The sequence below is a fragment of the Schistocerca gregaria genome, chromosome 2 (assembly GCF_023897955.1).
Source record: "Schistocerca gregaria isolate iqSchGreg1 chromosome 2, iqSchGreg1.2, whole genome shotgun sequence".
Taxonomy (NCBI): domain Eukaryota; kingdom Metazoa; phylum Arthropoda; class Insecta; order Orthoptera; family Acrididae; genus Schistocerca; species Schistocerca gregaria.
This window is the reverse complement of record NC_064921.1, coordinates 611,687,008-611,759,096: the sequence shown is the minus strand read 5'-3', so window position 1 is coordinate 611,759,096 and position 72,089 is coordinate 611,687,008. Positions and strand designations below refer to the sequence as shown.

Below are 72,089 nucleotides of genomic sequence, written 5' to 3'. Positions count from 1 at the left end.
AGTCTCCTTTGACTTTGAATTGTGGGTGACTTTTCCATAACCATCCTCATTTCCTATACCTTGCTGTTCCTTTTCCTTCAACTCTCTTCCTTCCCCTTCAACTCTTCTGCCACAAGAAAGAGCCACTGCCTCCAAAAGCTTGCACATCTCCTTAATTTGCTTTCTCCTCCTACCACTTGGTGAGTAGATTTGTTTATCTATTCAGCTATGTTATATTATGAAAAATTGATTATTTTTGTTGATGTGATAGGTTACAGCATCATAAAGATGCTGTACTTGAAGTGGGAAACTAAAATCTCTGCATTTTTCAGTTGGCATTATCATTTATTATAATAATTGAATCACAATAAAAATATATGTGATTGTAGTTGCCATTATGGTGGTAATAATTTTTGCATCAATTACAAAAAGTCCACATGCACTGAATGCAGGAACACTTAGGTTAACATAATAAGAGGCAGCAGTAAGCCATAACATATCATATGAGCTTATTACACGTTTGCCCCTTGCAAGAGACATTTGCATTCTAGCAAGGAGAACATTTGTTCTGGATGCTACAGAAACCACCTTTTGACAAAAAATACAGAGGATCATTACAGATGCAAGAACTAGCATTGCACGGCTGCAGTACACACCTGCCTTTCCAAATTGTGCTGTGTTGCTTTCTCCATGTGGCTGCATCCACATGTCTCTCATAATAGTGCCAACTCCTCTCACACCAATTGTAATTGATTTTAGCACTATCAATACAAACCACAATCCATAGATTTTACTCAAATAGTTGCAGATATCAGTAGTAGAAAAATGTTGCCTCAGCAACTTCTCAAGTCCTCTAAAATATCTTGTTTCATATTCATAAAATCTCACTGTACTTTCCAACGGTAGTATCTGAAACTGTGCCTGCTCTATTTGCAGCTCCTCTTCACCTAAAGTGTCCAAGGAAGAGCTAATTGCTTTATTTATTGTGCAAAATTTTGTCTTGCAAATTTCCATCCAGAAACACACATGTGACAGTGTGAAAACATCTGTCATGTCAGTGAAGAACCACATACTAATTCTTGTGTCACCATTCACATAGATGTCAACTAGCTCATCAGAAAGCCTCCAACAGAAGAAGAACAATGATACAACAGAGAAAAATACCTTTTTCTTCTTGTGTATCATGGCCCAGTGATTCGCATTTGCATTATGTATTTCAGTGATTTTGTCAACAGAAGTTGTATAATTTTCATAGTGGAATGTTGCATTTCCTACTAATGCACTTACTGCACAACACAACCGGAGTATACGTGAAATGACAGCAGGAAGACCTGAAAATGTTTCTTCTTTTTTAAGTTGGGATATAATGACTATTACTGATACAGAAATGTATGTAAGTCCAAGTAGAAAAAAATATATCAGAGAGAACAGTGTCTTCTTGCACAATGGTGTAACTCCAGTCAGTACTGAGATGGCATGTGTAAACTGCACAAGTCTGTTCAGGATGATAATCTGCAACACAGATTGAATTTAATTGGCATGGCAAGAGTAAAATCCCAGACATTGCAATGGCAAGTGTCAGTGAGCATTACTGAATTTAGGATAAACTTTGAGATAAGGGATTTACTTTCATGTTTGCTGAAGCTGCATTACAAAGAAGTAAATAAAAGAAATGCATGGAATTTAAACTATTTTTAAATAATACAATTAATAGTAGCACAAATGAAGAATTCAAAATCTGCAACAATAATAAAAATTCCATTATTGTTATACATTGCCATTCTACATTTCTTAATTTGTGTATACTTTCTTCTCATCTACCGTACTTTCCTTCAAAACACACACGAACCAACCTCTGTTGCACAGTCTGAGTGTCCATTGTTGTAGCAGCTCTTCACAGTAATAAATACTGCTTTGTAGTGATGGTCCCTTTTTGAACATTTAATTGTTTTTTAATATATTCTCTACTACCAACTTGGGCTGCCCAACTTGACTGTTACTCTCTTATTTTACACATGAAACCAAAATTCAGTTTCACATGACCCTCTTAGTGGAACAAAATTAGTACTGTCTTTATGTTTAATCTATTTATGCTGGTCATGGAGACTGGCTAAAAAGAACGCAGAACATGCATGTAAAAATATTGTAATGGGACACACACACACACACATACACACAAACACACATTTCATCTCACTAGAACTCCATAATCTGCAATTCCTACCAGTCCAGTTCAAAAGTGACAGTTAAGCATCATTAATATATTGAGAAGAAATAATTTGTGGATGTATTACAAGAGATGACTATCACTGTGTGAAAGAACATGGCTGTAAAGAGGTACTGAAAAAGTTTCCATCTGGGGTTCCTAATGATTTTCACAGTCCAAACAACAGTACATGATCATTGATTGTTGTGATTACAGATGATTCTAGATTTCAGATTTTCATGTTGTCTTGTTTTTTCTGAATTTCTTTCAGTTTTAAAATTGTTTAACATTATACATCAGATGCTACTGATGATTCTACTGTGAATTCAGGCCAATCACTGTCATCTTCATTACATGCACTCATGCGGACTTCGCTAAATACGAGGGCCTCATTGCTAAAAGTGCATTAATGTTGCATATTTTGTGGCAGAAATATTATCCTGTTTTCTGATTAAGATAAAATATTAAATCACTGAATGCAGTTCTAAATCACTGCTCCAGTTGAGTAGGCTTAATATCACATGACAAATGAATTCAGATAAATATTACTATGTTAATGTAAAGTTCTTAATCTTATGCAGAAGTAAAATAGAGGCTCTGGGTAGCTTAATGGAAACAACTGAAAGACAGTTGATGTCCTTGGAAATAATCTTGTGGAAATTATGAGAATCAATAGGTAATGTGATAACCCATTGGACTGTCACCTAGGCCGACATCTCTGACAGTGGCCACTAGGAGAAGAGACGGTGGCCAAGGGACAACACACGACAAATCCACAGGTGCATTTAGGCCTACTTGTCACACATGTCTACGTAGGCAATTACCCTCAGTGCTTCCTCTCATTCAGTTCTGGCTCCATGTGCAGTTCCCTTTGTTACTGAGCTGTTTGTAACCTCCTTATCATGTGGCATGCTGAGCATTGTGCTTGTCGCTATCCCTTGCACTTGTGGCCAAAAAAACATACTTGTTTTTCTTTTCATTTTGAGCATTACAACATTATTGACAATTATTGTGGGAATTTTTATGTGTTAAATTCACAACCATGGACACTCTGCCCCAGGCTACTTTACTGGGTGTGTCACTGAAAGTCACATTCCAGCAATTTCTGAAACAGTAGTTAGAGGGACAGAAATGTCGGGAATCTTGTTCTCCGTGTTACTTGCCTCATGATCAGCTGTATTTTCACCACCGTTTCCACCTTATGATGAGAAGGCAGAGGTGTGGGAAGCATATGAGAAGTGCCTCCAACAGCAGTTCCCCGCATTCCAGATAATGGACCTTGCCATGGTCAAATTACTTTTTCTGTCATTGTGTCCCTCAGAATGTACCAGCTGTTGTGTGAACTGTCATCATGGAACCGGTGTACCTGACCTTCAATTAAATGTGTGCTCTACTATCTGCCTACTTTCACCATCACTGCCATATCATTGCCTCCTGTGTGAGGTTTTATCAGCGACATTAACTCCCTAACCAGTCACACCATGCCTGGGCAGCTGAACTGCAGGACTTCAGTAGGAAATGCCATTTCGTGACTCCTGTGCATAAGGCATAGTATGTCAAAGTGATGGTGTAGCACACAATTATTTGGGACTCAGATATGGAACTGCATCATAAAGCTATACAATATTAAAAATAGCCCAATCCTTAGAAGTTTCCTGAGCTGTGGTGCATCACTTACATTTTGGGGGAGTGGTGGTGCCTATCACATCAGATCCAGAAGAAGAATCTGATGTATCTGAAATAGCAAATGTGACAACCAAAGGGCACCAACACCACCATTCTCTGGCTCAATCTTGTAAACAAGGAAAGCACTCTTGCCCCCCTCCACTTCCCCAACTGACCAATGCTCACATCCATCACGCCCGTAATGTTTTTGAAAATATGGCGGATGTCACTGCCTCAAAAGAGTTAGCAGAGTTTCTTAATGCCTTTATGAGTGGTGGGGATTACCAGACCAACTTGATAGAGAGTTTTTGTTCATAGACATTTTTGTGGCAACTTACCTTTGTATATTCATTCTGCAATTAATTGCGCCTGTTAACATTCTGATATAAAGGAAATGTTTAATTACATTGTTCCCATGCTTTAGTATCTGTTTTATCCTCCCCACCTAGCAAACTCATGATATCTCCTGTCATATTCAATGAGGAGCCCAATTATTCCCGCAGATTTATACAGGTTGTCCCACTCAAACCTCCCTGATTTCGAAGACACAGGGGAAAAAACCACAGTAGATACAACAATGAAAAATGAATTTACTTATTTATCATCAATACAACTCTACATGTGAACCATTTGTAGGATGAAGAATATCGAGTCTGTATTCAGTTTCTTGCCAAGTTCTTTCTAACATTTCTGCTATTATTGTTGCAATCGCATTAGTGATACGATGTCACAACATAGGAATATCGTCCACTTTGGTTGCATACATGCAGTCCTTCACAAATCCCCGCATGAAGAGATCAAGTGGTGTAATGTCAGGTGAATGTGGTGGCCAGATAATAGGTCCTCTGCATCCGATTCAATGGCTGGGAAATTTCCTATAGAGGTACTTGCGAACAGCCATTGACTAATGTGGCGGAGCTCCATCTTGTTGAAAAATAATATTGGATTGCAAGTCTTGTATCTGAGGGTACACAATGTACTCCAAAATCTCCAGATGTACTGACCCATTCACTGTTTGTTCCGCAAAGAATAACGGTCCAACAGTCCTGTTGTGCATTAGCCCACAACAGACATTTAGTTTAGGGTTATGACAATCATGTTCAATGACAATATGCTGATTTTGCGAACCCCAAATGTGAACATTATGCCTATTAACCCTATCTGGTAGATGAAAGGTTGCCTCCTCTAAGAATAAAAATCTTTCCAGGAAGTTGGCATCCATATCAATACGCTGCAGCGTATCCACAGCAAATTGTTGGCGTGGTTTGTCTTTCGGCATCAGATGTTGCAGAATTTGCATTTATTAAGCACACATACGAAGATGCTGGTGAACTACACAATGCAATGTTGATCAAGGTACATCAAGTTGCCTAGATGCTTGACAAATTGACTTACGTGGGCTTCCAAGAAACGTTTGTCTGATGTCCTCCACTGTTTCTTCTGAAATTCCATAACATGCACTGTCAGAATGTTTCAGAATACTTCCTGTTGGCAGAAACTTCCTATACCATTCCTTATTTCTTTTCACGTCAGGTGGATCACATTCATACACCAAAGATAATATATTTGCACAGTAATTGGCGATTTTGTTTCTGCAAACCACACCACTGTCTGTGCGCACTGCTGTGGAGTCATTATTTTCATTTCATGCAACCCTGCTGCGCTCTGGTGACGATACTTGGCACTTCTGAAGTGGGAATATAAATTCTTTGAGATGCTCTGCAATGTGGTGCATTTTTCATTGTTGTATCTACTGTGGTTTTTCTCTCTTGGGTCCTTGAAATCAAGGAGGTTTGACTGGGACACTCTATATATCATCCTCTGTAGTAAACTCCTGTTTTAGTTACTGTTCATGAGTTGGTCATTATGCATGCTTTTTCACCAATGCATTGGATCTGCTCTTCAAAATAAAGAATTATTAATTTTTCTGTGTTGTTTAAAAATGCAATTTTCATCATTATAAATTCCTGTAAAAGACTGCGTGCATTTGTAGAGAGTATAAAAATGAGTCACCCATATTTTTCTACATTTGTGGCTGTTTTAAAAAGGGCAATTATGTTTAAGCTAGTATTCAAAGTTTATAATGCATATTTTGGAAATAGACTGACAGATAGTGAGCACCAAATTCAATTCATTAATTGTGTGTTGAATATTTCAGACAGTGAACTAAGGGATAGAGGAAACTCACAGTTTCAGAGACTGAATTATATAATAGAAATGGCAAAGTCATGCTAGAAACTATTACTCTTGTTTGGTTGATGTGACCAGTTTGGCAGAAAGTCATAACATTTCACTCGACATCCACATTTTTCAAACATTTGTTACATGCAATTCCAGTTCTAATGATATATCTTGTATCCCAACAAAACTGCATAGTCACAACTATGACTGTGATGAACATGTTCTGTGTAAGTCATTCATTCAAGGAAGTGACTTTGCATGTGATCTTGATCTGTCTATAACATCATTAGAATCACTGAACTTCACTCTTAAGGAGAGGAATATGTTGTCCCCGATAGCAGACATCTTATTCTGATGAAGAGAAGAACCTGGTAAAATATTCTCACATAGATCAACAACTCATGAACCACATCAGTGTCAAAGGATTCATGAAGCATTATGGTGTAAGTACTTAGCAGATCAGTGGAAACTGTTGATTGATATCTAAAAGAAAAGTTTAAGGTCTGTGCTATTAAATTATGATGACATATCCTCTATTCATACTGACCATTCAGTGCAAATAAATGAACTCTTTGAAACAATAAGACAATTTGTCTGTAAGATAAAATACACTTATCACTGTTGGACTGTTTGTCAAGACTTAATAGTAACATCAATGAAGGACGTGTGACAATGATATTGCCGCAGTGATAACAGTGGTTCTCATCAGGTCACATCAGTTAAGTGCTCTCAGACTTGGCTACGACTTGGATGGGTGACCATCTGAATTTTCCGAACACTGCTGGCAGGCAGGGTGCACTCACCCCTTGTGAGGCCAAATGAGTGGCTACTTGCCTGAGAAGTGACAGCTCTGGTGACAAAAACTGACAATGGCTGAAAGAGCTATGTGCTGACCATACACCCCTCCAATCTGCATCCAGTGATACCTATCAGCTGAGGATGACATGGTGGTTGGTTGGTACTATTAGGCCTTCCAAGGCTTGTTTGGATGGAGGAGAACTAAAGGGTATGTAAAGGAAAGTAGCTCATGCTCTGAAAGGAAAGCCAGAAAAAGTCTAAACTGGAAAAATGTCCTGTAAACAAGAATATTTAAAAAATTCCTATTTAGGTATGGGTCATTCCGTCCTATAATGACAATGATACATATGAAGAAAGAAGGAGTTGTCAGATATGTCAAAAATAACATCAAATTTATATCTGTTGAAATCAATCATTTACATTTATTGTTAGACCAAGAAAGGGAAGTATCTGCTTGTGAACTGCTGTTTCCAGAAAAGTCTTTTGTAATTCCATCCTTACATTCCAGTGTCTTGTATCCAGCCATTGCTGGGTCAGTGTACAGGAAGGTAGCTAGTTTATGTCAACAATCACCAATATTTTGGCTGGTGCACCCACTGTCATTTTCAAGGGACTTTAGAACATCAGTTTACAGAACGATTGTGGAAAGATAAAACACACACACACACACACACACACACACACACACACACACACACACACACTAACACACACTGTAAAAACTGGTAGAATACAGAAACAAAACTACATCTGTACTCTACAAACCACTGTGAGATGGATGGCAGAGGGTACATCCCACTGTACCAGTTATTAGGGTTTTTTACTGTTCCATTCGTATATGGGGCACAGAAAGACTAATTGTTTGAATACTTCTATGCAAGCAATAATTATTCTAATCTTATCTACATGACTCCTATGGGAGTTATATGTAGTGAATTATGATAAATCCCTAGAGTAATCATTTAAAGCCAGTTCTTGAAACTTTTTTAGCAGACTTTCTCAGGATAATTTACAATTGTCTTCAAGAGTCTGTGAGTTCAGGTTGATATAAGAAGTTATCAATAGTGAAACTTAATAACAAATGTGAGGTAGCAATAACTTTTTAATATCAGCTGCTTACTGTAAGTTAACTAAACATTGTATAGGCTGGGAGAAACTCAGCTCTCACATTTTTCCAAGTGTTTGTGCACTGTGTTACTGAGATAGAATCTGGGAACAGTGGGAACCATTTACCTACATGGATATGGGAAACCACCTAAAACCCACATACAGGCTGACTGAAATACCAACCCGCATTGTTAACCCATGAGATAGATTCAGTCTGGAACCAGCACATCTGATCTTGCTCCAGTAGCAGGTGCTTTGAGTTACGTTTGCTACTTTCAAGCACTGAATTTTTATGCCATATTGTGGTGGAACTCATCACTGAGGAAAAGAAAGAATTTGTTGGGTAGAGGTGTGTAACGATAATATGCGACCTCCACTCTAGAGCCTCTAGTAGTTCTTTAAACAGTTGGGCATACTGTCAACAGTCTCATAGTACATTTACTACATTATGAAGTTTCTTGTAGACAAACAATCACACTTTTGAAATAACAATAACAGTCATAAATATAGTCAGCCTACTAGAAGGAGGAATGACTTATATTACACAACACTCAGCCTTGGTGTGTGTGACAGAAAGCACTAGGATATTATATTTGGCCCATGAAATAAACAGCTTAATAGAAAATTAAATTAAATTCAAACACAAACTACTTGACAACTCTAGTTTCTTGTATAAGGGCTTTTTTTAGTGTTTCTAAATTTATAATGAGCAATTCTCTTCCTTTCACTTTGTTATACACATTCATATCCATACACTGTGGAGTTTGAGCATGAAAGGGGAAGCACAAAATTATTTTGGTTTGTAGTACTGCAATCATGAAACCAAAATAATTTTATGCTGCCATCCATCATTTAAAACTTTACAATATACAGGCATGAAAATTTATAGGAAAGTGAAAGGAAGAGAATTGCTCTGCATAAATTTAGAAACACTGAAAAAGTTTTACATGAGAAACTAGTGCACAAATGTTACTATTCATTGGAAGAATTCATGAAGGACAACCAGAAAATTTCAGCAGGAGAGAGCAAGTACTTACGACAATTAATTTTTAAAATTCTGTTACTTTTTAATAAAGATTTTTATGTGCATATTAATTACGTAGCCAGTATGAGTACATTACATTAAACATATTATAAGACAAATTGTAAACCAAATTTTGTACTTTGATGAGTCTCCTGCACATTAAGTCAATGACTTGAAATTGTATGTTATGAGACAATAAACTTTGTGTATAGAAAAGCGGCTTAAGACAATCATGTGAATGATCAAAATGTTTTCATAATATTTGCTAATAAATATGTATTATAACTAAGAACAAAGTGACTTATTCTTCGTCTCAGGGAGAGGCCACAACTGTGGTGCATGGAACATGTAAATAGCTAAACTAAACAAAACAACACTTGATTTTCCTTGGATTTATGATGTGCTTGGGACACACCAGCCTGTAGTGTTACACATCGAGACAACAATCCTTCATATACTGCATGCAAACTGTATGGGGGCTACCATAACTTTTTGTCCATCTTGCAAATGATCCCATGTCTGCAAGTCACTGATACAACCTGCTGAACATTTTTGCAGATGGAATATATCACTGAGAATGTTGTTTGGCATACATGGCATGTGTCTCTCATTCAATGCTCTGAATTAAAACATAACAGAATACCTGCTTTCCCTGGTGCAGTACAACACAGTGTCTACTGGGAGGTTGTCCAAGACTAAGGTCATGGATGTAAGTGACGTCCATTACCCAAAGTACGAGGGTTGTTTGAAAACTCCATGCAAAAATAAAAACCTTTTTTATTTTTCGACACAGACTCCTTTTAGACTTATATACTTCGTCCAACACTGTTCCGATTTGTTGATCCCTTCCGAATAGTAGGAATTGTCCAAGTCTGCAAAATAGCTTAGTTGTTGCAATCACCTCCCTGTTTGAAAAAATCTTTGTCTCACCAGCCATGTCTTCAAATTGGGGAACAAATAGTAGTCCAAGGGAGCCAAGTCTGCAGAATAGGGGGATGTAAAACGAGCTGGAATCCTATTTCCATTAATTTTGTGACCACAACTGCTGAGGTGTCTCCTGGTGCATTGTTGTGGTAGAAAAGGACATTTTGGCAGTCCAATCACTGGCATTTTTCTTGCAGCTCGCCTTCCAAATGGTCCAATAACGCTGAATAATATGCACCTGTAATAGTTTTATCCTTTTCCAGATAATCAATGAGGGCTATCCCTTACGAATCCCAAAAGACAGTCGCCATAATCTTTCCAGCCGGAGGAATGGTCTTTGCCTTTTTTGGTGTAGATTCTCCCTTGTAACCCATTGTTTTGATTGTTGTTTGGTCTCAAGAGTATAGTAATGTATTCATGTTTAATCTACAGTGACGAAACGATGCTTAAAGTCCTGCAGATTCTTCTTGAACAGCTGCAAACCATCCTTGCAAAACTTCTCACAATTCCGCAATCGCGGACCCCATCAGGTGGGTAGCTTTCTCATGTCCAAATGTTTATGCTAAATATTGTGTACCTATTCATTTGAGATGCCCACAGCACTAGTAATCTGATGCACCTTATCTCTTTTGCCATCCATTAACGTATCATTGATTTCATCAACGTTTCTAGAGTCGTAACATCCACCGGGCATCCAGAACGTTCAGCAACACAAATGCCCATATGGCCTCTCCGAAAACTTCTAAACTGTTATAATCGAAGGTGCAGAGTCACCATAATGTTTATCAAGCTTATCTTTAGTCTCCTGAGGCGTTTTTCCTTTCATAAAGCAATGTTTAATCACCACACAAAATTCTTTTTCGTCCATTTTTTGACAATCACTCGACTTCCTTGATTCACACGAATGCCAAACACAAGGAATAGACCAACATGGCTGAAACTTGGTGTGCGTTCTTTACAGAGATGCTACTAACTAAACATAACCTTGATACACACCAGTGGTGCCATCTCTCGGACTTTGCACTGACTTTTCAAACGCCCCAGTCCCACCAACGTCTTCAGGACAACAACCCCTGCCAAGAATATACTACCTTCTTGTGCACATGTGTCTTTTGAAGTCAACTCATTGTCCTGGATAAACCAGGCTTGCGTACAGGATAAGGTAATTTTACCAACATATAATGTGTGCATGATGAGATATTAAGACTAATGCATTGCAGATGGTTTGGTGTGTACATTGATTTGGTGAGGCCTCCTTAAATGTCTGCAAGACTGCAGTCTGTGTTTACAAGTTGAAGATTAAAGTCAGTTGTCCCCAGTGAAATGATGTTGCACATGGTTAAGCAATGATTTTTTGTACATAAACAAGCAAATGAGGTCTACAGGATATCTGACTGGTCATATTGTGTTATCTTTTGATGTAAGAGATATTCAACATAGAAGGTGCTTCCAAAAGCACACTAGTTTTGGTATGTAAATCAAATTAGAAACTTCATTTCTTCAAAATACATTACCAAAATGCCTAAAGATGCTCATCACACCTTCCCTTTTCCAATACAGAAAATGATCTCCAGCACATAATCTTCTCTACTGCACTAGCATATAAGAACTCTATCTTAAAATTTACTATTACTGCCTGACAAGACTAGAATTGCATTTCACCAACTACATGTCTTTACTCCTTTAATTTGTGGATCTGTCATGGTTCACTGACATACATCAATGATTTAAGATAGTACAGGCATAGTACTTTCCAATCTCCTACCTTCCCTGACCACCCCTCGTTTCGTCTCCATCTGCCCTCATCCTTGCAACAGGAGGGCCACTCTCATCTTAGGGAGTGACCTGCCCTTCCTTCTTTAACCTTCCTTAACCTACCCCTCTCTCCTTCCTGAGGAAGAAAAAATATACTGAATGCATGAACTCAGATCTATGTAAAACATAATATTCTTTAAGATTCCTCAAGGAAAGTGCAACTGAAAAAAGTGCTCACTGTATGAACACAATTTCTAACAAAATTCTTCAGTAGCAGTAAGTACTTTCAGAATTTAATGAGAGCTGTTAGAACAGCTGCCAAAATGTAGGGAATTTTGTAACCCGTAGATTAAAAAAAAAAAATTGAAATAATTTTATTGTGTCTCCTACACTGCTGAAATTTCTAAAAAGTAGTATTTATGTCACACGGTGATGTAAGCCTGCAAAAAGTAGTAGTATCCATAATCAGAACACAAGAATGTAAAATAACCTGGATTTACTAAACGCAAACTGAAGTTCATGCCGGAAAGGAAATTTCCAAGTGGCTATTAAGCTAACTAAATTAACGGGACATATTAAGAACAGTGCTCATAATACAAAATTATTTCAAAAGTCAGTATTGGCATACTTCCTGCACCAGTCTTTCTATCCCGTTTCTATTATATGAGTTGTGTCCAACAGCTTCTCTATTAAGGGTTAGACTATCTCTCCATTATACTGTTGTACTAGACACCAAATTTCAGTCCAAATTATATTTCATTGATAACTATTCACGTATTCAGAATGAGATATTCTTTCATTGTATTGTGGTTCTGACAAGAAGTCTCAAATCCAGATGTATACTTTTTAGTACTTAAAAGTATTTTTAATCTTCTGTTATAGTGTACTGTTTTGTTCAATATCATGTAGTACATCCGAAGTGTTGTGTGGTCAAATAGTTGAAATAAACAACCAAACAATAGTTCCAAAAGCTAGGGTAGAGTTGTGCATTTTTTATGTTGTTTTTGGCACCTCCTGAAGATAAGTGCATACTGGTCCATAATTCTGTCTGCCAGGAGAAACCACTTGTGGGAAACATGGATTGTTTTATCCATACACAACATCTTGCAAACAACAGATGCAGGTAAATAGTGAGATTCTGTTTCCCTAGATTTTCAAAATACTTTTGGTGCTGTGCCATTTTGTCAACTACTAACTGAGATCATGCTAGATATTTTTGCAAATTAGCAAACATTTTGAGGAGCAGAACCCAGTATGCTATGCTGAACAGCAAATACTGTACAGAAAGGAAAGTAACATTAGCAACAGACAGAATCAGGAAATTATTATTGTTATATGATTATAAAGTATTGCAGAAAGACTTGTAACAAATTTCCAATTGGTGTAATGAATAGTAATCTCTCTTTAAAAGTCAATAAATGCAAGATAATGTTTATAACAAAGAGAAGAAAATGAGAACAAATGAATACAAGATTAGTGGTGAACATCTTGAGCATGTCACATTGTATAAGTATTTAGAGGTTTCACCAAGAAGTGTTTAGTATCCACCCAGATAGCCACCTACATTAACATGCTGCTTCCAGGATTTCAGGACGCATGCCAACCTTCGATTGAATTGTCCCAGTGGATTAACAACGAATGCCGAAGTCAGCTAGCCCGAATGAGGTTTCTAGGTGGCTTCCCATATTCATTAAGGCTAGTACCCACATCCTACCAGAATTCTAAAATGTTTTCATTCTTTTACATAGATAACACTAGACATAGGCAGATGGGGTAAACAGATTCTGTTCGGGAGAGAGAAGGACTGTTGTTGTTGTGGTCTTCAGTCCTGAGACTGGTTTGATGCAGCTCTCCATGCTACTCTATCCTGTGCAAGCTTCTTCATCTCCCAGTACCTACTGCAACCTACACCCTTCTGAATCTGCTTAGTGTATTCATCTCTTGGTCTCCCTCTACGATTTTTACCCTACACACTGCCCTCCAATACTAGATTGGTGATCCCTTGATGCCTCAGAACATGTCCTACCAACCAATCCCTTCTTCTGGGCAAGTTGTGCCACAAACTTCTCTTCTCCCCAATCCTACTCAATACTTCCTCATTAGTTATATGATCTACCCAACTAATCTTCAGCATTCTTCTTAACACCACATTCCGAAAGCTTCTATTCTCTTCTTGTCCAAACTATTTATCATCCATGTTTCACTTCCATACATGGCTACACTCCATGCAAATACACTCCTGGAAATGGAAAAAAGAACACATTGACACCAGTGTGTCAGACCCACCATACTTGCTCCGGACACATTTGTGCACCGCCGCCGTCAGTGTCAGCGAGTTTGCCATGGCATACGGAGCTCCATCGCAGTCTTTAACACTGGTAGCATGCCGCGACAGCGTGGACGTGAACCGTATGTGCAGTTGACGGACTTTGAGCGAGGGCGTATAGTGGGCATGCGGGAGGCCGGGTGGACGTACCGCCGAATTGCTCAACACGTGGGGCGTGAGGTCTCCACAGTACATCGATGTTGTCGCCAGTGGTCGGCGGAAGGTGCACGTGCCCGTCGACCTGGGACCGGACCGCAGCGATGCACGGATGCACGCCAAGACCGGAGGATCATACGCAGTGCCGTAGGGGACCGCACCGCCACTTCCCAGCAAATTAGGGACACTGTTGCTCCTGGGGTATCGGCGAGGACCATTCGCAACCATCTCCATGAAGCTGGGCTACGGTCCCGCACACTGTTAGGCCGTCTTCCGCTCACGCCCCAACATCGTGCAGCCTGCCTCCAGTGGTGTCGCGACAGGCATGCATGGAGGGACGAATGGAGATGTGTCGTCTTCAGCGATGAGAGTCGCTTCTGCCTTGGTGCCAATGATGGTCGTATGCATGTTTGGAGCCGTGCAGGTGAGCGCCACAGTCAGGACTGCATACGACTGAGGCACACAGGGCCAACACCCGGCATCTTGGTGTGGGGAGCGATCTCCTACACTGGCCGTACACCTCTGGTCATCGTCAAGGGGCCACTGAATAGTGCACGGTACATCCAAACCGTCATCGAACCCATCGTTCTACCATTTCTAGACCGGCAAGGGAACTTGCTGTCCCAACAGGACAATGCACGTCCGCATGTATCCCATGCCACCCAACGTGCTCTAGAAGGTGTAAGTCAACTACCCTGGCCAGCAAGATCTCCGGATCTGTCCCCCATTGAGCATGTTTGGGACTGGATGAAGCATCGTCTCACGCGGTCTGCACATCCAGCACGAACGCTGGTCCAACTGAGGCGCCAGGTGGAAATGGCATGGCAAGCCGTTCCACAGGACTACATCCAGCATCTCTACGATCGTCTCCATGGGAGAATAGCAGCCTGCATTGCTGCGAAAGGTGGATATACACTGTACTAGTGCCGACATTGTGCATGCTCTGTTGCCTGTGTCTATGTGCCTGTGGTTCTGTCAGTGTGATCATGTGATGTATCTGACCCCAGGAATGTGTCAATGAAGTTTCCCCTTCCTGGGACAATGAATTCACGGTGTTCTTATTTCAATTTCCAGGAGTGTATTTTCAGAAATGACTTCCTGACACTTAAATCTATACTCGATGTTAACAAATTTCTCTTCTTCAGAAACACTTTCCTTGCCATTGCCAGTCTACATTTTATATCATCTCAGTTATTTTGCTCCCCAAATAGCAAAACTCCTTTACTACTTTAAGTGTCTCATTTCCTAATCTAATTCCCTCACCATCACCTGACTTAATTCGACTACATTCCATTATCCTCATTTGCTTTTGTTGATGTTCATCTTATATCCTCCTTTCAAGACACTGTCCATTCCATTCAACTGCTCTTCAGACTCCTTTGCTGTCTCTGACAGAATTACAATGTCATCGGCGAACCTCAAAGTTTTTATTTCTTCTCCATGGATTTTAATACCTACTCCGAATTTTTCTTTTGTTTCCTTTACTGCTTGCTCAATATACAGATTGAATAACATCGGGGAGAGGCTACAACCCTGACTTACTCCCTTCCCAACCACTGCTTCCCTTTCATGTCCCTCGACTCTTATAACTGCCATATGGTTTCTGTACAAATTGTAAATAGCCTTTCGCTCCCTGTATTTTACTCCTGCCACCTTTAGAATTTGAAAGAGAGTATTCCAGTCAACATTGTCAAAAGCTTTCTCTAAGTCTACAAATGCCAGAAACGTAGGTTTGCCTCTCCTTAATCTGTCTTCTAAGATAAGTCGTAAGGTCAGTATTGCCTCACGTGTTCCAGTATTTCTACGGAGTCCAAACTGATCTTCCCCAAGGTCGGCTTCTACTAGTTTTTCCATTCGTCTGTAAAGAATTCATTTTAGTGGCTTATTAAACTGATAGTTCGGTAATCTGTCAACACCTGCTTTCTTTGGGATTGGAATTATTATATTCTTCTTGAAGTCTGAGGGTATTTCACCTGTTTCATACACCTTGCTCTCCAGACGGTAGAGTTGTCAGGACGGGCTCTCCCAAGGCCGTCAGTAGTTCTAATGGAATGTTGTCTACTCCCGGGGCCTTGTTTCGACTCAGGTCATTCGTGCTCTGTCAAACTCTTTACGCAGTATTGTATCTCCCATTTCATCTTCATCTACATCCTCTTCCATTTCCATAATATTGTCCTCAAGTACATCATCCTTGTATAGACCCTCTATATACTCCTTCCACCTTTCTGCTTTCCCTTCTTTGCTTAGAACTGGGTTTCCATCTGAGCTCTTGATATTCATACAAGTGGTTCTCTCTCCAAAGGTCTCTTTAATTTTCCTGTAGGCAGTATCTATCTTACTCCTAGCGAGATAAGTCTCTACATCCTTACATTTGTCCTCTAGCCATCCCTGCTTAGCCATTTTGCACTTCCTGTCGATCTCATTTTTGAGACGTTTGTATTCCTTTTTGCCTGCTTCATTCACTGCATTTTTATATTTTCTCCTTTCATCAATTAAATTCAATATTTCTTCTGTTACCCAAGGATTTCTACTAACACTTGTCTTTTTACCTACTTGATTCTCTGTTGCCTTCACTACTTCATCCCTCAAAGCTACCCCTTCTTCTTCTACTGTATTTCTTTCCCCCACTCTGGTCAATGGTTCCCTGAAGCTCTGTACAACCTCTGGTTCTTTCAGTTTATCCAGGTCCCATATCCTTAAATTCCCACCTTTTTGCAGTTTCTTTAGTTTTAATCTACAGGTCATAACCAATAGATTGTGGTCAGAGTCCACATCTGCCCCTGGAAATGTCTTACAATTTAAAACCTGGTTCCTAAATCTCTGTCCTACCATTACATAATCTATCTGATACCTTTTAGTATCTCCAGGGTTCTTCCATGTATACAACCTTCTTTCATGATTCTTAAACCAAGTGTTAGCTATGATTAAGTTGTGCTCTGTGCAAAATTCTACCAGGCGGCTTGATCTTTCATTTCTTAACCCCAATCCATATTCACCTACTATGATTCCTTCTCTCCCTTTTCCTACACTCGAATTCCAGTCACCCATGACTATTAAATTTTCGTCTCCCTTCACTATTTCAATAATTTCTTTTATTTCATCATACATTTCTTCAATTTCTTCTTCATCTGCAGAGCTAGTTGGCATATAAACTTGTACTACTGTAGTAGGTGTGGGCTATGTATCTACCTTGGCCACATTAATGCATTCACTATGCTGTTTGTAGTAGCTTACCTGCATTCCTATTTTCCTATTTATTATTAAACCTACTCCTGCTTTACCCTATTTGATTTTGTGTTTATAACCCTGTATTCACCTGACCAGAAGTCTTGTTCCTCCTGCCACCGAACTTCACTAATTCCCACTATACCTAACTTAAACTTATCCATTTCCCTTTTTAAATTTTCTAACCTACCTGCCCGATTAAGGGATCTGGCATTCCACGTTCTGGTCCGTAGAACGGCAGTTTTCTTCCTCCTGATAATGACATCCTCTTGAGTAATCCCCGCCCGGAGATCCGAATGGGGGACTATTTTACCTCCGGAATATTTTACCCAAGAGGATGCCATCATCATTTAATCATACAGTAAAGTTGCACGTCCTTGGGAAAAATTACGGCCGTAGTTTCTCTAGCTTTCAGCCGTTTGCAGTACCAGCACAGCAAGGCCGTTTTGGTTATTGTTACAAGGCTAGATCAGTCAATCACCCAGATTGTTGCCCTTGCAACTACTGAAAATGCTGCTGCCCCTCTTCAGGAACCACATGTTTGTTTGGCCTCTCAACAGATACCCCTCCATTGTGGTTGTACCTATGGTACCGCTATCTGTATCGCTGAGGCACGCAAGTCTCCCCACCAACGGCAAGGTCCACGGTTCATGGGGGGGGGGGGGGGGGGGGGGGGAAGAAGGACTAAGAAGCAATAATTTCATCTGCTATGGAACCCCATAATGTTATCACACACTTCAGTGGGCATCAGACCACCAATACATCCACCACTGGCCATTCACAGTTATGACACGTCTGCTTTCCTGCCTCTCCTGTCAAGGGGCTTGCTGCAAGTCTGGCTGCACAGCATGCCCATGAAGGCGTCACTCTAGCACCACCTGCACCAAGCTTCACTACAGCCACCTATTTATGTAGCTGCACAAGCCACTCAATGTTATTCATCCTCACTTGCAGTATTATCTGCTTACTGTTCCCTGCATGTGAGACTGTTTGCTGTTGTACTATATTATTTTGTACCTTGTTCTTTTGGACTGTGTACTAGATTTGAGATCCTTGTATCAAACTTCAACATTTGATAACTGACTTGCCACATTATTATTTATGTTTTGAATTATGATATCTGCCATAGCTGATTGCAAGCCCAGTTGAGGAAGGAGGAGAAGGAGGCGTAAAATAAATTAGTCTACCTGATAGCACCTCGTAAGTGCCCCTTTCTATTGTTAGGTTGAAGATTACAGTGGTTGGCAAGGTGCAATGGGTCCAAGAAACACCCACCATCCCTCAACAAATGGAAGTGAAGGGGTGATGAACAGAGAAGCTGCCTCCTTTCAGTGCAGTGTAGGATCAGAAAACCATCTGAGTAGGAAAAAAACCCTCATTACTCTGCACTTCAATTTACATGCAAATGAAATCTCACAGAAGACGCTAGTGCAACAAATCCTAGGGTATTTTTCCAATATTTGGAGGCCATATCAAGTTGGTATGATAGCAGATAGCACAGGTATTCACAGACGGGCTGTTAGAATCAAAACAGGTCAGTATAGTTCATATGAAAGTGTGACAGAAATGTTCGGGCCACTTAAATGGGAGTCTATGGAAGGAGATGATGAGCTTCTCACAAAACCCTATTAGGTAAATTTAAAAAACCTGGATTCAAAGATGATTGTGTGAGCATCATTTTATATCTCATGCAGAGATCATGAGAATAAGGTAATGAGATTAGGATGTGCACAGAGTCATATACACAGTCATTTTCCAGTCACTCAGTACACAAATGAAATGTTGTTATTGTTGTGGTCTTCAGTCCAAAGACAGGTTTGATGCAACTCTCCATGCTACTATATCCTGTGCAAGCCTCTTCATCCCTGGGTAACTACTGCAACCTACATACCTCTCAATCTTCTTACTGTATTCATCTCTTGGTCTTTCTCTACATTTTTTACCCCACACACTACCATCCAGCACTAAATTGGTGATCCCTTGATGTCTCAGAATGTGTCCCAGCAACTGATCCCTTCTTTTGGTTAGGTTGTAGCACAAACTTCTACAGTATTTACCCCAATTCTGTTCAGTACCTCTTCAGTAGTTAAATGATCTACAAATCTAATCTTCAGTATTCTTATGTAGCACCACATTTCAAAACCTTCTATTCTCTTCTTGTCTAAACTATTTATCGTCCATGTTTCACTTCCATACAAGGATACACCCCATACAAATACTTTCAGAAAACACTTACCGACACCTAAATCTATACTTGTCTACAACAAATTTCTCTTCTTCAGAAACACTTTTCTTTCCATTGCCAGTCTGCATTCTATATCTTCCCTACTTTGACCATCATCAGTTATTTTGCTTTCCAAATAACAAAACTCATGTACTACTTTAAGTGTCTCATTTCCTAATCTATTCCCTCAGCATGACCTGATTTAATTCAACCACATTCCATTACCATCATTTTGCTTTTGTTGGTGTTTATCGAATGTCTGCCTTTCCTGTCCATTCCATTCACGTGCTCTTCTAAGTCCTCTGCTGTCTCTACCAAAATTGCAGTGTCATCGGCAAACTTCAAAGGTTTTATTTCTTTTTCCTGGACTGTAATTCATACTCCAAATTTTCTTTAGTTTCCTTTACTGCTTGCTCAAATACAGATTGAATAACATTGGAGATAGGCTACAACCCTGTCTCACTCCCTTCTCATCCACTGCTTCCTTTTTGTGCCCCTTGACTTTATAACTGCCCTCTGGTTTCTGTAAAAATTGTAAATAGGTTTTTGCTCCTGGTCTTTTACTCCTGACACCTTTAGAATTAGAAAGACAGTATTCCAGTCAACATTGTCAAAAGCTTTCTCTAAGTCTACATATGCTATAAGCATATGTTTGCCTTTCCTTAACCTACCTTCTATGAGAAGTCGTTGGGTCAGTATTATCTTATGTGCTCCTACATTTCTCCAGAATCCAACCTAATCTTCCCAAAGGTCAGCTTCTACCAGTTTTTCCATTCTTCTGTAAATGATTTGTGTCAGTATTTTGCAGCTGCAACTTACGAAACTGATAGTTTGGTGATTTTCACACCTGTCAGTGCCTACTTTCTTTGGAACTGGTATTATTACATTCTTCTTGAAGTCTGAGGGTATTTTGCCTGTCTCATACACCTTGCTCACTAGATGGAAGAATTTTGTCATGGTTAGCTCTCCCAAGGCTATCAGAAGCTCTAACGGAATGTTGTCTACTCCTGGGGCTTTGTTTCGACTTAGGTCTTTCAGTGCTTTATCAAATTCTTTACACACTATCGTACCTCCCTTCTCATCCTCCTCTATGTCCTCTTACTTTCCCATAATATTGCCCTCAAGTGCATCTCCCTTGTATAGACCCTTTGTATACTCCTTCCACCTTTCTGCTTTCCCTTCTTTGCTTAGGAATGATTTTCCATCTGAGCTCTTGATATTCATACAGATGGTTCTCTTTTATTCAAAGGTCTCTTTAATTTTCCTGTAGGAAGTACCTCTCTAGCCCCTACTGATATATGCTTCTACATCCTTAAATCTGTCCTCTAACCATTCCTGCCTAGCCATTTTGCACTTCTTGTCAATCTCATTTTTAGGCATTTGTATTCCCTTTCGCCTGCTTCAGTTATTGCATTTCATTGACTAAATTTAATATCTCTAGTGTTACCTAAGAATTTGTAATAGCCCTCGTCTTTTTACCTACCTGATCATCTGCTGTCTTTACTATTTCATATCTCAAAGCTACCCAATCTTCTTCTATATTCCTTTCCCCTGGTTTTCTCAGTGCTCCCCTGAAACCCTCTACAACGTTTGGTTCTTTCAGTTTATCCAGGTTCAATTTCCTTAAGTACCTGCCTTTATGTAGTTTCTTCAGTTTTAATCTGCAGTTCATAAACAATAAATTGTGGTCAGAGTTCGTATTTGCCCCTGGAAATTTCTTACATTTTAAAATTTGGTTCCTAAACCGTCAACGGGGACAGGTGAAAATGTGTGCTCCGACCGAGACTCGAACCTCGGATCGCCTACTTACATGGAACACGCTCCATCCATCTGAGCCACCGAGTGCACAGATAATACCGCGACTGCAGGGACTATCTCGGCACGCCTCCCACGAGACCCACATTCTCACCTTGTATGTCCACACACTACATTCGCAGTGTTCCACCCAAACACACTCATTACTCGGGGAAGACATTCTTACTAAGTCCCGTAAGAGTTCAGGGAATATATGTGCATCCACACAGAAGAAGAAGGTCATGGCCGATATTGCCAGAGCTACACTCCTGGAAATGGAAAAAAGAACACATTGACACCGGTGTGTCAGACCCACCATACCTGCTCCGGACACTGCGAGAGGGCTGTACAAGCAATGATCACACGCACGGCACAGCGGACACACCAGGAACCGCGGTGTTGGTCGTCGAATGGTGCTAGCTGCGCAGCATTTGTGCACCGCCGCCGTCAGTGTCAGCCAGTTTGCCGTGGCATACGGAGTTCCATCGCAGTCTTTAACACTGGTAGCATGCCGCGACTGCGTGGACGTGACCGTATCTGCAGTTGACGGACTTTGAGCGAGGGCGTATAGTGGGCATGCGGGAGGCCGGGTGGACGTACCGTCGAATTGCTCAACACGTGGGGCGTGAGGTCTGCACAGTACATCGATGTTGTCGCCAGTGGTCGGCGGAAGGTGCACGTGCCCGTCGACCTGGGACCGGACCGCAGCAACGCACGAATGCACGCCAAGACCGTAGGATCCTACGCAGTGCCGTAGGGGACCGCACCGCCACTTCCCAGCAAATTAGGGACACTGTTGCTCCTGGGGTATCGGCGAGGACCATTCGCAACCGTCTCCATGAAGCTGGGCTACGGTCCCGCACACCGTTAGGCCGTCTTCCGCTCACGCCCCAACATCGTGCAGCCCACCTCCAGTGGTGTCGCGACATGCGTGAATGGAGGGACGAATGGAGACGTGTCGTCTTCAGCGATGAGAGTCGCTTCTGCCTTGGTGCCAATGATGGTCGTATGCGTGTTTGGCGCCGTGCAGGTGAGCCCCACAATCAGGACTGCATACGACCGAGGCACACAGGGCCAACACCCGGCATCATGGTGTGGGGAGCGATCTCCTACACTGGCCATACACCTCTGGTGATCGTCGAGGGGACACTGAATAGTGCACGGTACATCCAAACCGTCATCGAACCCATCGTTCTACCATTCCTAGACCGGCAAGGGAACTTGCTGTTCCAACAGGACAATGCGGGTCCGCATGTATCCCGTGCCACCCAACGTGCTCTAGAAGATGTAAGTCAACTACCCTGGCCAGCAAGATCTCCGGATCTGTCCCCCATTGAGCATGTTTGGGACTGGATGAAGCGTCGTCTCACGCGGTGTGCACGTCCAGCACGAACGCTGGTCCAACTGAGGCGCCAGGTGGAAATGTCATGGCAAGCCGTTCCACAGGACTACATCCAGCATCTCTACGATCGTCTCCATGGGATAATAGCAGCCTGCATTGCTGCGAAAGGTGGATATACACTGTACTAGTGCCGACATTGTGCATGCTCTGTTGCCTGTGTCTATGTGCCTGTGGTTCTGTCAGTGTGATCATGTGATGCATCTGACCCCAGGAATGTGTCAATAAAGTTTCCCCTTCCTAGGACAATGAATTCACGGTGTTCTTATTTCAATTTCCAGGAGTGTATATACTTATATGGATATGGTGTCTGTTCTTTCGGACATGACCTTCTTCTTCTGTGCACAAATTATGACGTTTTGAAATTGTGAGAGTTTAATGCAGCTACAATTCTTAAATAAATTACACTCAGATTTTCAGATGAATGCTTTTCAGATAACATATGTATTTCTGCGAACTGAAATTTCATGGAAGTTTTGCGAAACTATGTACTACGTAGGACCTACTGGTGAAATAAATTGTTGTGTGTAATTATTATATTATTAAACTATAAAAAACCTGGCACGTTGAAAGTAAGGTGAAACAAGTTCTTTTTGGGACGAGGGAAGTATCTCTTGAATTTTTACATGAAATATTGAAAACGAATTGAGGTAAAAAAATATTTATGACTCACCGGCGTTAACAGTCAATACAACAGTGTCAGTCTTGTTTCCACTCAGTTCCGTGAGAAACTTGTCTTTGAGTGATATGCTCTGTTTGCTGAATAAAGCCTGTCCATGGTTCACTTGACGTACCGAAGGGCCTCCTATACGAAAGTATAATTTTTCAAATATTGAAATAACGCATAGGGCCTACTCCTTTATTGATTTGGAGCTGAATCTCTTCGTCACCAACAGGAAGCTCTGTGAGAAGTTTACAATACTTGTAAGGGGCATAACCACGTAGTATTGTGTCGTCCAGGAATTTATGACAATTCTTCGTGTTCTTAACTTGAACTTGTATTCTATTTCTTCCTTCCTTGAGAGCGAATCGAAAAGAATCAATGCAGAAGAGAGAAAGATAGCTTAGAGTTTAATGATCTGTCACTGACGTGAATACTGGAGACGAAGTGCAAATTCAAGTCCATTGTTTTTACCACTGCACAACCTTGCTCGGAGATAGGCCTATTTCCATGAAAGAATGAAACATTTTTGTTGCGCCTTCATGATTGGTTATCCAAGGATTGTATAAAGAATTTCAACGATTTGCAGCGTATAGCATATAGTTCACAGCCATTGACAGCCATCTGAATTGGTTAGAGTTTCGACTGCGATTGAAAAGTTTCGTGCTGTTATTAAATATTATCATTTAAAGGGTTGGAATGCTGCACAGATCAAAACAGAAACGGATGGAGTTCACGCAGACTACGCATCGTCATTGAAAATCATTTCCTTTTAGAATAATGAATGTAAACTTGGTAAGACAAGCTCTGAGGACGGAGCTCGCTCTGGCCATCTCAGTTGAGGTCATCACAAAGAAAGCCACAGCAAAATCTGTGATATGGTAATGCAAGATCCACTGAATAAAAATTCGTGCGATTGAGACTGCATCATCATTGAACACCTTTTACTTTCAGATTAATGAATTTAATGTTGTCGGACAAGCAACGAACACGAAGCGCGCTCCGGCTGTCCAACTGAGGTCACCTCAAAGAAAACAGTTTACAAAATCTATGATATGGTAACGCAACACTCACCGAATAAAAGTTTGTGACATTGGTGAGATTGTAGGCATCTCAATTGAGTGTGTGCATAACATCGTACACGGAGAATTGGTTATGAAGAAGGTCTGTGCGAGAAGGGTGTCGTGTCTACTCATAGACGATCAAAAGCATCCTCGAGTTCCTCAGTCCCTAGGCCTCGTGGAGATGCAATTTTTAATTGAGACTCGGAATTATTTCTTCAAAATTAGGCCTAATCCTCGAAGGAATGCGATGTAAACGCAATCTTCTATGCTCGTCTCTTTTAGTGTTCAATGATAATCTTCTTATACGCGAGAAAACATTTAAAGTATATTCTTCAAATAGCTAATGCGCGAAAATGGGAGCAGTCTGTAGAAAATAAGCGTTTAGTACAAATCTGTTGTGATTGAACGAATTGTACAGCAAAGATAAATTAAAGAAAAAATGGATGATTCACGTTACAGATATAACTGCAGATATCAGTACAAGAATGACTGAACGGAATCTGCAGAAGACAGCGAAGAAATCTGCTCATGTTCATTTTCTTAGCTGCAGAGTAAAACTTGCTGCTACTATCGTAAATAGTGGAAAGAGTACAGATAAATCACTATGATGTTAGTTGGTGAAGTGGGAAATAATTAATCTTGAAGAGTGAAACAACGAAATACAATGAAGGGATGGTGCACAAGACGTGTCTCTACAGACAAAGCCGCACAATCGTAGATGTCTTGAAAAATTGGCTACTGCGTATGTGAAAAGAAATGAAAAGCGGAAACGTTAAGAGGCGAAAGAAGATGTGCACAGTACTTTTAGTGGCATTAAAAGCTCAAACAAAATGGGAAAGATGTCTTACCACCATCAGAATTCATAGGCGTGCTTAATTGAAGGAAATTTAAAGTAATGGTCATCAAACAAAATGCAAAGCTGACAAAACTACGGGTGTCTGTAGAGTAAACCATGAAAATTACCATTTCTAATACTTCCTCTTAGATTAGTAGTTAGACCTAATTGCGATACCAGAATCGTAGCATTACTTCTTGATTGCTTCTCACCATCTGACATAGTATGTGGGCAACAACCTCAGTAGCACTTTCAGGTAACCTGTAAAATAAACAGAAGTAAAAAAAAAAGCAAATACGTATTCTTAAGTAACACCAGCGCAAAAAATGAAAAACAGAGAGCGAACTAGAAATTGCAATATAAGTTAGAAGTCATCAGACATTTGACATCCATTGATGGATAAACGCCTCAACTTGACTTTTGGTTGACTAATATTACCCTAACGAACATCGAGTGTCTTTCAGTCAAGACATATCTGTTACATTATCTCATCAGTCCTGTACCCGTTGGGTTTTCGCTCTTCCCACTCCCCCTTCTTTAAGTACGCTCGATATCCCCATTTAGTGTGACCTGACAAGGAGTCGAACTGTTTAGTATGCAATATATTCTGCAGGCAACCTGGAGTTTCCCAGCTTCCAACCAGGGAACTGTAGCCTGCCCTTTTCTTTTCTTCCGATGAGTCTTACGTGATCGTTTTATTTCATATATGACTGACTGTTCTTGACTCATCAATCTCGTAGTGCAAGAATACATTGATTTTAAGTTTCATGACATGCACATCTTTGCGCTTCTCTGCATTAACAACAGATTGCCAGTCTTTGCACCAGGCGAATATTTTCTCTAGATCAAACTCAACATTACCACAATCTTAACGGTTATAATGTTCTCATGGATGATTGAACCATCTGTGAACAGTTAGATATTGAAGTTAATACTGTTCGTTGAACCATTCTCGTATAACATGAACAACAAAAGCTATATTACCCTCCTATCTGACTCATGAGATATTATTTATCTGTTCGTGGATGATCCTGTATGCTTGGCTGCGGTGTTTTTTTTTTGTTTTTTTTTTTTTTTTTTTTTAAGACTCGTCGGTATGGCACTGAATCAAAAACTTATCAAGCGTGGTGCATTAACATGGAATCAACCTGATTTCCTCTATTCATGTCATGTGTCATGAGGAGAGTTAAGATTCACATCATCTATGTTGGTTCTCCCACAAGGAAATTATTTGTTTCTTTGTTCCAGGGAGGTCACAATCTTTAAACTGTAAATACTTTCTAGTACCGTACTATGTTATCAATAGGTGCGAGTGAAATAAGACAGTAGGTCTTCAGATCAGTTATACTTGCTTTTTTTTTAGATCTATGTGACCTGTGATCTTTTCCAATCATGGAGAACCAAACCAAAGTGACAACGGTCATCGAATAACGATATGCACATATACAGATGACGGTACTATCACGTACACAAGGCAGTACGTTAGTGAAGCTGTAGTTTTTAGTCAGGGTGGTTCACATGAAAAGCTTTACGACGTGATTGTCGTCGCAGGTCAAATGGCTCTGAGCAGTATGGGACTTAACTTCTGAGGTCATCAGTCCCCTAGAACTTAGAATAACTTAAACCTAACTAACCTAAGGACATCACACACATCCATGTCCGAGGCAGGATTCGAACCTGCGACCGTAGCAGTCGCGCGGTTCCAGACTGAAGCGCCTAGAACCGCTCGGCCACCCTGGCCGGTCTGGAATTATCAGACTCTGAAAACGGCATGTAGCTAGACGCATCGGACAGTCAATTTCGGAAATCGTCAGTGAATTCAATGTTCCGAGATCCACAGTGTCAAGTGTGTAGCGAAAATACCAAATCTCAGGCATTACCTCTCACCACGAACAACGCAGAGGCCGACGGTATTCACTTAACGATCGAGAGCAGAGGAGTTTGCATAGAGTTGTCACTGCTAACAGACGAGCAACACTGTTTGAAATAACCGCGAAATCAATGTCGGACGTACAACGAATGTATCCATTAGGACAGTGCGGCGAAATTTGGCGTTAATGGCCTTCGACAATGAACGACAGATGCAAGTGCCTTTGTTTCAGCACATCACCTGCAGCGCCTCTCCTGGGCTCGAGACCATTCTGGTTGGATTCTTGACGATTGTAAAAGCGTGGTCTGGTCAGCTGATTTCAGTTGGTAAGACCTGATGGTAAGGTTCGAGTGTGACCCAGACCCTACGAAGCCACTGATACTGGTCGTCAACAAGTAGCCGAACTGCTGGTGGCTCCACAACGGTGTTGGCTGTGTTTACAAGGAATGGACTGGGTTCTCGGTTACGTTCTGCTACTTGGAGGCCATTTGCAGCTATTCATGGACTTGTTGTTGTTGTGGCCTTTAGTTCTGAGACTGGTTTGATGCAGCTCTCCATGCTACTCTATCCTGTGCAAGCCTCTTCAGCTCCAAGTACCTGCTGCAGCCTACATCCTTCTAAATCTGGTTAGTGTATTCATCTCTTGGTCTCCCTCTACGATTTTTATTCTCCACGCTGCCCTCCAATACTAAACTGGTGATCCCTTGATGCCTCAGAGCATGTCCTACCAACAGATCCCTTCTTCTAGGCAAGTTGTGTCACAAGCTCCTCTTCTCCCCAATTCTATTCAATACCTCCTCATTAGTTACGTGATCTACCCATCTAATCTTCAGAATTCTTCTGTAGCACCACATTTCGAAAGCTTCTATTCTCTTCTTGTTTAAATTATTTATCGTCCACGTTTCACATCCATACATGGCTACACTCCATACAAATACTTTCAGAAACGACTTCCTGACATTTAAATCTGTACTCGATATTAACAAATTTTTCTTCTTCAGGAACGCTTTCCTTGCCATTGCCAGTCTAGATTTTATATCCTCTGTTGTTCGACCATCATCAGTTATTTAGCTCCCCAAATAGCAAAACTCCTTTACTACTTTAAGTGTCTCATTTCCTAATCTAATTCCCTCAGCATCACCCGACTTAATGTTCCCAAAACAATGATGAAATTTTTATGGATTACAATGCGCCATGCCACAGGACTACAATTGTTCGGGATTGCTTTGAAGAACATTTTGTACAATTTGAGAGAATGATTCGGCCATCCAGATCGCCCGACATGAATCCCATCAGGCATTTATAGGAGATAATCGAAAGGTCAGTTCGAGTGCAAAATCCTGCACTGGCAACAGTTTCGCAGTTATGGACGGATAATAGAGGCATCGTGGCTTAGTATTTCTGCAGGGTACTTTCAACGACTTGTTGAGTTCATGCCACGTCGTGTTGCTTCACTACAACGGATAAAAGGAGGTCAGACATAATATTGGAAGGTATCCCATGTCAGTTCATTATACAGGGTGTTACAAAAACGTACGGCCAAACTTTCAGGAAACATTCTTCACACACAAATAAAAAAAAAGATGTTATGTGGACATGTGTCCGGAAACGCTTAATTTCCTTGTTAGAGCTCATTTTAGTTTCGTCAGCATGTACTGTACTTCCTCGATTCAGCGCCAGTTGGCCTAATTGAAGGAAGGTAATGTTGATTTTGGTGCTTGTGTTGACATGCAACTCATTGCTCTACAGTATTAGCATCAAGCACATCAGTACGTAATATCAACAGGTTAGTGTTCGTCACGAACGTGGTTTTGCAGTCAGTGCAATGTTTACAAATGCTGAGTTGGCAGATGCCCATTTGATGTATGGATTAGCACGGGGCAATAGCCGTAGCGCAGTACGTTTATATCGAGACAGATTTCCAGAACGAAGGTGCCCCGACAGGAAGACGTTCGAAGCAATTGGTCGGCGTCTTAGGGAGCATGGAACATTCCAGCCTATGACTCGCGACTGTGGAAGACCTAGAACGACGAGGACACCTGCAATGGACGAGGCAATTCTTCGTGCAGTTGACGATAACTCTAATCAGCGTCAGAGAAGTTGCTGCTGTACAAGGTAACGTTGACCACGTCACTGTATGGAGAGTGTTACGGGAGAACCAGTTGTATCCGTTCCATATACAGCGTGTGCAGGCACTATCAGCAGCTGATTGGCCTCCACGGGTACACTTCTGCGAATGGTTGATCCAACAATGTGTCAATCCTCATTTCAGTGCAAATGTTCTCTTTACGGATGAGGTTTCATTCCAACGTGATCAAATTGTAAATTTTCACAATCAACATGTGTGGACTGACGAGAATCCGCACGCAATTGTGCAATCACATCATCAACACAGATTTTCTGTGAACGTTTGGGCAGGCATTGTTGGTGATATCTTGATTGGGCCCCATGTTCTTCTACCTACGCTCAATGGAGCACGTTATCACGATTTCATACGGGATACTCTACCTATGCTGCCAGAACATGTGCCTCTACAAGTACGACACAACATGTGGTTCATGCACGATGGAGCTCCTGCACATTTCAGTCGAAGTGTTCGTACGCTTCTCAACAAGAGATTCGGTGACCGATGGATTGGTAGAGGCGGACCAATTCCATGGCCTCCCCGCTCTCCTGACCTCAACCCTCTTGACTTTCATTTATGGGGGCAATTGAAAGCTCTTGTCTACGCAACCCCGGTACCAAACGTAGAGACTCTTCGTGCTCGTCACGGCTGCATCAGCGCATCAGGGATTCCATGCGACGGAGGGTGGATGCATGTATCCTCGCTAACGGAGGACATTTTGAACATTTCCTGTAACAAAGTCTTTGAAGTCACGGTGGTACGTTCTGTTGCTGTGTGTTTCCATTCCATGTACAATGTGATTTGAAGAGAAGTAATAAAATGAGCTCTGACATGGAAAGTAAGCGTTTCCGGACACATGTCCACATAACATATTTTCTTTCTTTGTGTGTGAGGAATGTTTCCTGAAAGTTTGGCCGTACCTTTTTGTAACACCCTGTATATGTAGTCAGATGGAAACCTATTTCTAAGCAAAGTAGGGAAAGCAGAAAGGTGGAAGGAGAATATAGAGGGTCTATACAAGGGCGATGTACTTGCAGACTATATTATGGAAATGGAAGAGGATGTAGATGAAGATGAAATGGGAGATATGATACTGCGTGATGAGTTTGACAGAGCACTGAAAGACCTGAGTCGAAACAAGGCCCCAGGAGTAGACAACATTCCATTAGAACTACTGACGGCCTTGGGAGAGCCAGTCCTGACAAAACTCTACCATCTGGTGAGCAAGATGTATGAGACAGGCGAAATCCCCTCAGACTTCAGGAAGAATATAATAATTCCAATCCCAAAGAAAGCAGGTGTTGACAGATGTGAAAATTACCGACCTATCAGTTTAATAAGTCACGGCTGCAAAATACTAACGCGAATTCTCTACGGACGAATGGAAAAACTGGTAGAAGCTGACCTCGGGGAAGATCAGTTTGGATTCCGTATAAATATGGGAACACGTGAGGCAATACTGACTCTACGACTTATTTTAGGAGCTACATTAAGAAAAGGCAAACCTACGTTTCTAGCATTTGTAGACTTAGAGAAAGCTTTTGACAATGTTGACTGGAATACTTTCTTTCAAATTCTGAAGGTGGCAGCGATAAAATACAGAGAGCGAAAGGCTATTTACAATTTGTATAAAAACCAAATGGCAGTTATAAGGGTTGAGGGGCATGAAAGGGAAGCAGTGGTAGGGAAGGGAGTGAGACAGGGATGTAGCCTCTCCCCGATGTTATTCAACCTGTATATTGAGCAAGTAGTGAAGGAAACAAAAGAAAAATTCGGAGTAGGTATTAAAATCCATGGAGAAGAAATAAAAACTTTGAGGTTCGCCGATGACATTGTAATTCTGTCAGAGACAGCAAAGGACTTGGAAGAGCAGTTGAACGGAATGGATAGTCTCTTGAAAGGAGGATATAAGATGAACATCTACAAAAGCAAAACGAGGATAAAGGAATGTAGTCGAATTAAGTCGGGTGATGTTGAGGGTATTACATAAGGAAATGAGACACTTAAAGTAGTAAAGGAGTTTTGCTATTTGGGTCGCAAAATAACTGATGATGGTCGAAGTAGAGAGAATATAAAATGCAGACTGGCAATGGAAAGGAAAACGTTCCTGAAGAAGAAAAATTTGTTAACATCGAGGACAGATTTAAATGTCAGGAATCGTTTCTGAAAGTATTTGTATGGAGTGTAGCCATTTATGGAAGTGAAACATGGACGATAAATAGTTTAGACAAGAAGAGAATAGAAGCTTTCGAAATGTGGTGCTACAGAAGAATGCTGAAGATTAGATGGGTAGATCACATAACTAATGAGGAGGTGTTGAATAGGATTGGCGAGAAGAGAAGTTTGTGGCACAACTTGACTAGAAGAAGGGATCAGTTGGTAGGACGTGTTCTGAGGCATCAAGGGATCGCCAATTTAGTATTGGAGGGCAGCGTGGGGGGTAAAAATCGTAGGAGACCAAGAGATGAATACACCAAGCAGATTCAGAAGGATGTAGGTTACAGTAGGTACTGGGAGATGAAGAAGATTGCGCAGGATAGAGTAGCATGGAGAGCTGCATCAAGCCAGTCTGAGGACTGAAGACCACAACAACAACAACATGTGGTCAAAGAGCCTACAGTACGTTATGCTTATGATTGTAGTAGCTCATTGCAAACAGTACCAGACAGGGACTCCATCGTTTCCTGGGGCTATTTTTTAAAACCACTAGCTAGTACTATGCCATAGCGCAAGACTATTTGCTGGACGGTGGCAGTATTCCTTGATTTTATTTTGAGAAGGGGAAATTGAAGACAGAATTTGATTTTCAGACACGGTGCATGGAACCCAGCCTGCTGCCCCCGAGTAGAGCGTGAGTCTTCCGACTACTCTCCCACGGAGATTGTCCCGTGCCTTCCTACGCAGCTGCTGCAGCCGCCACACCCATCGCCGTTCGCAGCAACGGCAGTCATGGACATCAAGCCTGCGTCATCCGTACAGCGTTTTGCGTCATCAGCAGCGCCAATGCCGCGCCCACCTGTGTTCTTGGACGTCCTACCTCCAGCTTTTCGGCAGTTGTTCCCAGCGATTTGCAAGACGAATACTGGGACGATGGTTCGTTGGCGCCATTCCCATCGCAACGCAGCTAACCACATCTGTAGTACCACAGTCTGTAGCACCACAGGAGAGACCTCCCCCTTGACCCAGTCTGTGCGACAACGGCGTGCAGTACTTTGTTGTTTTGATGGGAGAGGGGAGGGGGAGAAACGTGTTATCGACGTTATCGTCGTCGACCGCACCCGGCGCGCCGCTTACTTGGGAGACAGCACTTGTGAAACCTCCCAAAAGCAAGCCACCAGCGAGTTCGCACTTCCGTCAGTCGGTGTCTCCGATGGGGAGCCACCACTCCTGCACATCACCTCACTGCCTGCGACTCTCGCTGGCCAATGCGTCTTTTTAAGCAGTCTCACTCAGAGCTTTCCTCAGATTCGGTAAATCTACAGACTTATCAAACTTAGTACGATAGACTACAGTGAGGAAATTACATCGATGTGCATGACGCTACTAAGACTTCTATTTGTCAGTGACGTACCGGATTGTAACAGCATTTAAAACTATTTTGTTTCTATCAAAAATTGTACACTCACTGTACGTAACTCGCTATAACAGAAGAATCTACAGCACTTCAAAGTTATCAGTATCTCATTTATTAAGTGCACATATTGTTGGTAAGCTTATTAATGTGTTACCTTTTTGTAGTTGTCAAATTGTCTTTATCGGCCACCTCAACCACCAACACATCATTTTCCATTTTGACTGCTGTCTCGTCTGCCAAGGTCTGAACACTGATTTTGTGACATTGACAACATTAATATATGATCAAAATTTTTCGGATTTTGGGACAAGTCCAGTGGCAAAATTTCGACACGACTTTTATTCAAAGTTTCAGACATACTGGTAGTCGAACGCTTTTCAATTAACATCAGCTTATCGACGGAAATATACTTAATTTTATGCCTTGTGTCCAGCGCAGTGCGGCGGGCGCAGGAAGATGGGTGGCTCTAACTGCTTGCGGAACACCACAATATATGATGGAATATTCTTCTATGACAGCATTCGTACAGTTTCTTTTTTTGTCTCTCTTACTGAAGTAACATTTTTTTTCGTTCAGCAAGTGGATTCGACTTCTTTAGACAAAGTGTCCGCAGCTCGTGGTCAAATGATGCCGGCACGGTAGCTCAGCGTCTACGGTCAGAGAGTTATCAGCCCTCTGTAATAAAAAAAACAGTTAATAGATCAACACCGAACTTAAACGGATGTCTTACGACGTCGGCCCGAGCAGATGCAACAAACGAAAGCGAACAAAATTAAAAGAAATTTTAAAAAATGAAATTGAACAAGTGGTTAGCGTTGCTGCCTCTAGATCACAGAGTCCCGGGTTCGATTCCCGGCCGGGTTGGTGATTTTTTTCTGCTCAGCGACTGGGTATTTGTGTTGTCCTCATCATTTCATCATCATCATTCGTGACAGTGGCTCGATTGGATTGTCCAAAAATTGGACTGTGTAACAATTGGGACTTTATAGGTTGCTGATAACCGCGCAGTTGAACGCCCCACAAACCGAACATCATCATCTTTAGACAAACGAAAGAGGTGTAGATGCAAGAAAATAGGAAGATACAATTATAGCATTGTAGCATTATTCGGAACACTGTATGTGAGGAACAAAATCTTCAGAAAATTCTATGGAACATTGACAACGCAACAGCGAGGCATGAACAGCTGTTACAGAACACAGAATACAAGCTGTGAGAATGATTTTGCTAGGACTGTCGCCTGGCTTCGGCGTACCAGACAGCAACACCCTTCAGAAAAGAATTGAAGCTAAAAAGATTAACTAGCAGATTAAGGGGACAAAAATAAATAGAGCGTGTTAGGAAAATGAACGAAAATAGACGTCCATGTAGACCACCTGCAATAAAGAAGGATAACAAGAGGACGTAACATCCAAAATTGTAACACCTGAAGAAAGAAAAAAAGAAATTGAGCAAAGATCCTGGTCATAACTTTGAGCGAATGTTCTGCATTTATTTCGAAACCTCCGCAGCGCTTCACTTGCTGAGGGCACAGGTAGTCATCATAGTCAGTAGAACTACAGGTAGACGTCTGATACGGAAACCGCCACTATCAACTAGAAAGTATTGCAAGTAGATCAATAAAAAACCGTTTTCATTCACTGGTGATCTGTATCCGTACATAGAACAAAACACTGCTGAAATAACTTGACACTTTACATAAAAGCATTTTAAAGTTTTTAAAATTGTTTTTGCAGTGAAATAGTATTAAGAGCATATTCCATTTGAATCCCTATTGAAGTTACTTGAAACTCACATTTCACCCTTACCTCTTCATTTCTGTGGAGTTACATTACATTACATAACCGACCATTGACCCACTGAAGTGCGCTGCACAGCAACTAGTATTCGAATAGGTAAACAGCCGTCCCATACCTCTCAAGAGACAAAATCAATTTCCATTAAGGAATTGCTTTTCTCTTTCATCAAATAATTCGCGTACTCGAAAGCTGTTCCGCTGACTTGGAGCATGAAACAAAACCAATGCGGGCTTTCTATGGATTTTGTGTTCCCTTACCATTAGGCTCGTATCCCTGCCTGTGTTAGTCGCCACAAAAATAAATATTATGCAGAAAGTGAGAGACAGAGAAATTCGAGGATTACCAGTATATCAGTTATTCATAAAATTTGTTCTTCTTCATAACTGATACAAGGAGATATGGTGATGATGTATTTTCTTACCGAGCATCTACCTTTACTTTGGATCTACATCTGAAGCTACAGTTACATGGATACTCTGCGAATCACACCTCAAGTACATACACCTTCACAATAATTCTCTATTATTTCACTCTCGAAGAGCGCACGGAGAAAACGAACACCTGTATCTTTCCGTGCGAGCTCTGGTTTCTCTTATTTTATTGTGACGATTGTTTTTTTCTATGTAGCTAGGTGTCAAAAAAATATTTTCGAATTCAGAAGAGAACATTTCGTGAGGTAATCCCACCACAACAAAAAAGGCCTTTGTGTTAATGATGTCCTTCCAAATCCGGTATAACGTCCGTGAAACTCTTTCGCCTACTTCTCGATAGTATAAAGCATGCTGGATTTTTAAATTTTCTCTGTGTACTTCTTTGGCCCTATCTGATACGAATCTCACACAGCGCAGCAGTACTCCAAAACTGGACGGACAAGTATAGTGCAGGCAGTCTCTTTAGTAGATCTGTTGCATCTTCTAAGTATTCTGCCCATAAAACGCAGTCTTTGGTTCGGCTTCCCCATAGCATTTTCTAGGTGTGTTTTTTGTCCAATTTAAGTCGTTCGTAATTCCTAGATATTTAGTTGAACTTACAGTCTTTAGATTTCATTGATTTATCGTATAACAGAAGTTTAACGGATTCCTGTTAGGACTGATGTGGATGATCTCACACTTTTCATTATTTAGGGTCAATTGTCAATTTTCGCACGATACCGATATCTTGTCTACATAGTTTTGCAATTGGTTTTGAACTTCAGATGATTTTACTAGTGATAAACGACAGCATCATCGGCGAACAACCTAAGACGGCTGGTGAGATTGTCTCCTAAATCGTCTATATAGATCAGGAGCAGCAGAACGTCTATAATACTACCTTGGGGAACGCCAGAAATCATTTCTGTTTTACTCGACGAGTTTCCGTCAGTTACTACGACCTCTCTGACAGAAAATTACGAACCCAGTTGCATAATTGAGACAACGTTCCACAATCACGCAGTTTGATTACAAGCCGCTAGTGAGGTTCTGTGTCAAAATCCTTCTGGAAATCTAAAACTACGGAATCAGTTTGAAATCCCTTGTCGATAGCACTCAGCACTTCATGTGAGTAAATAGTTAATTGTGTTTCACAAGAACAATATTTTCTAAATCCGTGTTCACTGTGTGTCAATGCACCGTTCTCTTCGAGGTAACTCATGATTTTCCAATTCAGTATTTCCAGAATCCTGCTGAACATCGACTTTCATGAAGTGGGCTTGTAATTCAGTGCCTTTCTCGAATATTGGTGTGACCTGTGCAACTCTTCCAGTCTTTGGCTTCAGATCTTCCGTCGAGCGAGCGGCTGTATATGATTGCATTAGCACATTCTGAAACGTAACCTAATTAGTACAGAGTCTTGACCGGAGCTCTTGCTTTTAGTACGTGATTAAGTTGCTTCAGTAATCCGACGCTATCTACTTCTAATTTACCTAAGTTACTCATGTTGGCAGCTGTTCTTAATTCGAATTCTGTAGTATTGACGTAGTCTTCTTTGAAGGAATTTCGGAAGCCTGTGTTTAGTAACTGAACTTTAACGTCACTGCCATAGATAATACGAGAGTTGGAACTTTAATAGTGGCAACTATTTATTTACAGCTTGTACAAAATAGATACGTGTTTCAATGTTTTACTGACTTTCAAAGTAATCACCAGCACTGAGTATAACCCGTTGCCAGCGATGTGAAAGTCGCAGGATACTCTTAGCTGTTCATTTTTGGAACACAACCTACGACAAGCTTAGGGACAGAAGTGATGACACTTTCTGCAGGACCTGACCATTTTTTTGCAGGACAACGCTCAAGCACGTACAGTGCAAGCTGTTACTGATTTGTTTGACTGATGTTGCAGCTAAGTGCTATACCACCTACTGCAATCCCCTGACATAAGCCCTCGTAAGTTCAACTCGATTTATAAACTGAAGGAAACACTTCACGGCATTCGCTTCAGGACTGTTACAAATTCGTCGAACAATAGACCCCACCACTCGAACTGTCAACACAACTGGGAGTACCCTACGACTTCCACATTGCTGGCAACGGGTTATACACAATGCTGGTGACTACTTTGAAGGTCAGTAAAACTTTGAAACACGTATCTATTTTGTGCGAGGTGTAAATAAATAGTTGCCACTATTAAACTTCCAACCCTCGCATTTCCACGGGTATCGCACATAGAAGGTATTGATTGTGTCTTACCGCTAGCATACTTTACTTTACATACGACCAGAATCTCTTTGGATTTTCTGCAATGTTTAGAGACGAAGTTTCGTTGTGGGAGTTATAATAAGCACCTCTCTTAGAAGTCCGCGCTAAATTTCGATCTTTTGTCAAAGATCGCCAATCTTGGAGATTTTGCGATCGCTTGAATTTGGCATGCTTTTTTTGTTGTTTCTGCAACAGTGTTCTGACCTGTTTTATGCACCATGGAGGATCAAGTCCGTCGTTTGTGAATTAGTTTGATATAAATCTCTCAATTGCTGTCGATACTATTTCTCTGAATTCAAGTCACACCTAATTTTTACTTACACTGTTACTTTTGAAGGAATCGGGATTGTCTCTCAGGAAGGCATCAAACGAATTTTTATCTGGAATGTGGTTTTCACTCTCCAGCAGAGTATGAGCTGATAAGAAACTTCCTGGCAGATTAAAATTGTCTGCCGGACCGAGACTCGAACTCGGGACCTTTGCCTTTCGCGGGCAAGTGCTCTACCAACTGAGCTACCCAAGCACGACTCACGACCCGTCCTCACAGCTTTACTTCCGCCAGTGCCTCGTCTCCTACCTTCCAAACTTCACAGAAGCTCTTCTGCGAGCCTTGCAGAGCTAGCACTCCTGGATGAAAGGATATTGCAGAGACATGGCTTAGCCACAGCCTGGGGGATGTTTCCACAGTAAGATTTTCACTCTGCAGCGGAGTGTGCGCTGATATGAAACTTCCTGGCAGATTAAAACTCTCTGCCGGACCGAGACTCGAAGCTGTGGCTAAGCCATGTCTCTGCAATAGCCTTTCTTCCAGGAGTGCTAGCTCTGCAAGGTTCGCAGAAGAGCTTCTGTGAAGTTTGGAAGATAGGAGACGAAATACTGGCGAATTTGTATCTGCTTTTCTTTTAATAGATATGTTTTTCGTTCATTTTTGTAGGATTTGAGAGTTACTTAATTCAGTCTCATACGACAACCCTTTGTCCACTAACACTGTACCTGTTTTGATGCTTGTTATTAGCTCAGGATTATTTATTGCTAAGAGATCAAGTGTGTTTTCACAACCGTTTACTATTCGATTGGGCTCACGAAATAATTGCTCGAAGTAATTTTCAGAGAATGCGTTTAGCACAATTTCGGATGATGTTTTATGCGTACCTCCGGATTTAAATATGTATTTTTGCCAACATATCGAGGGTGCATTGAAGTTACCACTAACTGTAATTGTATAAGTCGGGTATGTGTTTGAGCCTTTCAGTAACTGTATCGTCAGAGTTGGGAGAGCGGTAAAAGGATCCTATTGTGTTTTCCGAAAATTACCTGTATCCATACTAATTCACAGCAATTACCTGCTTCAATTTCGCTACAAGATAGACTACTTCTAATAAAAACAAACTCATCACGCCAAATGTATGAAGCCTATCCTTTCTGAACGCCGTTAGCTCCTTCGTAAAAATTTCAGCTGAGCTAATCTCTGGCTTCAGTCAGCTTTCAGTGCCTATAACGATTTGAGCATCAGAGTGCTTTCTATTGCCTCATGGAGCTCTGGTACTTTCCCAACAGAGCTACGACAACTGTTATACTGATGTTTCCCAGATCTACTTTCTTCTTCTGTTCGACCTACTCCCTTTGAGACTACTTTGGTGTTTCCCCGAGACTCTATAATCTAAAAGACCTCCAATTCCACGTCACACAGCCCCCGCTACCGATGTAGCCGCCTCCTGCATATAATGGACTTCTGACCCATTTAGCGAAACCTGAAACCGCAAGGCGCAACTCGAGGAATCTCCAGCCTACATGGTCGCAGGACAGCCTGATCCTCTGATTCAGACCTTCCACTTGCCTCTGTACCAGAGATCCGCAATCAGTCCTGTCGACTATGCTCCCAATGGTGAGCTCTGCTGTCATCTTGCAATGTGAGACTGGCAGCTTTTACCATTTCAGACAGCCACTCGAAACCAGAGAGAATCTCTTCTGATCCAAAGCTACACACATCATTGGTACCCAACGTGAGCCGCCACCTGCAGTGGACTGCACCCTGTGTTCTTCATGGCACACCGAGTGAGGTGGCTCAGTGGTTAGCATACTGGACTCGCATGTGATGGAAGTGTCTAGTCAGCAGCACAAGGTCAGTCCGCAGTAAAAATATTTCTTTTACTGATAAATCAGATATATGTACAGTATTTAACAATCATTTTCTGAGTATTGCTGGTGAATTAAATAAAAATTTAGTTTCTACAGGAAATCATATAACTTACTCGGCCAATGACTTTCCGAGATTGATGTCTGAAATGCTCCTCTGTGATACAGACAAGAGGCAGATTGAGTCAATAATTAAATCACTGAAGACTAAGGACTCTCATGGTTATGATGGAGTGTGTATCAGAATATTAAAGTACTGAGCTGCACATGTTAGCCCTGTATTTAGCCATATTTGTAATTTTTCCTTTAGGAACGGTCAGTTTCCTGAGCGATTAAAGTACTCAGTAGTAAAGCCACTTTATAAAAAGGACGAAAGGAATAATGTAGATAATTTTAGACCTATTTCTATGCCATCAGTGTTTGCAAAAGTTATTTAAAAGGCTATGTATGTAAGAATAATTGATCATTTTATATCACACGATTTGCTATCAAATGTACAGTTCGGCTTTAGAAGTCGTTTGCATCTGAAAATGCTGTATTCTCTTTTCTCTGTGAGGTAGTGGATGGGTTAAACAAAAGGTTTCGAACGCTTGGCATATTTTTTGTTTTAACTAAGGCATTTGATTGTGTTGAACACAAAATATTGCTCCAGAAGTTGGACCATTGCGGAGTACAGGGAGTAGCTCACAGTTGGTTCACCTCTTACTTTAGCAACAGACAGCAAAAGGTCATTATTCACAATGTTGATAACGGCTGTGGTGTGGGATCTGAGTGGGGTACAGTCAAGTGGGGGGTGCCCCAGGGATCAGTGTTGGGGCCACTCCTGTTCCTTATTTATATAAAAGATATGCCCTCTAGTATTACGGGTGACTAAAATATTTATCTTTCCTGATGAAACTACCTTGATAGTGAAGGATGTTGTGTGCAACATTGGCTCGGTTTAAAATAGTGCAGTACATGACCTCAGTTCATGGCTTGTAGAAAAAACAAACTAACGCTAAATCACACTACCAGTCATTTTTACAGTTTCTAACACACAATTCAACAAAACCTGACGTTTTAATTTCACAGAATGGGCATATGATAAGTGAAATTGAACAGTTCAGATTTCTGGGTCTTCAGATAGAAAGCCCACGTTCAGGATCTTGTTCAAAGACATAACACTGCCATTTTTACTATTCGAACGGTATCAGAAGTGAGTGACCGTTCGACACGAAAATTAGGCTACTTTTCTTATTTTCATTCGCTATTGTCGTATGATATTATATTTTGGGGCAACTCTTCCCATTATGAAAGGATATTTTTGGCTCAGAAACGGGCGGTTCGGGCAATAAGTGGTGTGAGGTCACGAACCTCTTGTCGACCTCTGTTCACGAGTCTGGGTATTTTGACATTGGCCTTTCAATACGTATATTCCTTATTGCCGTTTCTTGTTACCAATATTAGTTTATTCCCAAGAATAAGCAGCTTTCGACTTCCTTAACTCTTGTGCAAAAACTATTTGTAGTATCGTTCCCAGAACCGATCGCGGTCCTCTGGTTTGGAGCCGAGTAGAAGGCTTAAACCAGAGGCTCAGACGATTCTGCGGAGATCTGGGGTGCAAATTTCTTGACCTCCGCTATCGGGTGGAGAAATGTAGGGTCCCCCTGTATAGGCCAGGCGTGCACTACACGCCGGAAGCGGCTACAAGGGTAGCGGAGTACGTGTGGAGTGCACACGCGGGTTTTTTAGGTTAGAGAATTCCCTCCCTAGGCCCGACAAGACGCCTCCTGAGACGCGGCAAGGTAGGAATAGGCATAATGCAACAGGGAATAACAATATTAATGTGCTAATAGTAAACTGCAGGAGCGTTTATAGAAAGGTCCCAGAACTGCTCTCATTAATAAACGGTCACAATGCCCATATAGTACTAGGGACAGAAAGTTGGCTGAAACCAGGCGTAAACAGTAATGAAATCCTAAACTCAGATTGGAATGTATACCACAGAGACAGGCTGGACAGTGAAGGGGGAGGCGTGTTTATAGCCATAAGAAGTGCAATAGTATCGAAGGAAATTGACGGAGATTCGAAATGTGAAATAATTTGGGTGAAGGTCACGGTTAAAGCAGGCTCAGAAATGGTAATTGAATGTCTCTATAGGCCGCCTGGCTCAGCAGCTGTTGTGGCTGAGCACCTGCAGGATAATTTGGAAAATATTTCGAGTAGATTTCCTCACCATGTTATAGTCCTGGGTGGAGATTTTAATTTGCCGGATATAGACTGGGAGACTCAAACGTTCATAACGGGTGGCAGGGACAAAGAATCCAGTGAAATTTTTTTAAGTACTTTATCTGAAAACTACCTAGAGCAGTTAAACAGAGAACCGACTCGTGGCGATAACATATTAGTCTTTCTGGTGACAAACAGACCTGGACTATTTGAAACAGCTAACGCAGAACAGGGAATCAGCGATCATAAAGCGGTTACTGCATCGATGATTTCAGCCGTAAATAGAAATATTTTAAAAGGTAGGAAGATTTTTCTGTTTAGCAAAAGTGACAAAAAGCAGATTTCAGAGTACCTGAGGGCTCAACACAAAAGTTTTGTCTCAAGTACAGATAGTGTTGAGGATCAGTGGACAAAGTTCAAAACCATCGTACAACATGCGTTAGATGAGTATGTGCCAAGCAAGATCGTCAGAGATGGAAAAGAACCACCGTGATACAACAACCGAGTTAGAAAACTGCTGCAGAAGCAAAGGGAACTTCACAGCAAACATAAACATAGCCAAAGCCTTGCAGATAAACAAAAGTTACGCGAAGCGAAATGTAGTGTGGGGAGGGCTATGCGAGAGGCGTTCAATGAATTCGAAAGTAGAGTTCTATGTACTGACTAGGCAAAAAATCCTAAGACATTTTGGTCCTATGTCAAAGCTGTAGGTGGATCAAAACAAAATGTCCAGACACTCTGTGACCAAAATGGTACTGAAACAGAGGGTGACACACCAAAGGCCGAAATACTAAATGTCTTTTTCCAAAGCTGTTTCACAGAGGAAGACTGCACTGTAGATCCTTCTCTAGATTGTCACACAGATGACAAAATGGTAGATATCGAAATAGACGGCAGAGGGATAGAGAAACAACTAAAATCGCTCAAAAGAGGAAAGGCCGCTGGACCTGATGGGATACCAGTTCGATTTTACACAGAGTAAGCGAAGAAACTTGCCCCCCTTCTTGCAGAGGTGTACCGTAGGTCTCTAGAAGAGCGTAGCGTTCCAAAGGATTGGAAAAGGGCACAGGTCATCCCCGTTTTCAAGAAGGGAAGTCGAACAGATGTGCAGAACTATAGACCTACATCTCTAACGTCTATCAGTTGTAGAATTTTGGAACACGTATTATGTTCGAGTGTAATGACTTTTCTGGAGACTAGAAATCTACTTTGTAGGAATCAGCATGGGTTTCGAAAAAGACGTTCGTGTGAAACCCACCTCGCGCTATTCGTCCACGAGACTCAGAGGGCCTTAGACACAGGTTCACAGGTAGATGCCGTGTTTCTTGACTTCCGCAAGGCGTTCGATACAGTTCCCCACAGTCGTTTAATGAACAAAGTAAGAGCAAATGGACTATCAGACCAATTGTGTGATTGGATTTAAGAGTTCCTAGATAACAGAGCGCAGCATGTCATTCTCAATGGAGGGAAGTCTTCCGAAGTAAGAGTGATTTCAGGTGTGCCGCAGGGGAGTGTCATAGGACCGTTGCTATTCACAATATACATAAATGACCTTGTGGATGACATAGGAAGTTTTCTGAGGCTTTTCGCAGATGATGCTGTGGGGTATCGAGAGGTTGTAACAATGGAAAATTGTACTGAAATGCAGGAGGATCTGCAGCGAATTGACGAATGGTACAGGGAATGGCAATTGAATCTCAATGTAGACAATACATAGGAAGATAGATCCCTTACCATTTAGCTACAAAATAGCAGGTCAGCAACTGAAAGCAGTTAATTCCATAAATTATCTGCGAGTACGCATTAGGAGTGATTTAAAATGGAATGATCATATAAAGTTGATCGTTGGTAAAGCAGATGCCAGACTGTGATTCATTGGAAGAATCCTAAGGAAATGCAATCCGAAAACAAAGGAAGTAGGTTACAGTACGCTTGTTCAACCACTGCTTGAATACTGCTCGGCAGTGTGGGATCCGTATCAGATACGGTTGATAGAAGAGATAGAGAAGATCCAACGGAGAGCAGTGCGCTTCGTTACAGGATCATTTAGTAATCGCGAAAGCGTTACGGAGATGATAGATAAACTCCAGTGGAAGACTCTGCAGGAGAGACGCTCAGTAGCTCGGTACGGGCTTTTGTTAAAGTTTCGAGAACATATCTTCACCGAAGAGTCAAGCAGTATATTGCTCCCTCCTACGTATATCTCGCGAAGAGACCATGAGGATAAAATCAGAGAGATTAGAGCCCACACAGAAGCATACCGACTATCCTTCTTACCACGAACAATACGAGACTGGAATAGAAGAGAGAACCGATAGAGGTACTCAAGGCACTCTCCGACACACACCGTCAGGTGGCTTGCGGAGTATGGATGTAGATGTAGATGTAGAAAGGTGTGCATTATACTGTTACATCCATTTTCAATAAGCAGAAACTCGAATTCAAAAATCTTAGCAGTAATCCACTCGCTTTCATATCGAAACTGAAGAGTTTCCTCAAGGGTCACTCCTCCTATTCTGTCGAGGAGCTCCTTGAAAAATTAAGCTGATTTTTATTGAATTGCTGATAGCGTTTACTTAAACTTATAAACTGACTTTTTTTAAGGTTCATGAACATTTATTTTTATCTGTTATTAAGTTTATGTTGTAATTTAATGTACTGACACGTTCCATGACGTTGGAGATTTGCTCCTCAATTTGGTCCTACGAATAAAAATTCGGGAGGACGACGGTTCAATCCCATGTCCGGCCATCCTGATTTAGGTTTTCCGTGATTTCCCTAAATCAGTTCAGGCAAATGCCAGAATGGTTCCTTTGAAAGGGCATGGCCGACTTCCTTCCCTAATCGGATGAGACCGATGACCTCGCTGTTTCCTCTCCTCCACCAAATCAACCCAACCCCTTCATGGTATCCTGAAGGACCCATTCCGTGTCTGGAATGACTCCACCCAATATGCACACAGAGTGCACATTGGTTCTCTTGCCCTCCTTGGTGGTCGCAGGTTCGAATCCTGCTTAGGGCATGGATGTGTGTGATGTCCTTCGATTAGTTAAGTTTAAGTAGTTCTAAGTTATAGGGGACTGATGACCTCAGAAGTTAAGTCCCATAGTGCTCAGAGCCATCTGAAACCTCCTTGATGGCTATGTCCCTAAGGGGCCCTATAATGTGACTATTACTGGAGCTCCCAACTACCAATAATCACACCCTCTGTGACTGCCCAGATCTTGAAAGCTGAGAGGTTTCCTCTGAAACAGGACAAGCGACTGCTTCTGAATGAGGGACAGTGTCAGCCTCAGGGAAGTCTTTCGCTACCTGCCACGCCCCGAGGCGACCTCCCACACAATGTCAGTGCGGACTGTAACTGATCTGGCCAGTGGTGCTGACCGATCAGTGAACTCGTGGCTTGTACCGGACGTCCACTGGCTCCCCACTGTCGGCCCACAACACTGATGCCCATTCACTGCAGCCACAAGCTGTGTAACCGAAGCCAACACAGCCTGGAACTGAGAGCGAAGTGTTAACTCGCACATGCACACAACAATCGCAGCCCCTGTCCATACTAAAGTGGAAAACTACACTACACAGACGAACAAAAGACCATTGCACAAGAACTGTACCTAATAAATTAGATTACCACGCAGAGATTCAAGAACTACAGTACCAAAGTTCACAGATGAAACTATGTAATTCACTTCTGGTTAGGAACTCTTAAAATGTCACAAAATCGGTTGCTTCCCTGTTGATGCTCTGCCTTGGCCGGAGGCACCTGCCTGACTGACTATTGCGAACCAGCGACCACTAGCTCATAAACAAACAAACAGCTATTGACACACGCTACGAAACTCTACTGCAGACACTGACGAATAAAAGATAACTGTGTTAAACAAATTCAATTAAGATTCAGCGATTCAAAAACTAAACTACCAAATCACACGGGTGAGATTAAGTATTTCGCTCCTTGTTAGGATATTATAAAATGTTACAAATTCGGTTTACTTTCGAATACAAACGAAAACGCTATAGCTGTATCTATTGAGTACTAAATAAACACGCGAAATTCAAACTCTAAAAGTAAGAAAGCACACAGACAGAACTATGTAACTTGCTCCTCGTAAAATTCACTACGTCGATTGCTTGCCTGTCGCTGCTCGACTTGGCCGGCGTCTGCTGCCCACCTTCCTTCTCTGAGGAGTTGTAAATAGCGCAAATGACAGACCAGGAACAGCATCATAACTAGCAGAAAGAGCAAGAACTTAGCTAAACACAAACAACCGTGAAATGCAACATTGCAATGAGCAACGAGTGCAACAGTGCAGCCGCACACTTTGTGTGTCATAATGTCTTCACATTGTGCACGAATCTCGGCAACTAATCCATCATCATTCTACAGAATACCAGGCAACGATAATTTCGTCGTCACAAATCATTTCGTAGGCAGGATCATTGTCATTTCACAATGATTTCAAATGCACCACTGAACTCCAATGGGACGACGTTTTCGCCAGTGTCTTTATTCATTGTGTAAACTTCAACAGTTCACTCACAAATGGATGGTCACATATTTTGCTAGGACTTCGTGATTGTTAACTCGCCAGCCGGCCGGAGTGGCCGTGCAGTTCTAGGCGCTACAGTCTGGAACTGAGCGACCGCTACAGTCTGGAACTGAGCGACCGCTACAGTCGCAGGTTCGATCCTGCCTCGGACATAGATGTGTGTGACGTTCTTAGGTTAGTTAGGTTTAATTAGTTCTAAGTTCTAGGCGACTGATGACCTCAGAAGTTAAGTCGCATAGTGCTCAGAGCCATTTGAAAAAAATGGTTCTAATGGCTCTCAGCACTATGGTACTTAACATCTGAGGTCATCAGTCCCCTAGAACTTAGAACCACTTAAACCTAACTAACCTAAGGACATCACACACATCTATGACCGAGGCAGGACTGTAGCGCCTAGAACCGCTCGGCCAATACGGCCGGCGAGCCATTTGAACCTTCTGTTAACTCGCCAGCATGACAACAAGCAGATACAATTATGTAAATGAGGTCATTCATTCTTAAATTTATTTCAGAAAGTGTTATGACATACCGATGTATCTGAGTATTGTCTTTCAATAATAAATTCTGTTACGCTTGGCACAAAATCTCCAAGTATCACTTTTTAAAACGCAAACTGTCCAGCCATGGATTATTGTGTAACTTGTAAAAAACTGGTAAGGGGTATCGAGTCACACAGTGACTACATAAATTTCTCTATTACCGTTAACAGAAGAGATTTTATATTTTCCGCCCCAATTACTGCAAGTCATTGTTGCATTTCCGTCGTTTCTCTTTTTATTGTCTTTTGTAGAGCGATCTAATTTGCAAAGTGATGTCTTACTGGGTATGATCCGATAAAAAAGACAGGATTGATCGGTGTTATTAACCTGATCTCGCGTCGACTAGTCAAACGAAATATGATTTTCGAACTCCTTTTCGGAGTTTTCAGGAGTTATTGTGTCCCTTGCAAGGCTTCCGCCGGTCACTGACAGCCGACGTGCACCAGGTCCATAGTCCCATCTTTAACACATACTGCCTCTTTGCACTAAAGCATGTGAAAAGTGTGTCTTCTTACAGTTCAGTCTCCGTTTTCTTGGTTGTGCCACAACTGTCTAGACTGTTCATTGTCTTCGTTTTGAAACAAAGTGTTCAATTTCTTTCTGGACGAAATTTCAACACTAGATTCAAAAGCAATGTTTTCAGCAGTTCTGCTTGGTCCTTCCTAATTACTAGTATGGTTCAGATAGTTCACATGGCTCTAAGCACTACGGGACTTAACAACTGAGGTCATCAGTCCCATAGACTCAGAACTACTTACACATAACTAACGTAAGGACATCTAACTTTTTGTGCATGGACACTATACATGCGTCAAAATTGCAGTCTGCGAGTGTCCGCGTAAAACGTCTGTTAAAACGTTCAGACAACACCCCATCCCAGCACACGAAAAAAAATGTAGAGTAAATAAAAGCGGTAATTACTAGTGGAGGGGCGCAGTAGAATTCTATCCTGCCTCTCGGAAGAACACACATTCCTAGAAACATTGTACGAGCAAGTATGTATCATTGAGTAAGCCTAATCGTATGGTTCAAATAGTTCAAATGGCTCTAAACACTATGGGACATAACAACTGAGGTCATCAGTCCCATATACTTAGAACTACTTACATCTAACTAACCTGAGGACATTACACACATCCATGTCCGAGGCAGGATTCGAACCTGCGACCGTAGCAGCAGCGCGGATCCGGACTGAAGCGCTTAGAAACGCTCGGCCAGCGCGGCCGGCTGAAGGTTCAAAAATCAGGTGTATGGATACCGCATGTTCTAAGCCAAAACCGCAAAAATCAGCGGTTGGTCATATGTGCATCTCTGCTTGCTCGTCATCAAGTCCCACGATACCACACAACGCGAAATTTTCTAAGTCGTTTCACTTCCTAGCTGCCTATAGACCGACTGTCCGCTTTCGCATCTCAATCCGAACTGTACACTTTGGTCTCTACACCATAACTCACCCTCTGCCCGTCTCCGGAAGCGTTTTCCCGAGTGCCCAACGACCGCACTCAACTGGCTGCCTTACCCGAAGAAGTTCATATGATTGGCTTCAACTTATTCTACATTATTTCAACACATTTAAATAATCAAAGCCTGACCACTTTCACGTTCTAAATAAAGTAAAAATAAAATCCCTTACATAATAAACGTTCAACTTTTTACATAAAACCATTACAATTTCCTTCTTAGCTTCGAATGCTACGGCCAATAGCCTTGCGCCGATGTGCTTTCTGATAAGTAAATAAAGAACAAAAGTAACTATTATGCACTAAACTTTACAACAAATATTCTATTACCTAATGATTCAATAAGGTGTCATGCTGTCATCGTTCAGTATGTTTTGTGTGGAGGAAATGATGATCTGAGCTTAACTGAAAATACTGACAATTTAAATTTACTATATCTTTTAAGTAAATAAAGTTACAGAGTTGATATTTACGACATTTGTCATTTTAATGATGCGGGTCTATATGAATCGTTGATCGTTAAGATCGACCAAAGCCTTCAGATTTTATCACTCAGGTCTTTGTTGGAAAACTCGTTAATTTCACGTTAACAGCGAATCCTAAACAGTTATAGATATGATCACTATGCAAGTTTTATTGAGATCACCATAAATTTTATGAAGGATGTAAGATTAAAATTACTGTGGCTTCATTCCCTGAAGTACTACAGAATTAAATAGTTTTCGCAAATGTTTCCCCTTATGGTCGATCTTATGTCCGCCACATTTAACACTGCTATGTCTCCCTGGCCACAAACAGCTTCTACTGGGGTTCCCTATGACGTAGTTTCTCATCTGCCTCACTGCACACTACATCGCCTAGGCTTCATTCAGCACAACAGACGCCTGTGAGTTTCCCCATCCCGTGGCGAATCTCTTTGTGGCACACGATCCTGGACGACAGGGTTCGTTCCACAATTCCTGAAGGCTCTCTCTTGCGGCCATATACTTAAATGAGAGCGAAATGCTCGTGAATTCACACCTTGTTGCTCGGTTATGAAATCTGATAACAGACAGAAGAAAAAGAAACAGTTCCTTAGACATTGTTGCTATAAATATTCGTCTTACTGTTAGCTCCGAAGCAAAACGTTAGTCTACATTCCCATTATTAGATTTACAGTCACCTGCGAGATAAATCAATCCGGAAAAAACTCGCATTCCTCTTAGACACACATGATCATCGTAAGTCGCAGTCACACCATAATTCGCACTCACTTCAAGAATTTGCGCGTTTGTGTGATCTACCATAGTGTTCAGCATATCATCTGCAATAAGCAAATGGCGTAGAAGGTATACATTGCCGAGCATGTCCAATCTATCCGGTAATTGAACAACAATAATAGATTTTCTCGTTCTAGAACTTCTGGGCGGGTTTTGCGACCATATGAACCTGCTTTCCCATAGTAGTAGCTATCAGAATCATTTTCAGAGATTTCGTCTTGTGAGACATCCAGGTCAGAAATTGTTGTGTGTGTGAGCACTGCGTTCACTTTCACAATCACTTGCATCGGAATCATGTTCTTGGCATCGTTCTTCTTCTGCAGATTCGTTTTCTTCGTTGTCTAAATAGTCCATAACCTCTTCCGCCGTCATAACATGTCCGTCGATGAGATTCACTACTCATTGTTACATCACACACGCAACTCAGAAAACAGAATGGAATACTCAGAAATAGTGTGCATGTAAGTACTATCCCCGGGTCTTCAGTGACCCCAAAATCCAATTACTCTGTAACAAACAGTGTCACGACTTGCTCTAACACATTTCCTTGAAGACAATTGAGTTCTAAGAGAATACATACAAACTTTGGTGCAAGAGCGGCGTCATTCCAGAGATACCGTAAATAAAATAATGTTCATGTTGGGTTCAAAAGTGACCCCACGATAGTAACTGGTGGTTAAACGTATAAATAAGTGACAGGTATACATAATATATACCGCCCGTCGAAAAAGTTCCGAGAATGGTTGTATTCCTGGCCTATAAACGACGCCAGTGCAGTAACGATGGCGGCATCTTGAACTAACGACTATAAAGTTACCAAGTGTGGTGTACTACGAGTTGCTTCCCCGGGATCTAACCATCAATGTTGACATTTATTATCAACAACTGAGACGTCTTGCAGACGCAATCCAAGAACAACGACAGCGTGAAGTGACGCTATTCCACGATAATGCCTGCCCTCATTCTGCTAGACTGACAAAAAATCATTGTACTGTATCGCAAAGCCGTTCCGCAGCCACTTTATAGATCCGATCTTGCACCCTCAGATTTTCGCCCCTTTCGTTCTCTGTCGAACACTCTATCCTGATGAAAATGCGCTCCGAACACCGGTCGACAAGTTCTTCGCCTCAGAACCAAGTGATTTCTACAGTCGCGGTATCGAAAAGTCACTTCAGCGTTAGCTAACTACTGTGAATAGTGAAGGAGAATAAGTTTATGACGGCCAAGTGTCTGTTGTGTGCTTCTGTTGTGAGTATTAAGCTTGTGGGAAAGCGCTACGAACCTATGTATGTGTTATTCTTTATCAGTAACAGTGACTATCTTTTAAACTGACTTGTGAGTGGGAAGTGTGATAATTTGTGCGATTCTTTAGTTTAATAATGGTACACTTTAATTCTATAACTTTCATACTACTTTACTTTTTATTGGACGAAGAGGACAAAAGTACAAGAAATATCATCAAATTTCACATCGAAACATAAGATACTGTTTCAATGTTTAAATTAAATGTGAACAAAACGGCAGTAGCCCTGTTAAATTTTTAAAAAATTGCCGTGGAAGTAATAGAAAATTGATTACGATGGTCAAAATTTTTGTATGTATTCCTGAAAAGGGAACACTAATTTCTATATGATACGAAGAGAAATCTTTTCTCATTTACAGACTAATGTTTGCTGGAACATTTTTTGCTTCTATTATTTTTGTTACTCATCATGATGTGCCCCGTGCAGAGACTTTGCACTGGGAGCTCCCGTGGCACCCCTCCCAACTTGGCGCCCCAGTTAGCCTTTCGTATCGCTTGCTCTTAAACCGGGCCCAACTGCCTGGCAAGTGTGGTTTTTGAGCGGTTTACAACTGTAATATGTGCGTCCGGTCAAAGAAAGAAGAATAAAATTCACTAGTGAGCCAAGATTCATCTTCTACATTAGCATAATAACGCCAAACTGAATAAATAAATAAATAATATGTACAATATACACAGAGCCCTGGAAATATAGTTTCTTTGAATATTATCCTAAAGACGTAGGTGACAAATGTGTTCCTGTGTTTGGAGTATTCAGCCCCAGAACGAAATGTTGCCATGTCTGTTGTGAGCTTTCGTCTCCGTCCAGTGGTTAGAAGCTGCTAATGACGGTTTCACTTCTTGCTGGAGGCCGCTAAGAGTTAACCAACGTATTAACGACGATCTGTCAAAGCTGCCTTACCCTCGCTGTCGCTGACTTATGACCAACAGACTTCCTGCATTATGTACAGCTTGTTTTGAAAATGCCACTTTCGGTCTTTTACGTGCTATCTGTGTTGTATTATGTGACCAGTCCAGTCGCGTCTTTCTTGCACAGATATTCTTCTCCTAAATGATGGATTTCCTGTCATTCCAGAACAAAAACAGTCTTGGTTGCAAAATTATGCCGGCCGCGGTGGTCTCGCGGTTCTAGGCGTGCAGTCCGGAACCGTGCGACTGCTACGGTCGCAGGTTCTAATCCTGCCTCGGACATGGATGTGTGTGATGTCCTTAGGTCAGTTAGGTTTAAGTAGTTCTAAGTTGTAGCGACTGATGACCACAGCTGTTGAGTCCCATAGTGCTCAGAGCCATTTTTTTTTTCAAAATTATGCAAAATTATTTAATACCTACGATGCTTTTCACACTTTTGGGGCATCATCAGATTGTATAAAAGTAGCTAGATATTTAACATATCGCCATAAAGCCATATAAAGTGGAAAACGGGTGCAACTGTAGCTGGATATTTAACCCACCCGTCTTAAAAAGATATAAAATGCAAGGTGGACCTAGAGCTTGAGCTGACGCTGATAAGCTTGAGCTTATCTTTAACAAGCGTCTCCAGAACCATACCTCAAATATTTCAAGACATTTCATTTCATTTTTGCCTATTGTTGATTTTTCACAGCTATATAGTACTATACCCCAAATTCAGCTTTTAACCGTCTTTTTCCTCACATCAGAATACGTTGATTGAACAATTCGGCCTTTCCTGTATTGGTGAACATATCTTTTACCTCCTCCAATTCTTTTTTTTATGCCCTCTTCTCTTCTTCCGTATTAAGTTGCCTTACTTCCTAAATGTTAGTATGGTCATGCTGTTTTATTTTATGTCCTCTCACTTTCATGTTTATTTCTTCTGGCTTCCTAGACCACACGAGCATTTCTGTACTTTCTTAGTTTCCATTTATTTGCTCATTCTTTACACGGGGAAGGCCTCAGAAACGGCCAGACTTATTCGGCTCATGTCTGGCAGCTCACTACTGTATAACCTGAAATAAAGACTCCAAAGGTATGTTTAGATAGGTCACAAAAATTTCATATTGCCGATAATATATACCGACAATGTTGGCCTGCAACATTTTGGCCAGACAAGTTGGAGCCACGGATACTACAATATTACGACGTATGCGGCAATACATTTTCGGGCTACAAATGTTTACAAGGGGCTACACTATTGCCACAAAATGAACGAACTCGAGCTATTGGCAGTGAGGCTTTCCTGCTTTTACATTGCATTCTTGTTGTTGTGGTCTTCAGTCGTGAGACTGGTTTGATGCAGCTCTCCATGCTACTCTATCCTGTGCAAGCCTCTTCATCTCCCAGTACCTAATGCAGCCTACATCCTTCTGAATCTGCTTAGTGTCTTCATCTCTGGGTCTCCCTCTATGATTTTTATCCTCCACGCTGCCCTCCAGTACTAAATTGGTGATCCCTTGATACCTCAGAACATGTCCTACCAACCGATCCCTTCTTCCAGTCAAGTTGTGCCACAAGCTCCTCTTCTCCCCAATTCTGTTCAATACCTCCTCATTAGTTATGTGATCTACCCATCTATCGTCCATGTTTCACTTCCTACACGGCTACACTCCATACAAATACTTTCAGAAACAACTTCCTCACACTTAAATCAATACTCGATGTTAACAAATTTCCCTTCTTCAGAAACGCTTTCCTTGCGATTGCCAGTCTACATTTTATATCCTCTCTACCTCGACCAACATCAGTTATCTTGCTCCCCAAATATCAAAACTCCTTTACTACTTTAAGTGTCTCATTTCCTAATCTAATTCCCTCAGCATCACCCGACTTAATTCGACTACATCCCATTATCCTCGTTTTGCTTTTGTTGATGTTCATCTTATACCCTCCTTTCAAGACACTGTCTATTCCGTTCAACTGCTCTTCCAACTCCTTTGCTGTCTCTGACAGAATTACAATGTCATCGGCAAACATCAAAGTTTTTATTTCTTCTCCATGGTTTTAATACCTAATCCGAACTCTTCTTTTGTTTCCTTCACTGCTTGCGCAATATACAGATAGAATAACATCGGGGAGAGGCTACAACCCTGTCTCACTCCCTTCCCAACCACTGCTTCCCTTTCATGTCCCTTGACTCATAACTGCCTTCTGGTTTCTGTGCAAATTGTAAATAGCCTTTTGCTACCTGTATTTTACCCCTGCCACCTTCAGAATTTGAAAGAGAGTATTCCAGTCAACATTGTCGAAAGCTTTCTCTAAGTCTACAAATGCTAGAAACGTAGGTTTGCCTTTCCTTAATCTTTCTTCTAAGATAAGTCGTAGGATCAGTATTGCCTCACGTGTTCCAAAATTTCTACGGAATCCAAACTGATCTTCCCCGAGGTCGGCTTCTACCTGTTTTTCCATTCGTCTGTAAAGAATTCGCGTTAGTATTTTGCGGCTGTGACTTATTAAACTGATAGTTCGGTAATTTTCACATCTGTCAACACCTGCTTTCTATGGGATTATAATTAATATATTCTTCTTGAACTCTGAGGGTATTTCGCCTGCCTCATACATCTTGCTCACCCGATGGTAGAGTTTTGTCAGGACTGTTTCTCCCAAGGCTGTCAGTAGTTCTAATGGAGCATTGTCTGTTCCTGCGGCCTTGTTTCGACTGAGGTCTTTCAGTGCTCTGTCCAACTCTTCACGTAGTATCATACCTCCCATTTCATCTTCATCTAACTCCTCTGCCATTTCCATAATATTGTCCTCAAGGACATCGCCGCTATAAAGACACTCTATATGCTCCTTCCACCTTTCTGCTTTCCCTTCTTTGCTTAGAACTGGGTTTTCATCTGAGCTCTTGATGTTCATACAAGTGGTTCTCTTATCTCCAAAGGTCTCTTTAATTTTCCTGTAGGCAGTATCTATCTTACCCCTCCTGAGATAGGCCTCTACATCCTTACATTTGTGCTCTAGCCATCCCTGCTTAGCCATTTTGCACTTCCTGTCGATATCATTTTTGAGACTTTTGTATTCCTTTTTGCCTGCGTCACTTACTCCTTTTTTGTATTTTCTCCTTTCATCAATTAAATTCAGTATGTCTTCTGTTACCCATGGATTTCTACTAGCCCTCGTCTTTTTACCTACTTGGTCCTCTGCTGCCTTCACTATTTCATTCCTCAAAGCTATCCATTCTTCATCTACTGTATTTCTTTCCCCCATTCCTGTAAATTGTTTCCTTATGCTCTCCCTGAAGCTCTGTACAACCTCTGGTTCTTTCAGTTTATCCAGGTCCCATCTCCTTAAATTCCCACCTTTTTGCAGTTTCCTTACTTTTAATCTACAGTTCACAACCAATAGATTGTGGTCAGAGTCCACATCTGCCTCTGGAAATGTCTTACAATTTAAAATCTGGTTCCTAAAACACTGTCTTACCATTATATAATCTATCTGAAACCTTCTAGTATCTCCAGGTTTCTTCCATGTATACAACCTTCGTTCATTATTCTTGAACCAAGTGTTTGCTATGATTAAGTTATGCTCTGTGCAAAATTCTACTAGGCGGCTTCCTCTTTCATTTCTTAGGCCCAATCCACATTCACCCACTACGTTTCCTTCTCTTCCTTTTCCTACTGTCGAATTCCAGTCACCTATGACTATTAAATTTTCGTCTCCCTTCACTACCTGAATAATTTCTTTTATCTCATCATACATTTCATCAATTTCTTCATCATCTGCAGTGCTATTTGGCATATATACTTGTACTGCTGTAGTAGGCATGGGCTTTGTGTCTATCTTGGCCACAATAATGCGTTCACTATGCTGTTTGTAGTAGCTTATCAGCACTCCTATTTTTTATTTATTATTAAACATACTCCTGCATTGCCCCTATTTGATTTTGTATTTATGACCCTGTATTCACCTGACCAAAAGTCTTGTTCCTCCTGCCACCGAACTTCACTAATACCCACTATGTCTAACTTTAACCTATCCATTTCCCTTTTTTTAAATTTTCTAACCTATCTGCCCGATTAAGGGATCTGACATTCCACGCTCCGAGTAGATCGGCAGTTTTCTTTCTCCTGATAACGACGTCCTCTTGAGTAGACCCCGCCCGGAGATCCGAATGGGGGACTATTTTACCTCCGGAATATTTTACCCGAGAGGACGCCATCATCATTTAACCATACAGTAAAGCTGCATGCCCTCGGGAAAGATTACGGCCGTAGTGTCCCCTTGCTTTCAGCCGTTCGCAGTACCAGCACAGCAAGGACGTTTTGGTTAGTGTTACAAGGCCAGATCAGTCAATCATCAAGACGGTTGCCCCTGCAACTACTGAAAAGGCTGCTGCCCCTCTTCAGGAACCACACGTTTGTCTGGCCTCTCAACAGATACCCTTCCGTTGTGGTTGCACCTTCTGTACGGCTATCTGTATCGTAGAGGCACGCAGGCCTACCCACCGACGGCAAGGTCCATGGTTTATGGGGGGTTTACATCGCTTACGAAATCAAATTGGAGACATTAAGAGAAATCAGGTTTTGTGGATGCGTATCTTTTCAAGGGAGCGCAGTGCTTCAGAAAATTCAGCTAGTGAACTGATGCTGGATGCATACTTGTTCCAGAATTTTACCTGAATATCAAAACATGATTTCGAACTCCTCGTACAAGCGATTGCTCCAAGAATTACTCAAACCTATAAAAATATGAGAGTGTGTATAATAGTCAAAACTCGATTGGGGATCACCCTTGGTTTTTTATGTGCTCATGATTCGTACACTTGTTAAATGTATGGTACCTGTTTAAATTTCACTATTCATCAATAAACCTCTTGGCACCAGAAGTGTGCAATGTTCTGGTAGAAGGAATGAAGGATTTCACTAAGAATATAAATTTTATTTTATTTTCGTTCACCAACACCATCAATTAGTGCTTCAGGTACGTCTCAAGTTAGTATGAAACTTATAGGATCAAATGCAAGGCATGCGGATGAAAACAAAACCGAGACGATGTTATTTTCGCTCCCGAGGACACAGGGCCTACTCGTCATCGCCAATTTTGCCGAACCTGGCCAGAAATGAGTGACAGAAGTAGGAGCACCAGTTGATCAAACGTTCAGAAAAAATAGCATATTTGGAGCGGACCGGGCGTAATTTTCAGGCAGTGGAAACCACTCTGAGCAGAAATCCGCGTGTCACGGATCAAGCCCCTGTGCGGCAATAGTTTTTTTTTCTTTTTTCTTTTCAGACTCTACATTACTTACACTGCAATTAGAGTAAAATAATGCCCGCTGTATCACGCATATTAATGTTTCCATAAAAGACATGAAAGGAAAGGTACAGGAAACGTTGAGAATGCAAATAAATTTCCAGGAAGGGGTTGTACTTATGGTGTCCACGGGGATTCTGCAAATAACTTTACCGGAAGGTATTGTAATTCAAGAACACAGGACTTTGTCAGCGTGGTTTACTGCTCAACTGTGCGGTGAGAGAGAACCTTTTACAAATGGAAACAACGTCTGTTTTTCTACAGTAACTTCAAATTACATTGTAATTGACTGAGAAATAGGTCCACAAGCATGGGACACCTATGCGTCCAATAGTCAACAACATAGGAGCAGCAACCTATGAACTGGCCCAGCACCTGACGGGTCTCCTTAGTCCATTTGTGGGAAAACGCGAACACCACATCAGCAATTCCATCCACTTTGTGCAACGTAAACAAGAACTTCGCCTCGAGGATAGCGACTTGTTAGTGAGCTTCGACGTAGTGTCTCTCTTCACTAGGGTACCACTGAAAGACTCCATCTATCTGATAAGCAAGAAATTCAACAACAACCTAACAAGGCTCTTCGAGTTCGTGCTCACCTCAACATACTTCCTGTTCGACGGAAATTATTATGAACAGACAGATGGCGTCGTCATGGGATGCCCGCTTTCATCAGTTGCAGCCAACTTTTTTTATGGAGAATTTCGAGGATAAGGCACTAGAACAAGCCAAACAAAAACCAACTTGTTCTTTCCGCTACGTGGATGACACGTTCGTTGTTTGGCCACATGGACGGGACAGCTTAAATGAATTTCTCGAACACCTCAGTTCGCTGCACGCCAACATACACTTCACGATGGAGGTGGAATAGGACGGTGCCCGACCGTTTATTGGTTTCTTGACGTCCTGGTGAAACGGAAACCTGACGGCAAGCTGGGACACAGTGTATACAGAAAACCTACACACACCGATTTGTACCTAAATGCCTTCAGTTGCCACCACAACTCCCAGCGGGAAGACGTTTTGTGCACACTCGTTCACAGGGCACGATCGATCTACGATCAGGAGAGCCTTCCAGCAGAACTGCAGCACCTCGAAACAACATTTCTGAAAAATGGGTACAACCAGAAGCAAATAAGACACGCACTCAGACAGACTATGCCAAGAGAACAAGAAGAAGAAACAGAAGAACACAAGTCACTGGCGTGCATTCCGTTTGTCGGAAGCACCTCAAGAAAAATCGGTAGAATCCTGGGTAAACACAATGTGAAATATGTATTCCGACCCCCTGCAAAAACCTTGACTCTACGGCGTTCAATAAAAGATGACCTAGACCTTCTAAAACCAGCCGTTTATCAAATTCCCTGTCAAGGCGGAAAATCATACATTGGGGAGACAGTCCGCACTGTAGAAGAGAGGTGCCGCGAACACAAGCGCCATACCGAATTACGCCAGGCCACTAAATAAGCCGTGTCTGTCCATTGTATAAAGACTGGCCATACTATGGACTATAAAAAAACAAAAATACTCCGTCAATCCTCCTACTTTTGGGACAGCATTACTAAAGAGGCCATCGAAATCCGACTACAGGACGATCTAATTAATAAAGATAGCGGCCTTCAACTTAGTCAGGCTTGGAACACTGCCCCGACGGCGGCAGCAGGGAGACTGCAGACTCCAGTTCAGACCCAGGCGCCGCTTCCCGCACCGCCTCCAGTAGCCGCCTTGCCGGTCGCACCAAAGACACCAGGAGAGGGACGGTGGAGGGGATAACGTCCAGTATATATAGGGCGCCGAGAGGAACAGTACAGCATTCGTCAGGAACCACCTGAAGATGGCAGCGTGTATGTCTGCCGAAATATTGTGGAGAAATTACGACGGTACCCGGTCGGATACCCGAGAACTGTCAAGTTAGTTGTTGTTTTTACGATGAATATCACCCCGGCACGTCGAAGTCAGCAACTATACAATAATCAAATTAATGAAATTTTACATACGAAGTTCTTGTGTAGCACTACAATCTTTCCCTAAAAATTTATTTGCAATGTAAAACTTCCTTTTGCCTTTCATTTTTATGCCTTTTATGAAAATGTTAATAAATGAAACATATTCAGCAGTGTTTCCGTTTCATTGCAGTGCAAGTTACGTAAAAATTGACAGTAGAAAATGGAAAACTACCACATCGATGTTCGATCCGATGACTCTCGGATCATTACTCTTTCTGCTGTGTCAGCTGCTGCGTGGAAATGGCTCAATCTTCGCCCGAGTCTCGCCAAAAACGTTAGTTTCTTCCAAACGCTCGACCATCTGGAGCTCCCACTTCTTTCTCTTGCATTTCTGCCCGCGCCACAAATTTGGACGAAATCGTTGATGACGACTAGGCACGTTTCCCTTGTCAGGCAGGTGAGAGTAGTAGGAAGCAGAGGAGAGGGCGAAAGGGAAGCATTTACAGAAAAGGTCGGAGACAGATATTAAGCTAAAATAGGAAATATTCTCCACCCATGGTGGACAACACCGGCAAACCCTTGGCGATACGTCGGCAACTGCCGGAAACATCAGGAATACTGCCCGCTATATCGAAAAATTGCCATCTATCGCTGCCACACACTAACAATCTTCACGGCAAAGCTATCGCGTCATGCCTCCGCCCCTCTCCCCAGCCTCGTTTGTTACAAAGAAAGTTCAGGACACACAATCCACTCAGAATTGAATTAATCAATAGATAATTGAATTTTCATGGAAATCGAGGAAAGAAACCGTTTCCACTGCCGCTTGTGTACCCATAAGGCAAATGCTGTTCGACAAACGCGCCGCTGGCGAAGCGACCAAGAAATCTTACTACAAAACGAAGAACCTGTATTCGGCTGCCAGATGCATTTGGCAGTTTTTTTTTCATTTGTATTTTCGTTTTTCATTACGAAATTGGGAGGAATAGGATGTTTAATAAGGTAAGTAAATCGATAGTAAATACTCGTAATAACAAGGTCGGAAAATAAATTTCTCAAAAGACTTGGATTAGTAAAGAATTAAAAAGTTAATACGGGTCGCTTTACAGTGGCTCATTTACTCACTCTCCTACATGTTCTCAATTTCTTTCGAATAACTAGATTGATGGTATTTGTCACATTAACGTTCGAAGCAAATATACTCGCGGCAACAAGAACATCTAATGAACGTAGTTTTCGCACAGCTACATCGTTCGTTTCGTAGACTCCGCGGGAAACAGACTTGCTTTACATTTGAAGATTAATTTCGATACCTAGGTAACATTGTCAGAGAAAATGATGCTGAAAGTCGATCACACTTGTGCTGTGAATCATTATTGTATCCGTGCTGTTGTACAGTTCCCGCTCGGTTTCCAAAAGCAGAGTACAATTTTAAAGCTTCGAAATAAAATGGCGCCAAGAATAAACATGACATGGCTGGCACACAGGTGTGCGGTTCGCTGGTATTTCTTCTACCGTGCAAGTCGGTTCGTCTTCGTCATCTACAAACATGCTATAATGGATGACAGTATTAGTTCGCCCACTCCAGTTTCCGACATCAGACAAAACTGGTTTTCAGCAGCGTATGTTTTTAACATGTTCGTAGCATAGCACTGAAGGATAATTGAAGTGGATTAACCCATTGCGCATTCAAACTAAGTGAATTCGACTATAAAGTAGCCTACAAACCCAGCAAGAGGCAACAATGCCAATGGCTTAAGCAGAAAGATTGTGACCGTACGAGTACTTGGTAGGAGCCTAGCTGGATTGCAAAACATGCAGATTACTGACGTAGATAGCCAGTTATTTAGGATACAGCTGCAGTTCACAACACACGAGGAGCTAATGTGTAGGATGATGAGGTATGGGCCACGTGTTGTTGAAACGCGCAGCTTAACCTACAGGACAGGGCAGGTAGTTTAAATTGTGGAAAGGGGCCAAAATAACGGGCTGTCAGTTACATTCGAACATACAACTTTATTATTTGATCAAACATTACAAGAGCCCAAAAAAATGTTTTTTTCTTAAACGCACAGCTTTAATCTTTGGGGCATAATTACCGGCTGAGAGCCACTTTAATTTAAAATGGCTGAAGGCCAATAACTTAAAACGCAAGCATAATCAGAAATCTAAAGGCAAGCCTTATCTTACAATAGTTCTTTATTTAGACTGAAGGCCCAAAGAATCTGAGATTTTCAGAGCAAACAATTTGAATTCAAAATCGGCTGAAAGCTGGACATTTAAGGCTAAACAACATTAAATTAAAGAAAAAGGCCTTACGTAAAACAGTTCTTAATTAGGAAATACTCAACCAAAACAGAAATTTATTAGTTAGGCTGAAGGCCAGAGAATCAGACACTTCAAGAGCAAACAAGTTACATTCAAATCCGCTGAAGGCCTAACTCTTAAAACAGCATAACATTAATTTTTTAAAAAAAAAAAAAATGCCGAAGGCCTACTTGAAACAGTTCTTTGAACTAGGCTGAAGGCCTTAAGAGCAAAATAACTCAAACTCAAAATCGGCTGAGGGCCCAAAACTTAAAATTCAACAGCATTAAAACCTTTAAAATGCCAAAGGTCTTACATGAAACAGTTCTTTAAATTGGGCTGATGGCCTAAAGAATCTTACGCCTTAAGGGCGGAACAACTTTAATATAATTAAAAAAATCGGCTAGAAGCCATAAAAGTACCAACAACAAGAACAAATAAAAAAAAGTACACGCAAGGGCGCTTAGATGTTCGAGCGTCAGCCTGGAATTCGAACTCTAACGCTCGCTTAGGTGTGAGAGGCAGTTGGCCAAACCATTGTCGATCCGACGACAACCCAACCGACACGTTCCACATCATTACGAAGTATCGTATTCATGATCTGTGGAACAAGCATTAATCTAATCTAATCTAATCCAGTAAATGGAACAAGTAAACGAGACGACAGTACCCTAATAGAAGATGACAAACAATAAACGGGATAAACGAGAGCCGTGCACGGCTCAGTTGCGATACCTGCAGCTTTGAAGGACGAAATCTTGAGGGAAGCACGTGACACTGTATTACCAGATCACAAAGGATGAAGGGAAACCGATCATCGAATAGCTGAGCGATAACGGTGGAGGATTAGAACGTAATACTTCAACCAGTATGTAAAGAATCGTATACCGTTCGCATTCACCCTTACACCGTTAGGTAACCAATATGTGTTAACCATCATAGATCATTATTCATTTCATCTCGCTATGGATGAGAATCAACAAGTGAGAACGGTGGCACATGCAATGGTGAGCACCTTGTTACTAAATTTTTGCGTGTCTGAAACAATAATTACGAATCAAGGCACCAACCATATGTCCTAGTTGATTAAGCATCTGTGGTATCTATTGTGGATAGGGAAGCTCAGAACTAGCACTTTCCACCGCCAGCCAAATGAAAAACAGAACGCATACCTTGTACTGTAGGCAAGATGTTAAGTAATTATGTGAACATCTATCATAACAATTGGAACATTTATCTGTCTTACTTTGTACTTGTGTATAATCCTAAGCACTTATCAGTACTGGGCTTTCACCATAAGAGGCAGTACATGATAGAAAGATGCTGTTACCTTTGGAAGTGATTAATCACTAAACTGGGAAAAACAGGTAGTTGGTCGAGAAATCTGTAAAGATATTTCGGAACTTTCGGTTGAAGAAAATAAATATGAAAGCGCTCACACTTCAGAGCAAGGTGAACTACGTGATGGGATTCCCTGAGTACAGTCTTGGTCAATGGGTCATACTGGCGAATCCCTCCTACACACAAACAAACAAAAAAAGAAAAAGAAACCCAAGAGCCATACTAAGTCAAAGAAACGAAATCACCTGTGAATGTGTCCTCCCCAATAGCTGAATGGTTACCGTGATGCACTGCCGTCATAAGGGGCTCCGGTTCGATTCCCGGCTGGATTGGGGATTTTCTCCGTTCAGGGACTGAGTGTTGTGTTGCCTTCATCATCATTCCGTTCCTATCCGGCGCACAGGTTGCCCAATGTGGTGTCGAATGCAATAAGACCTGCACCAAGGCGACTGGACCTGCCCCTGCCCCTTAAGGGGCCTCCCGTCCTATGACGCCAAACGCCCATCACCTGTGAATGTGAAGTTGCAGTTTGCGTCAATAACTTCTATTGTTCATGTAGGGCACATAAATCATTAAGGAAATTATGGATACTTAGACAGTACTGCCAGTGTCGTTACCAGCAAAGTATGTTAAGACTAAGAATGGAAGAAGGATATGAGAGTTGACGAGGAGAAGGTATGCCTTATGCATTCAGACTACACCAGCATATATCACTGGGGCAGGATACATGAAGTACGCGTGAAATATATCATAACTGTGTTACTATCTGCTGGCCACTGTGGCCAGTCCGGAACCGCGTTGCTGCTACAGTCACAGGTTCGGAACCTGCCTCGGGCATGGATGTGTGTGATGTCCTTAGGTTAGTTAGGTTTAAGTAGTTCTAAGTCTAGGAGACTGATGACCTCAGATGTTAAGTCCCATAGTGCTTAGAGCCATTTGAACCATTTTTTTTTTACTATCTTATTGCATGGGGGTTATGTTGCGTTTTGTCAAGTTGTTTGGTAATATTGTTTATTGTGAAGTTTTGCTGTAGGTCTTTGGTTTATAAGTGAATGGAGATAGTGTGATACGATTCTAATATAGTAATGAATTGTGTACACCCATTTGGTGAGTGGGGGAAAGGGGATGGACAATGATGCCCCCAGGTAGCGCTACCACCAAGAACATCCACAATGGGTAACATTGCATCGATGTCAGCAGATGAGTTAGCTGATGCCAGAGAGAGAGAAGTATGAGCACTATATGTCGAACTAGGATCGTTCAGACTGACACCCGAGTCAGTTAAATTCAGTTAGTATTGGGCAAAAAGGAAGCAGCAGGATGTCCAAAGGAAGTGCTGATGCTACATGCGAGCTGAGTTCGCGACCCTTCGCTGACAGCTCCAGGCTACTTTGGCTTCCGTCACACAGCTTGAGGCTGCTGCCAAAGGGCATCAATGTGGAGGATTGAACGTGGGGATGCGAGGGACGTCGAGCACGTCCCATGTGTCCCCCAATCGGCCCACTGCTGCGGCCGCCCTGGTTACTGCCTGCACTGAGGTTGATCTCACACCTGTGATCGAGTGAGAGATCATTCCAAAGTCTGGCAGGCAGCGAAAACCTTTCCGAGGGGCCGATCGTAGGGCCTCCCCGGTTCGTTTGATGAACAGGTTTCGGGTGTTACCCGTGGCTGACGATGCCTCTAAGCTGGATGCAGTCGTCCACCCTGTTCCAAAGGAAGCTTCTCGGCCCGCAAGGTCTGGGCATCCACAGAGGGTGGGTTTGCTAGTAGTTGGGAGCTCCAACATTAGGCACGTAATGGGGTCCCTTAGGAACATGGGAGGGGAAGGAAGCCAGTGTGCACTCCATGTGCATTCAGGTGGGAGTCATTCCGGATGTGGAAAGGGTGCTTCCGGATGCCATGAAGACTACAGGGTGAAGCCAATTGCAGGGGGTGGCTCATGTCGGTACCAGTGACGTGTGTGACTTTGGATCGGAGCAGATTCTGTCTGGTTTCTAGCGGAAATGGTAATGACTGCCAGTCTTGCTTCCAAGATTAAGGCGGAGCTCACCATGTGCAGCATCGTTGATAGAACCGACTGTGGTCCTTTGGTGCAGAGCCGAGTGGTGGGTCTGAGTCAGAGGCTCAAGCGGTTCTGTGACCGTGTAGGCTGCAGGTTCCTTGACTTGTGCCATCGGGTGGTGGGTTTCTGGGTTCCGCTTAGTAGGTCAGGAGTCTACTACATACACGGGTAGCTGGAACTGTGTGGAAGTTACTGGTCGGTGTTTTAGGTTATAGGGTGTCAGGGAACCACAGAAGGGACGTCCGTCTAAAAGTGGGCAGGTAAAACACAGTAAGGTAGTTGTAGAAACGATTGGTATTGTAGTTGTAAATTGTCGTAGCTGTATTGGGAAAGAACCAGAGCTCCAAGCCCTAATAGAAAGCACTGAAGCTCAAACAGTTGTAGGTACAGAGAAAGCTAAAGCCGGAAATAAGCTCAGCCGAAATTTTTTCAAACGATCTAACAGTGTTTAGAAGGGATACATGAAATACAGTTGGTGGTGGAGTATTTATTGCTGTCAGAGGTCGTTTGCCTTGTAGCAAAATTGAAGTAGATAGTTCGTGTGAAATAGTATGGGTAGAGGTTATACCTGACAATCGGACTAAACTATTAATTAAAGCCGGCGGCAGGCATAAAACGTCGTTCGAAATGGTACTGAATACTTTCTCAGAAAATTATTTTGAACAATTAGTTCATGAGCCCACTCAAAGCGTAAATGGTTGTGAAAGCATACTTGACCTTTTAGCAACAAATAATCCTGGACAAATAGTGAGTATCGTGACGAATACTGGGATTGGCGACCACAAGGCAGTTGCTGCTAGGCTGAATACCGTAACACCGAGAACCATAAAAAAGATACGCAAAGTATATCTATTTAAAAAAAGCTGATAAAAATTCTCTTAACGCCTTTTTAAGAGACAGTCTTCACTCCTTCCAGTCTGATCAGTTAAGTGTAGGAAAGTTGTAGAATGTTTTCAAAGAGATAGTATCGACAGCAATTGAGATACCAAATAAATTAATAAGTGATGGCACTGATCACCCATGGTACACAAAACAGGTCAGATCGTTGTTGCAGAAGCAACGAAAAAAGCATGTCAAATTTAAAAGAATGCAAAATCCCCAAGATTGGCAGTTTTACAGAAGTTCGAAATATGGCGCGTACTTCAATGCGAGATGCTTTTAATAACTTCCACAACGAAATTCTGTCTCGAAATCTGGCAAAAAACCCAAAGAGATTCTAGTCATACATAAAGCACACCAGTGGCAAGACGCAATCAATACCTTCACTGCGCGATAACAACTGTGAAGTCACTAAGGTCAGTGCCGCTAAAGCAGAGTTATTGAACACGGTTTTCCGAAACTCCTCCACCAAAGAAGATGAAGCAAATAGTCCTGATTTCCAATCAATAAAAAGTGCCAAGATGAGAAACGTAGAAGTAGATATCGTCGGAGTAACGAAGCAGCTTAAATCACTTAATAAAGACAAGGCCTCCGGTCCAGATTGTATACCAGTCAGGTTCCTCTCAGAGTATGCTGAAAAAATAGCTCCATATATATCAATTATATACAACCACTCGCTCACAGAAAGATCCGTACCTAGAGACCGGAAAATTGCTCAAATCACACCAATACCCAAAAAGGGAAGTAGGAGTAATCCGCTGAATTACAGGCCTATATCACTAACGTCGATTTGCAGTAGGGTTTTGGAACATACACTGTATTCGAACATTATGAAGTACCTCGAAGAAAAATATTTACTGGCACATAGTCAGCACGGTTTCAGAAAATATCGTTCTTGTGAAACATAACTAGCTCTTTATACTCATGAAGTAAAAAGTGCTATCGACTGGGGATGACAAATTGATTCCATATTTTTAGATTTCCAGAAATCTTTCGACATTGTTCCTCACAAGCGTCTTCTAACCAAACTGCGTGCCTACGGAGTATCGCCTCAGTTGTGCGACTGGATTCACAATTTTCTGTCAGAAAGGTCACAGTTCCTAGTAACAGACCGAAAGTCATCGAATAAAACAGAAGTAATATACACCGTTCCCCAACGAAGTGTTATAGGCCCTCTATTGTTTGTTCCTGATCTATATTAACGACATAGGAGACAATCTGAGTAGCTGTCGTAGATTGTTTGTAAATGATGCAGTCATTTACCGTCTTGTAAAGTTATCATATGATCAAAACGACTTGCAAAGTGATTTAGATAAGATATCTGCATGGTGCGAAAAGTGGCTGTTGACCCTGAATAAAGAAAAGCGTGAAGTTATTCACATGAGTACTAAAAGAAATCAGCTAAATTTCGATTATGCGATAAGTCAAGCAAATGTGAAGGCTTTAATTCAGCTACATACTTAGGGTTTACAATTACAAATAACCTAAATTGGAACGATCATGTAGATAATGTTGTGGGTAGAGCAAACCAAAGACTGCGATTCATTGGCAGAACACTTAGAAGGTGCAACAGGTCTACTAATGAGACTGCTTACTCCACGCTTGTCCGCCCTATTCTGGAGAATTGCTGTGCCGTGTGGGATCCGCATCCGTTGGGACTGACGGATGACACCGAAAAAGTACAAAGAAGGGCAGCTCGTTTTCTATTATCGCGAAATAGGGGAGATAGTGTCACAGACATGATACGTGAATTGGAGTGGCAATCACTAAAACAAAGACGCTTTTCGTTGCGATGGGATCTTCTCATGAAATTTCAATCACCAGTTTTCTCCTCCGATTGCGAAAACATTCTGTTGGCAGCCACCCACATAGTGAGAAATGATCATCATGATAAAATAAGAGAAATCAGGGCTCGCACAGAAAAATTTAAGTGCTCGTTTTTTACCCAGGTGCCGTTCGAGAGTGGAACGGTAGAGAGAAAGCTTGAAGGTGGTTCACTGAACCCTCTGCTAGGATATTTATTGTGAATAGCAGAGTAATCACGAAGACGTAGACGTAGACTTACATCTACGCTTTCAAAGGGTGGGAATGCGTTGGGTTTACTCTGTGTCTACTCCAATGTAGTGACAATAATCTGATATAAACAAAGAATGGCGAGGTTGGAACTGCGAGATTATGGAAAGTTAGTCAGTGGTACAGCCTATGACAAAATGGATACAATATTCCTTCTCTCAGCTATCATCACTGAAACAACCATAATGTTTGTATTATCACGTAATAGGGGAGAAAGTGTGGCAGATATGATACGCGAGTTGGGATGGAAGTCATTAAAGCAAAGACGTTTTTCGTCGCGAGATCTATTTACGAAATTTCAGTCACCAACTTTCTCTTCCGAATGCGAAAATATTTTGTTGAGCCCAACCTACATAGGTAGGAATGATCATCAAAATAAAATAAGAGGAATCACAGATCGAACAGTAAGGTTTAGGTGTTCGTTTTCCCGCGCGCTATTCGGGAGTGGAGTGGTAGAGAGATAGTAGGATTGTGGTTCGATGAACCCTCTGCCAAGCACTTTAATGTGAATTGCAGAGTAGTCATGTAGATGTAGATATCCTTCAGTGTATCAGCAGAGGCGTTGGTAGACATGTTACCAAACCAGAACCTAACTTATTTATACGATGCGCTAAACTAGGACTTTCTGCATTCATTGAGCCTACAGCCTCACGAAAGGGTCTAATTACCATATGTTCCGCCTCTTACGGTAGTATGGAGATAAGCAACGATCGTTATAGCTATTGGTGTCTCGGTTCTAGTACTGCAGTGGTTTTGCTCCTGCTTTGAGTAGCCTACATCTGGCTCAAGTGGAAAAGCGTCCAACCCTATGCAGCAACTACCAAAAGGATTGGGTAAACTGTAGCAAGTAAGGATTACTTCTTTTAGTACAGTCATAGACATAAAACCCAGACCCAGCTGCTGGCCGGCCACCGTGGACACTAGTTGGAGTCATTCATTTAAAATAGCCAATATAACTGGCCCCCTCAAAATTCCAAGTCCAGGCGTATGCGCAATCTGGCAACACTGTAGAATGCAGAAGTGTGTGGAGGAAGTGCTGTCTCTCTTCTCAAGCTGTAACTGCTCATGGTCGAGTGACAGGTATGGTGTTATACTTTTTTAGTGGAGGTATTTACAGTTGTTAGGTTTTTGACACTACTCAATGAGCAACTACACGGTTTTATGGCACAAGCCGTTCTATGGTTCGCTCTTTGCAAATTGCCTGGAGTCACTGTTGATGCATACTCCAGAGCATAGGGGTGTACCGGGTGTGAGAAGGTATAATGTAGAATGATGACATTTATAGGATGTTTAACATTCGATCAATGAGAGGACGATCTGGACACCCCGCTGTCTGGCTGCTGCGGACGCCCCCACAAAAAAAAAACAAAAAAAAAAAAAACTATAAAATAAATAAATATTCAAGCGTTGTACCTGTTCCTTTCTCCCTCCTTCTTTTACAGAATCATCGAAGGGGTACTTCAGTTTCCTTCATGGGCAGAGCCTAAAGTAGTGGCAATAGTTAGCTCGTAGGGTGACAGGGGCGGTGGCGTTACATATTGTCTTTGTTTGTAAAATATATAGGTTTTGGGGGTATAGTACAGGTGATACGGGCCAACTTCTTAAGTGGTACAGGTCTAGGGAAGAAAAGATGTCTTAAGTAAGATTTGCACTATGTTGCAATAAAGTCTTCAGTAGCAGGCCACACCATTCCATATATTTTAAATAAACATTTCGGTTGACTCCTACAGTTTTCAGTCTGATGGAACCTCAAAGATAATTCGCTTCTCGTTCTAACCCACCTGTAAAAACAAAAACTTCCAGAAACAATTCCGCCAAACGGATCATGGCTACGTCAAGAACGGAAAAGTTTATGCTCGAGAGTTTCCTCTTCCTACAGCAGCCCCAGCCACCAGCTGACGGCCATATGCCACCCGCCATCCACCATGTGAGCGTGGCACAGGACTATGAGTGTGTCTGTCAACTGTCATTTTCTTATTTGAACGTCTAGTATTTATCTAGCAGCTACGTAATGGATTTTCCATGCTTGAAACTTATGAACATTGTTCAAGAGTTGTAACAGACACTCGCAAGTTGGAAAAGGTCTCACATTTCCGACGTCTTTTGGATTTAATAGAGGGGTGGAGAGGCAGCTCGGAACCTTTGTACTGTATGTGGCATGAGTGCTTTTGGACGAAACATGCCAGAAAAGGATTTTCTTGTTTCACAAAAGACTGTTTGTGCACGAATGATTTTCCCCATTCAGGAAGACAAGATAAATGACATGTGAGGAATTGCGACCATTTAAGTGTCATGCGACATTTGCATTCAATAGACAAGGTTCAGAATTTTGGAGTAGGAGAAGTGTATGCTCTAATTGAAAGCAGCAAAAGTCAAAGGTGTGATTGTTGCTGCATTTTTGCTTGAACACATCAGTTTGCTCATTGAGCATTCCTCTGCAATATTGTTACTGGTGGAGAGTTATGATGCCTTTGTGTTAACTTTTTAAGAAGAAATTAACGGTTGAGCTGTAACAAATGACATATACTGGAGCAAAGGTCAGTGTGAACATATTTTGCTGTGTGAAAATATTTTGCATTTTGGCTGAAAAAGGATGTTGTGCACCAGAAATTTCTGTCCAGGGGACTGTCTTTCGCAGCTGCCAATAATTGAATTTTCAATCGCAGTGTAAGAAAAACAACAGACCAAACTGCGTCGTTTGTTAGTACTACACGATAACACACTCTACTGATTTCAAAAATAAAACAATTCAAGGCATTGTTTGGGAAGTCATTCCTCATGCTCTTGTTATTCTGATCTTATACCCTCCGACGTTTTGCTTTCCGAAAGTGCACTTCAGATTTGGATTGATGGCATGTTTAACCCAAAACCAGCAGATGGAATCAATAAACTACCTGATCATTTCACACTGATTTAGACAATGTAAGAGAATATATTGCTTACGATTGATTAATGCTTACTGTTGTGTTCAATAAATTAGTGGAAAACGCTGTTAAAACGTGCGCTGTAATAATACAAATTAAATACAACTTACCATGATATGCTTGTGCTGCCAAAAGTCTATCTTAATAAAACATGAAGTATCTGTAGCATAAGAATGCCTGTGTCAGCAGGAATTAGTAAGAAATTACTCACGCTGGCTTCGAAACGGATGTATTTACTTGCTGGTTGTGTCTTACTCAATAGTATGGACATGTGGAGTTTCACAAATACATCTGTGTATTTACAAAAGACAAAAGTTATGTCAACAGAAGCAGAAAAGGCATTGTGACTTCTGAAATTTTCCCGGCGTATTTGTTCTTCTAATAATTTCCGGGTATGCAGCCGGATCCTGTCGACATTCTGCCACGATATTTCGGCCCAGAGACGTCCGGCCATCATCAGGTGAGTACACAACTACTGAAGAGCCCAGGTGCAGTCGCGGTATTTATACCGATTCTCGCGCACGTGTTGACATGCGCGGCATAGCCGAGTTGTACGTGCTGCCCTCGGTGGTGAAAGTAAAAGATCATCTAGTCATTGAGTATCGAATGACGCTTTCTATTCCGCTGTGAATGTATAATTTTAATAACAGGATTCCAATTTTTATCCAGTTGAAAGCTGTTGTCACGATTTATAAGATTATCGGCAAGACGTATTTCCACTGATTCCTTGATTACGGAATCCCAAAATCCGGAAACCGGAGCTAAAATTTTTGTTATATTGTATTCCATTGAATGTCCCAATGAAATACAGTGCTCTGCTACTGCCGATTTTGACGGTTGCCGCAGGCGGGTGTATCTTTCATGTTCTGTACATCGTTCATGGACGGTTCTTGTCGTCTGGCCAATATATGCAGAGCCACATTCACAGGGAATTTTGTAGACGCCTGCTTTCTTCAGTTGTAAATCGTCTTTAACGGATCCAACCAGGGCCCGGTTCTTTGCTGGAGGACGGAAGGTAACCTTGATTTTATTCTTCTTCAGTAATCGGCCTATTTTCAACGACACATTCCCGGCGTATGGAAGAAACGCAGCAGATTTAAAGTCGTCATCAGCGTCCTCAGTGCGCTGCTTCTTGTTATGACAGTTGCACATGGCCTTTCTTATTTGGCGTGAAGTCTAGCCATTCTCTTTAAAAACCTTCTGCACGTGTTCTAATTGATATTCGGCACAGTCGTACTGCCTGCGGATAAGGGTAACGCCACAGTTCTTCTGACAAGGGAAACCTACAACGAGAAGATATATTGTCAGCTAAATGATTCTACGTACCGCAGAATTGAAAAGGACCCAACAAGCCGAATATCAAGGAAAACTGCTACCCTTTTGAACTACTGTTCTCTACCTGAACAAGTTATCAAGAGATTGAGACCACACAATGCAGTACCGCCAAGACTCTACGGTCTTCCCAAGATACACAAGGATGGTGCTCCACTACGATTAATAGTGAGTAATATTGGTGCTGCCACC

General features: G+C 41.7%; 1 non-coding gene across 1 annotated transcript; it reads right to left on the bottom strand.

Annotated features, from left to right (window-relative positions):
* Positions 1-37,817: 37,817 nt before the first annotated feature.
* Positions 37,818-37,892, bottom strand: Trnas-cga (transfer RNA serine (anticodon CGA)). The gene has a single exon. It is a non-coding gene; the product is annotated as a tRNA-Ser (tRNA).
* Positions 37,893-72,089: the final 34,197 nt, after the last annotated feature.